The following is a 53792-nucleotide window of genomic DNA, read 5'->3' as shown; positions in this document are numbered from 1 at the left end:
CCAAGTGGTGGATCAAACAAACTAGCGCGTACAGCAAGCAAATAGCAATAACAGTTTCTCATAAAATAGGAATTTTTTTAGGCTCCAATCCCTGTAAACAAACGCAGCACTGTGATCTCCGACACTGCTGAAGTTGTCATTACAGATTGTTCATTATTAGTTGGTTATGCAGCCTTACCAGAAGTGGCAATGGTCATTAGCAGTTCGTGCTTGTAAAGCATTCAGGTTGGAAATCCTCTAATCTAACATGCTAGTGTCAAGTGTCAATGCAATCCGATATTTTCTAGTTTTGAAGTCCTCCGTCACTCAACCACACTTGAATTGGGTATTTCCTAATGCCAAGTTGCTGTCGACACAGATGCTTCGGCATTATACTACTGACAAATAACAAATTCATTGTTGTACAGTTCTGGAAAATAAAGTGAAAAGTTGACAATGAACTCTTAAGATGAGATCTGATGTATTCTAAGCTATGAAATATTCAATCTTCAGCCCAACCAACATGTACAACGAAACTTGGAAGAAAAAAGGGACACAAAGTGTCGAATAAAATCAATCTAGTACATACAGCAATCAAAAAGGAGGTTTTGCATTGAACAGTGCATTCGTGATAGTGATGACTCCTGGACTTTGGCTGCTTAGACCGGTGATCATGACTGCATTGGTCTTTCCAATGTTGAGCTGGAAGTAAATCATCCCAATCGGGAAAAAGAAAACACCTCCAGGGTTGAGGACTTTTGCAAATCGAGAATTGTTCAGTTGGTTGGACGTGACAAAGGAGGCCAGTGAAGAGGAAGTCCTTCGCTGTGGCAAGATTGGGGTTCTTGCAGAACTTTCCATTCACAAGCACAGCATAGAGAGGAGTTCCTGTTGAGAGGAAATGGTTGCTAACATAATGCCTTTGAGGCACATCCTAGGACACAATAAGGTCGCGGCGAGAAGGAAAAATGTATCAACGTCTACTTAATTGTCCTGTTTTGTGTGAAATTCAATGTCTTGTTCGGAAGATTGTAATGCCTAATGAGCTTCCATAGCGCACCCATTTAGAATGTCGTCTTAAAGGTAGACAACTCTAATATCGAGAATAAAATATATCAATTCGGGAAATTCTTTGACTGCAACACAGATCTCCTGCAGGGAACTTGGGTCATAAGCATTTGCTCCTCGACATTTTGGTTTTCTTCCCTCTCTTTCTTTCTACTCTCAAGTGCTCTGTTGGATGCGAAAACTTGCTACAAAATGTTGCCTATTTATAGATGCCAGATCTCATGCACATCTCATATTTCTCTCCCCAAAGAACAGAGACATATACATAGAGTAATAATTAGTGTTTATGCCATTGTCTTTCTATATTCAGAGTCAGTACAGCTTTGCCAACCGGAACATGCAAAACTCAATTAATCTTCCCATCCTTAATAAACATCACCGCAATCTGCAAGGGGGACAGCAACAGAATAAACGTTTCTGCTTCATATAGCCGTTGTAGTTACATGCTGATGTCAATGCAATCCGATCTTTTCTAGTTTTGAAGTCCTCACTTAGAACTGGGTCTTTTCGAAGATCTCGCAATCCTCTTTGATTTGATATGTTGTACGCGTCACAACTCCTCCCGCATCAAAAGTTACGACCCTTTGAAGCTGTCCTGTCATTTATGGCATGGTTGGAATCGCCCGCTCTTACGACGCTGAAGGTTTCCATATAAGTATTTTCCAGCCAGCTGTTCTACTTCAAATATCCATGTTACATTCGTGGAAGAATTTTCGAACTTGTCCGGACACATTTTAGATTCACTGCAAACGCATTTTTTGACCTCTTATATTTACTGAAATGCGAGTTGCCCGCTATGATCGACGTGGAATCCATCTCTTGCACACGCCGTTGTCCTATACTTTGTAATTTCAATCCTGGTGCTATCCTTGTTATATAGTTTTTGCATGAACTGAAGTTCAGTAAGACTCAGCATAACAATTACTTTTGAAGATGCCATTTGTGCAATCTTCCAGAATTTCAGAGTCTGCTCTAACCTTTTTTGACCCATATTTTGCATAAATAAGTTCTATATGAGTTGTCATCTCTTAGAAGACCCAGTAAAAATGAGTCTAAAAAATTGAAGTTAAATCTGATGGGTCAAAAATGGGTTACACTAGAACTCATTTTTTATCCATTTTCGACCAGTCAAAAGGTTAAGTCATGGACATGTTGTACGGAGCGTCACGTCTTTCTTGCCCTCGCAACTCGCAAGCAGCTGTCGCCCTCCTCCACGCCTGCCTTCATCACCCGCCTCTGGTCATGTCTCTCTTCCCTTCACTCAGATCCTCGTCCTCTCCTTCCCCATTCATGTTCGATCGCCACCGTCGTCAACCTTCAAATCACCCTCTCTTTCCCGACGCCTCCCCTTCTGAACTCGCCAGAGGTAAGCCATCGTCCTACCGCCTTGAAGTCAACCCATAAATGTGTGATCTATGACTTCCCGACAGCCCTTAGGGCCGAGTTGAGTTCGAACCTCCCCCACGACACAAGCGTGTTCCCCTTCTGGAGCTGCGACTAAGTGATCACTGTGAGCCCGAACACGTGGAACATGAGCAGGACACAGAGGAGCGCATAGTGCAAATCCCCCGCCATTTCTTGATCCGTGGTCATCATCAGAGATGCTGCGATGAAATTCCCGTGAGTCAAGATCACGCCTTTGTCCGGGGATGGGCGGCAGGGACGAGCGGCAGCAGCAGCAGGAGGCTGGGCCGTACCCGACCTCCACCACTGCGAGCGGAGGCTACAGGGCAGAGCCGGGCCAGCAGCAGGAGAAGAAGGGGATGATGGAAGAACAAGGAGAAGCTCCCCGAAAATCATTAGATGTAATATAGTATATTGCATCAGTCCCTTGATCAGTACTAGATATCTAAGAGAAATTATCATTTCATAAAGTCAATTTTGGTTTGGACAGAATGTGCTTATTTTCCACATCTAATCATCTGATTTCGTATTAGATGTTGGTTATATTTGTTATATTTATGTCTCGAGTTTAAATCGTTTATGGATATATTGATTTGTTAAATTAATTTGGAAAAAGAAAATCTTTAACGAATCAAGAATTGGGACGCGTGGAAAACTTCTGCAGATTTCCTTGGCACTACAAGACAAAAGAAAAGACTATTATCATTTAATATATAGATTAGTGAACCGTTTGGCAAGCATTTCGAAGGAGCATTTGGCCAAATATTCCTCTTGGGAAGGCTGAAAGCCCAATGCTGGAAGCCCCAGCATTAGCTTTCAGCATTTGCATTCCCCCAAAGCTCTTTCCAAATGTCGAACCAAACCCACCCTAGATCTTGTGTGGACGCAGGTCAAAAACAAGAAGAAAAGTTGTTGACCCTATAATACAGAAGGTACTAGGGCGTGGGTTTAAAAGAGAGTGCACTGTAGCTGCCAGGGGTTCCTTCGTGCTTCTCATCGCACAAAGAAGACGAAAAAGAAGTCCGCGCAGATTTAAAAAAAAAAAAAAAAAGGACGGCCCAGTAGCCCTCATACGAAGAAGAAAGAAAACCGAGAACTCTACGCGTTCTTGGGTTCGGGCTGTACGAAGGATTTCGACCGCAGGGGGATTTGTGCGTAAGTTTATTATATTCACTCGTGAGTTGTTTATCTAGAATAACTTTGGATTTGGGTATAATCTAAGTGCGGGAAACACGAGCATATTGAGTAATTGTAACTGTGATTTATCCGATTATAGTGGATTATTCTTACTAGCTCTCCCTGTGCATGTAGGTACCGATATTCGGACCGAACCATATAATCTCTTATGTCCTTTATCGTTCATCGTTATTTATCCGGGCTTTTCGCATTGACTTATTTGCAAGATCCTGGTTAGTTTTCGCGTGTTTATATTATAACAATATTATTCACTGAATTGGTTTTTTGGCTTTCATGTTCAATAGCTGCAAGAGTACTCGGTTTATTGGGATAAATACACCGTGGGTATCATAACTTATGTACGGCGTTCACTTAAGTGCCATAACTTTTAAAACATTCACTTGAGTGCCATAACTTTCAAAAATCATTCACTTGAGTCCTACGTCAACTTTTTCGTCATTCATGTCGGCTTTTACGGCGTGCTATGTCGGCTTTCTCGCGTCCACGTCGGCTTTTCAGCGTCCCCATTAGCGATAACACTCAACTGAACAATTTTTGAAAGTTATGACACTTAAGTGAACGTTTTGAAAGTTATGGCACTCAAGTGAATGCCGTATAAAAGTTATGGCACCGATAGTATACTTATCCCCAATTTATGGTTCTTATGCTTGTGCCGGTGGCTTTTGTCTTGATTGCTAGGATGCCAAGAATCAAGTCGTGGAGAATTTGGTCGTGGGTTGATGTACTCTGATGGATGATGTGCGTGCATGAATCAAGTAGATGGATTTTGCTAATCACTGGATTCTCTATCTCTCGTCTTGAAATCAAAGAGCACTTGCGAAATTTCGTTTGCTTGGTGAAATAGATTCGAGGTTCGTGTTGACCAGATTGGATTGATTTTTAACAGAAAAACGAGCTAACCATATGAAACTAGGCTCATTAAATATGGGTCACAACCAATTAAAAAAAAGGGACCACAACCCAATTCGTGAGCTTTTTTTTTTTTTTATAAGTATTTAAACTTATAGATTTTTTATATTTTTATTTTATTTATTAACTTTATTATTGTTTAATTTGCTTTTTTATTTGGTGTGAATTTTTTATTTATTAATTTGGTAATATGGGTCAAAACGGATCGAGTTGGATATATATATATATTGCAAGATAAAATCTTTTCCTGTTTCAATCGGTTTATCGGGTGCCTTAGGGGATAGTGAGTAAGTGGTACAGAACGATGACTTACTTTTCCAAGTTTTCTTTGTAATTGACATGTCAAGCAAATTGGTGGAAAATGTTGGTATGTGAGTGTCGGTATTCTTGAACCACTAGTTATTCAAGTCGATTCGTGAGTCTTCCCATCTGGCTCAGGTCTTTTAGTCAACATATGGATTTTTGTTCCAAGTAATTTCATTTGTTGAATTGGAGTCTCTTTTAATTATTTGAGGGATACAAAATTTCAGATTTTCGAAAGAATTTTCGAAATTCCTCATCCGCCCATGGACTTGTTCAAACCGTGGCTTTCAGATGGTGATGGGGCAAAAAAAAACAAAAATACATTCAGTGTAACTGTTATAAAAGCAAGCGAATAGACACGAACCCTTCCGAAACAGGTCTCGGCTTGCAGATTACTTTCATTCAGTGTAACTGTTATTTACTTCAGTTCTACTAAGGCTGCACAACTAATAAGGAACGAATCAGTAACAATTGGAACTTTAGTCGTTACAGGGATCATGATGCTGCGTTGAGTTTATTGGGAATGAAGCCTCGCAGGACTATTTGTATTTTGGATAACATCTGATAGCAGCCGTATGAATACTTGGGCAATCGGAATTCGTATAACTGTTATTTACTTCATGACTATGTCAATTCGGTCACGCATCCTAACGAATCATGTGGCAGGTCGGCTTGTCACGGCAACTTGCTGCACTTGCTTCCTGATAAGATGTCTAGTGGTGAGTTACCACAGTACAAGCTCTAGACTTCACTAGTAAAAGCCAGAATCCCCGAGTTCCTAACGGATGTTTACACCGGTCCATCTTTCAGGTCTCTATTTCGGCTTTCCACGACAATGCGGACGCCGACGTCTTGGATCATCCGATTTTGAATTGAATCTATTACACGATAACTTCATTATCAGTGATATCATTTATCTATCAATGATATTAATGTCTGAATATGTGGTTCTTATTGCGCCCACGGCAGCAAGAAACTTGATGTGTTCGACGTAATTGCTTTTTGATGCAGTTGGTGGAGATCGTGCCCTCGGCCATGGTTCTCTATGTCTGAATATGTGGTTCTTTTGACTGATGATATCCAAAATACAATAGTCCTGTGAGGCTTCATTCCCAATAAACTCAACGCAGCATCATGATCCCTGTAACTACTGGAGTTCCAATTGTTACTGATTCATTCCTTATTAGTTATGCAGCCCTAGTAGAACTGACGATGGTTATCAGCAGTTCGTGCTTGTAAAGCATTCAGGTTGGAAATCCTGTGACATGGTAGAGTGTAGTGTCGAGCTTACTGTCTAGTTCCATGAAATAAGTTCATCACAAGTGGATGGTGAAGAAAACAACAGCCTTATTATACTGATATCGATACAAGATGTTACACAAGGGAACTTTCTTCATGCTTGAACTGGGAACTTCATCAGACGACTTAAAGTTCTTTTAATCAAGTACACAGAGATGACGCCATTGTCAGATGCATCTCTCAGGCTAATTCTCGTACCAGAACTTCTTCTGAAGTGTCTCAACAAGCTTCTCATCCACCTGGAACCCCTTGGCTAGTACCTCAGGGGAAATAGGAGGTTTCGCACTGAACAGGGCATTAGCGACCCAGGTGATTCCTGGGCTTTGGCTGCTAAAACCGGCGATTGCGACTGCATTGGTCTTTCCAACATTGAGCTGGAAGTGAATCATCCCGAACGGGAAAACAAAAGCATCTCCGGGGTGGAGGACTTTCTCAAAGAAAGTATGGTTCAGTTGGTTGGACGTGACAAAGCCTGCATAGAGGGTGCCCTCCAGGACGAGCAAAATCTCGGAGCCACGAGGGTGAAAGTGCGGAGGATTTAAACCACCTATTCCAAAGTCAATACGAACCATGGAAATGCCGAGAGTGTTGAGTCCTGGTAGCTGGTCCACGAACACTGGGGTGACTGTGGAGCCCAGTGGATTGGCCGTGCTTCTAGGAACTTGGAGGCCAGAAAAGAGGAAGTCGTTCGCCGTGGTAAGAACGGGGTTCTTGCAGAACTTTCCATTCACAAACACTGCATAGAGAGGAGTTTCTGTGAAGAGGAAATTGTTGCTGACATATACCTTTGAGGCGCATCCTAGGATACAATAAGGTCGCACTAAGAATGAGATATGTTATGGTTTTGTTTACTTAATTGTCCTGTTTTGTTTGAAATTAGTGTACACGATTTCTTGTTTGAAAAATCGATCGTAATGCCCGATGAGCTTCCCCAGTGCACCCAGTAAGAGTATCAGAGGACTACTCTGAAATCAAGAAAAAATTTACTAATTCGGAGAGTTCTACCAAGGAAGGGAAAGACAAGCTTACAAGCATTGTCGGGTTCTTTGACTGCTACACAAATGTCCTGCAGGGGACTTGGGTCGTAGGCGTCGGCGAAGGACAGCGCCAGAGCCAAGAGTGCCAAACTGGCGGAAAGCCGAACCCTATTCTTCATTTCGATTTTCTTCTGCCTCTCTTTTACCTACTCTCAAGTGTTCTGATGGATGCGAACACTTTGCTTTCAAATGATGCCTATTTATAGATGCCAGAACTCATGCACATCCCATATTTTTCTCCACAAAGCACAGAAACATTGACAAAAAGAAATGTCTCAGTGGTTAAGCGATTGTCCTTCGATATTCGAGTGAGTACAGATTTTCCATTAGCCACACACACAATAAATTTCCTTAGGAAAAGTGCACTAAAAGTGCCATAACTTTTGTATGGTGTTTACTTGAGTGCCATAACTTTAAAAAATCGTTCACTTGAATGTCATGTTGACGTGGATACCGAAAAAGCTGACGTGGCAGTCGGAAAGCTGACGTGGCTCGCTGAAAAAATAATGTGGCGCTTCAAAAAGCTGATATGGCACGCCGAAAAGCTGATGTGGTACGACGGAAAAGTTGCTGTAACACTCAAGTGAACGATTTTTTAAAGTTATGGCACTTAAGTGAACATTTTGAAAGTTATGGTACTCAAATGAACGCCGTACATAAGTTATGGTACTCATGGTATAATTATCCCAATTTCCTCACTCTTAACTCACATCACCTAAATCTTCTCATGGGAAAGCAACAGACAAACCTTTCTGCTTCATATAGCTAAGGTTGTTGATATGCCGATGTCAATGAGACGGATGTTTAACGGTCATGATTAATAGCTCCATCACCACGCAAGTGTTGTGCATGACTTGTAACTAAAGGAGGAGTCAAGTCCTACTCGAGGCAATTGATGGCAATATCGATGTTGCATTCCTGAATAAATTTCGAACGTGTGTGGTCGTTTGAATTCCCTGCAAACCCATTTTTTGAGCTCTTTATCTACTTAAAACCGAATCGTACGCGACGATCGATGTGGAAAATATTTTTCAAGACTTTGTACTCTTCAATCGAATTGTCAAAAAATGCGACCGGCCATGCGTGGCGGCACGTCTGGCGATGTCCGTCGACGATCTACCCATAGTTTTGCTTGTCTTAACCAGCACAATCCGAATATGTGATCAAAATCAATTTTTACAGAATAAAAAAATTCCGAAAATTAGTCAAAACGTAATTTTGAGATCTAAATTATGGAGGCTCTAATACCACATGTAAAATCAACTGATTTGCTCTTCCTTAAGCAAACATCACTTTCATTGTCTAAATGATATATATGTCTGTTGCTTTACAATTGTTCAACAACTACACAGCCAGATCTTTCTTCTAGCAATAACATTTTCTCCCACATAAAACGCTCGACCTCATTCTCATCTCATGCATAAGTGTGGTCCCCTCTGTACTCTAGCACTCCTGAATTGGTCATCTTAGTGCTGATGCTTTACTTGCTTTATAGTTACCTGCATGAAACGGAGTTCCTAATGAAAAAGGACAGAAATGGTGGACCGTCTGAGTGAAACAATCGTTTTTGAGATGAGAATTATGCAGCGTTATCATTAATTAATCTATCGTTAAAAAGTCTCATTCATGGAACCTTATGCCTTTTAAATTTCAGAGTTCAGTGCAGGAGCTGAAAGAGTAACAGAAAAGTTGCCTATTTGGTAGTAGGAAATGCACTAATTAAACACTCAAAATGATGAAATCATGATTAGTGGAACCTTAATATAGCATCTGTTGGCAACACAGGAATATGCTGAGTAGACTGATGAAGAATAGTCAGTGTGCTTCAACTAGAAGAAGAGGAATAGTTGCACCAAAAAGATTGTATTAGTAAGAATTGGCTGATTGTATTGAAACTAGTGTCAGTTTTTTTTCTCTTTTTCTGTTTAAAAGTACTTGGCAGTACTGATAACTTTTCAGTTGTTTGGTCACATATGGTGTTGATACTTTGGAAAATTGATTAAAGTAGAGAATTTAAAGGTTTTCCCATTTTCTAACCCTTGACCAACAACCATAATAACCATCCATAACTAATAACAACTATCAAAGCATCCATTCATGGGGACACCCTTCATATACTGATCACTGTCCAGTAATTATGCGAAATGAAGTCGCATTTTTTTTTTTGGGATAACCGCGCTTTACAATCAGGGGACTTCAGGAAACCTGCTTACATATGTGTGAAGAAACCTACATCAGAGCTGTTGTTTTCTTTTTCAGTACTTTTAACACTTACTGACCCCTCTTCTGGTTCATAGATTAAGTGAATATCAAAAGGACAATAAGCTACGGGGAGCTAAATCTAAAGGAAATGCAATATGAGAACCCCAACCAACATGTACAACAGAACGTGGAAGAAAAAGAAGGGATGCCAAGTGGTGGATCAAACAAACTAGCGCGTACAGCAAGCAAATAGCAATAACAGTTTCTCATAAAACAGGAATTTTTTTAGGCTCCATTCCCTATAAACAAACGCAGCATCGTGATCTCTGTCACTGCTGAAGTTTTGTCATTATAGATTGTTCATTATTAGTTGGTTATGCAGCCTTAGCAGAAGTGGCAATGGTCATTAGCAGTTCGTGCTTGTAAAGCATTCAGGTTGGAAATCCTCTAATCTAACATGCTAGTGTCAAGTGTCAATGCAATCCGATATTTTCTAGTTTTGAAGTCCTCCGTCACTCAACCACACTTGAATTGGGTATTTCCTAATGCCAAGTTGCTGATGACACAGATGCTTCGGCATTGTACTACTGACAAATAACAAATTCATCGTTGTACAGTTTTGGAAAATTAAGTGAAAAGTTAACAGTGAACTCTTAAGATGAGATCTAATGTGTTCTAAGCTATGAAATATTCAATCTTCAGCCCAACCAACATGTACAACGAAATTTGGAAGAAAAAAGGGACACGAAGTGTTGAATAAAATCAATCTAGTACGTACAGCAATCAAAAAGGCGGTTTCGCTTTGAACAGTGCATTCGCGATAGTGATGACTCCTGGACTTTGGCTGCTTAGACTGGTGATCATGACTTCATTGGTCCTTCCAACGTTGAGCTGGAAGTGAATCCCAATCGGGAAAAAGAAAACACCTCCAGGGTTGAGGACTTTTGCAAATCGAGAATTGTTCAGTTGGTTGGACGTGACAAAGGAGGCCAGAGAAGAGGAAGTCCTTTGCTGTGGCAAGATTGGGGTTCTTGCAGAACTTTCCATTCACAAGCACAACATAGAGAGGAGTTCCTGTTGAGAGGAAATGGTTGCTAACATAATGCCTTTGAGGCACATCCTAGGACCCAATAAGGTCCCAGCGAGAAGGAAAAATGTATCAACGTGCACTTAATTGTCCTGTTCTGTGTGAAATTCAATGTCTTGTTCGGAAGATCGTAATGCCTAACGAGCTTCCATAGCGCACCCATTTAGAATGTCGTCTTAAAGGTGGACTACTCTAATATCGAGAATAAAATATATCAATTCAGGAAATTCTTTGACTGCAACGCAGATCTCCTGCAGGGGACTTGGGTCATAAGCGTTGACAAAGGACAGTGCCAGAGCCAAGAGTGCGAAACCGGTGGAAAGTTGAATGCTCCTCGACATTTTGGTTTTCTTCCCTCTCTTTCTTTCTACTCTCAAGTGCTCTGTTGGATGGGAAAACTTGCTACAAAAAGTTGCCTATTTATAGATGCCAGATCTCATGCACATCTCATATTTCTCTCCCCAAAGAACAGAAACACATACATAGAGTAACAATTAGTGTTTATGCCATTGTCCTTCTATATGCTGGGTCAGTACAGCTTTGCCAACCGGAACATGCAAAACTCAATTAATCTTCCCATCCTTAATAAACATCACCTCAATCTGCAAGGGGGACAGCAACAGAATAAACGTTTCTGCTTCATATAGCCATTGTAGTTACATGCTGATGTCAATGCAACCCGATATTTTCTGGTTTTGAAGTCCTCGCTTAGAACTGGGTCTTTTCGAATGCCGGGTTGCTGATGATACAGAAGCTTTGGCATAATACTACTCACAAATAACAAATTCATCATTGTACAGATCCGGAAAAAACAAGTGAAAAGTTAACAATAACCTCTGAAGATGAGATCCAGGGTGTTCTAAGCTATGAGGGTCCTAGTCATTCAATCTTCAGCCCAGGAAGTTGCAAACCTATGGTGCTAGATTGGACGTCACAACCAAGTATCACGGTACTATGAGACGGATTAATATCGATCATGACTAAAAACATCATCACCATGAACTGTTGTGCATGACTCGTTTGGAAAGGAAGAAACAAGTCGAGTCCTGCTCTAGGTAATTAATGGCAGTATTGACGCAAAGGAAGATATACTCCGAAAGGGTTCCAAAGCTTAATATTTATGCTGAATAATGAGTGCTTTTATAATGTCTTAGGTGCCTATTTACAGGGAGGTAGCCCTTTAGGAAACAATCGAATAATTAAAATCGAATAACACAATTACTTCAAATGTTGATAAAGGGGAAAGTCCTCAAAACGCATCCCAAAAATATGCAGGAAACGAGTGAATTTGGAGATCAAACGTGGCCCAATTCACCTCTGCCAATTTGCTGCTTTGAAGAGCTCGCAATCCTCTTTGATTTGATATGTTGTATGCGTCAAAACTCCTCCCGCATCAAAAGTTATGACCATTTGAAGTTGCCCCGTCATTTATGGCGTGGGTGGAATCGCCCGCTCTTATGACGTTGAAGGTTTCCATATAAGTATTTTCCAGTCAGCTGTTCCAGATCAAATATCCATGTTACATTCGTGGACGAATTTTCAAACTTGCCCAGACACATTTTACATTCACTGCAAACGCATTTTGTGACCTCTTATTTACTGAAATGCGAGTTGTACACTATGATCGACGTGGAATATGCTGAAGTAGACTGGGGAAGGATTGTCAATCTGCGTGAGAAAAACATTGGGCATCATGAAGAAGAAGATGGATTGAAATTATAAATTTCAATTTGTAAAGGGGACATTAGCACACGACGAGCAGCAATCATCATGCTTCGTCTTAGCTAATAAACAAACATTTGAAATTATAAATTCTACCAAGACAATAACAATCTCCATGACATCAAATTCATTTAGATACCCAGTGATTTCCTCACTCAAAGCTCCTTTATTCCTGTCTTTGAAGACACCAAATGCAGTACCCTCGCAATGTAAACAACAACTTCCTGGACATCTAGAACTCAAAAGCAATGCAGAAGATCAAAACTTTCAGGTGACACGTCCCCTGCATTCAAGTTGAAACCAAGAGTTTTGCCTCACCTTGGCACTCCAATGCAGCGGTGTGGCAGCCATCAAGCAAATGATGGTCGAGCAATTGGGGTTCGCAATGAGAGTCCCCTTTCCCGTCCCGAGCCTAACACCCTCCATGGCTTCAGGATTCACCTCGGGTATGACCAAAGGCATGCCTTCGACCATCCTGAAGGCTGAGCTATTGTCCACCACAATCGTCCCCTTCTCGACGGCGATGGACCCGAACTCCTTGCTTATTGACCCGCCCGCACTGAACAGAGCGATGTCTACGCGCTCAAAGCTATCAGCTTTGAGCTCCTCGACGACATAGTCCCAGTCCTGGAAGGTCATGTGCTTGCCAGCGGAGCGCTTGGAGGAGAGCATCTTGATGGAGCGGTAGGGGAAGTCGCGGTTGGAGAGGACGGAGAGGAACTCCATGCCTTTTTGGCCAATTGACTTTAGGCTCAATTATATCTGTATGTTGAAACCGAAATATCAAAAGAGAATGCACAAACCTCGACTTACCTAAATACCAACGTCTAGTGTGATACGAAAGAGGGCCGACGATTGGTGAGTGCCGGTGAGGGTGATGGAGTTGGTGCAGCTGAATTAATCCGGGGAAAGAAATGGACCAACGCTACAAAGGACCTCAAGGTGACTGACTGATATCCCAATATCAGTCTATTGTTGGTTTAGATGGTAATAGTGTTTGGTCCTCTTCTTGTGATCTTGAATTCAAACTTCATTGGGAGCACACGAGGAGTAAAATCATGAATGCACCCGGCCGAAATGAGAGAATATGCCCTTAAAATCGTTTGGGGAGGTAGATAACAATCTAGCACAGCTCCACCATGGACCGGTAAGCGCATATGATCATGTCGCAATCTTTTTAGAGAATCTGCGCTCGCGCTACGAAGCTCGCTTGCTTACTGTTCGACCCTTTCTTTACCTCATTCTGCAGGATGCCAGCAAGAAATGTGTGGAATTCTACTAGAAGTTAGCCACATATCTGTTTCTTCAGGAATACGTATGACCTTAAAGGATTGTGAGAAGTCCTTATTTCTCTTGTTCTGGGCCTTACTTATTGTTGAAATTGTGCACATCTGGTCGGGAGACTAAAGAACTAGTAAATGACTGGGATAGATGCCAAGGCACCCTGGACGGGGACTCGCTAGGCCGAGTTTTCTATTGAGTTTTTGCTGTCAGGAATTGATGTTGGCCGCTCAAAGTCTAGTTATGTAAGCATTTCGTATGTCTTGTAGTTAAATGAGTAAGTAATTTGTTACTGCATATGGAGATGGGACAATCTACATCGAACCATGCTCATGTACTATGATCTGCAACACCCCGAAGTTACCGCCACGCCACCATAAATAGCAACCTCCACTTCATGTCCTCTCAAGCAGCATCCCCCATTATCTCAACCTCGCCGATATCTGAGGATGATCAATAGCAGTGCTCCTTTGTCGAGGAAGTTCCCCCGAGACGATTGGGTGCTCGACAAGTTCGATTCCGAGCTGTTTTCTCGTGGGCCCGGCATGCTCATTCCTAATGGTTGGTGCTTTCGGGAGTGGAGAGAACAGGAGAAATCCATGCTCCGTTGCCGGTAAACCCACGGTTCTCCGGCCAAGCCCTGGAGAGAAGAGGATTGATAAGCTGATCAGCACTCCGCTATCGAGTGAGAATTTTCGACCTAGACAGTGCAAAATAGCAAGAAGTTACAACTCATGCAGCGTTCATTAGTATCTACAAAGGATTATGCTGAAGTAGACTGGGGAAGGATTGTCAATCTGCATGAGAAAAACATTGGGCATCACGTAGAAGAAGATGGATTGTTGCACTGGAAAGATTGGAGTAGCTAGAATCGGTTGATTGTGTTGAAATTAGTATTGGGTTTTGAAAGATTAATTGAAATTAGTATTGGGTTCTGAAAGATTAATTGAATCACTAATAGTAATGAAGCCGTAGAAGACTGACTAAAGGAGCAACAATGTATTATTTTCCACTTCCTAACATTTGACCAGTCCCCAACTAAATGTCACTATTCCACTTTGGAGACAATTCATTTTATGGATATACGCTTGTGGTTCACATTGTCCGACAATTATGCCGGGTGAAGTTACATTTACTAAATCAAGCTTCTATCATCGCAGTGACCAAGGTTTTGGAACAAAGCCACACTGACCGGCTTTTGGAATGAAAATCAATTCATTTGCTCTTCCTTAAGCAAACTTCACTCTCGAGATAGGAATTATGCAGCCAATCATTAGTTAAGCTATCATTGAAAAGTCTAACTCGTGGAATATTTTGCTTTGCCTACTAAAATCTTAAGAGTACAGTCTAGGATTTGGAGTTGTAATAGAAGACTGCCTATTTTGGTAGTAGGTGCTGCACCAATTAAACAATCAAAATGAAATCAGGGGTGGTGGAACCCTCATATAGCATCTGTTGACAACAATGGAATATGCTGAGCAGGCTGAGAAAGAATAGTCAATGTGCTTCACCTAGAAGAAGAGGAATAATTGCACCAGAATGATTGGATTAGTGGAATAAACAGCAAACAATTTATTTCATCAATACGCCCTTATGATTTTGATCATTCTTCAGCAATCATGCAAAGGATAAATAATAATGCCTAATTGGTAGTTTAGAACTCTAGCTCGCTTGTGCTTTTGGGCCTTCCGCGGCTCCGTGAAGTGAAAGTAACAGAAGATTTTCGTCCATTAACAATATTGGTCTGCAACTCATTTGATGGATGACAAATTGATAGTTATAATTCTTACAACTCTATAACCATGCTTTACAGTAGTTTATGCAGCCACTAATGCAGGAGAATAACACATCAATTGAAACTTTACCAGCATCTGCAATTCAAATAATCTTAGTACCTAACATAAAGAGATCAACAAATCAATTAGGAGATTCGTTCGCTAGTAATCTCATTACCATCATGGGGACTTCAGGAAACTTGCTAATATACGTACGAGGAAAACTGCATCATAGCTGTCGTTTTATTTTCTTCATTTCTTTTATTAACTATTTTAGCACTTCTCATAGATTCAGTATACAGGAAAAGGACAATAATCAGTGGTGAGCAAAATCTGAAGGAAATGCAATTTAAGAACCCCAACTAACATGTACAAAAAAGGAATCCTGTGAGGCTTCATTCCCAATAAACTCAACGCAGCATCATGATCACTGAAACTACTGAAGTTCCGTCGTTACTGATTCGTTCCATATTAGTTATGCAGCCTTGGTAGAACTGACGATGTTTATTAGCAGTTCGTGCTTGTAAAGGATTCAGGTTGGAAATCCTGTGACATGGTAGAGTGTAGTGTCAAGCTTACTGTCTTAGTTCCATGAAATAAGTTCCTCACAAGGGGATGGTGCAGAAAACAACAGTCTTATTGAAATCGATATAAGATGTTACACAAGGGAACTTTCTTCATGCTTGAACTGGGAACTTCATCAGACGACTTAAAGTTCTTTTAATCAAGTACACAGAGATGACGCCGTTGTCAAATACATCTCTCAGGCTAATTGTAGTACCAGAACTTCTTCTGAAGTGTCTCAACAAGCTTCTCATCCACCTGGAACCCCTTGGCTAGTACCCCAGGGGAAATAGGAGGCTTCGCATTGAACAGAGCATTAGCGACCGTGGTGACTCCTGGGTTTTGGCTGCTAAGACCGGCGATCGCGACTGCGTTGATCTTTCCAACATTGATCTGGAAGTGAATCGTCCCGATGGGGAAAACAAAAACATCTCCGGGGTGGAGGACTTTCTCAAAGAAAGTATTGTTCAGTTGGTTGGACGTGACAAAGCCTGCATAGAGGGTGCCCTCCAGGACGAGCAAAATCTCGGTGCCACGAGGGTGAATGTGCGGAGGATTTAAACCACCTATTCCATAGTCAATACGAGCCATGGAAATGCCGAGAGTGTTGAGTCCTGGTAGCTGGTCCACGAACACTGGGGTGACTGTGGAGCCCACTGGATTGGCTGTGCTTCTAGGAACTTGGAGGCCAGAAAAGAGGAAGTCGTTCGCTGTGGTGAGAACAGGGTTCTTGCAGAACTTTCCATTCACGAACACTGCATAGAGAGGAGTTTCTGTCAAGTGGAAATTGTTGCTGACTTTCTAATGCTTTGAGGCACATCCTAGGATACAATAAGGTCGCACCTAGAACGAGATGTCTTTTTTTGTTTGAAATTAGTGTACACTATGTCCTGTTTAAAAAATCAATCGAAATGCCCGATGAGCTTCCCCAGTGCACCCAGTGAGAGTATCAGAGGACCACTCCGAAATCAAGAGAAAATGTAGTAATTCGGAGAGTTCTACCAAGGAGGGGAAAGACAAGCTTACAAGCATTCTTGGGTTCTTGGACTGCTACACAGATGTCCTGCAGGGGACTTGGGTCATAGGCATCGGCGAAGGACAGTGCCAGAGCCAAGAGTGCCAAACTGGCGGAAAGCCGAACCCTATTCGTCATTTCGATTTTCTTCTGCCTCTCTTTTACCTACTCTCAAGTGTTCTGATGGATGCGAACACTTGCTCCCAAATGATTCCTATTTATAGATGCCAGAACTCATGCACATCTCATATTTTTCTCCACAAAGCACAGAAACATTGACAAAAAGAAATGTCGCAGTTGTTAAGCAATTGTCCTACGATAGTCGAGTCAGTACAGATTTTCCATTAGCTACCCACACGATGAATTATCTCACTCTTAACTCACATCACCTAAATCTTCTAATGGGAAAGCAACAGACTAACCTTTCTGCTTCATAAAGCTATGGTTGTTGACATGCTGACGTGGTTGTTGACATGCCGATGTCAATGCCATCTGGCACACTTCAATTGGTTCGTTCCAATACCGACTTGCTGATGATACGGATGCTTTGGCATACTAGTACTGACAGGTAACAAATTCATCCTTGTGCAGATCTGACAATAAAGTAAAAGTTACGGTAAACTCTAGAGATGAGATCTAGGGTACTGTAAGCTATGAGAGTCCTAGTTACTCAATCTTCGGCCGTGAAAGTTCCAAACAAATGGTGAAGGATTTGATGTCACAACTAAGTACCGTGGCACAACGAGACGGATGTTTAACGGTCGTGATTAATAACTCCATCACCATGCAAGTGCTGTGCATGACTCGTTAATAAACGCAGAAACGAGTCAAGTCCTACTCGAGGGAATTGGTGGCAACATCAATGATGCATTCCTGGAAAATTTTCGAACTTGGCTGGGCGTTTTGAATTCCCTGCCAACCCATTTTTTTCCGGCTCTTATCTGGCTTAAAACCGAATAGCACGAAATGATCAAGTAGAAAAAACTTTCTAGGACTCTGTGCTCTTCAGTCGAACTGTTAAAATCCCCCGGAGGACCAGCATTTAGATAATCCTCTTTTGAAGCAAGTTCGTTTTTCCTATGCCTGAGGAAAGAAGTTGAATCTGCTTGAAAAGTCCAAAAGCCTAGTGACCTATTATTAGAGCAGGAGAAGATGAATCGTCGTACCTAAAAGTCTTGAGCAGTTGAAGTTGGCTGGCTGTCAGGAAATCAAGGATAGTTTATGAAGCTTATTTGGAGTAATTACTTAATGTCCACGGTAGCGGATATCGATTTACACAATGCTTGAGAATGGAAAAGTTTATCTTCTTCTCCATTCCCATGGAAATGTATCAAAAGAATTCCTAAACCTATTATAATTGCAGTACTTCAGTTTTGAACGTTTTTTTCCTCGCCTAGTGCCAAGAGCGTCCCAACCCTAAGCAGTAGAAAGTCAAGAAAAGAAAAAAATTATAAGAAAATTCAAAAAACTATTAAATGATTTTAAAATTTGTCCACGTCAATGCGAACTGTCCCAAGTGGCACTACTAGCACCCATCTCGGGGATTTTCGGTTAAAATTGGACGAATGGATTGAATTGATAAAATGCAAAAATTTAGGACTGAATTGACCAAAAAAAAATAATTAATACCACTAAAAATCTTAAATTGGTACACATGTGACAAATTTACTCAAAACTATATTTTTTATGGCCAAAAATCATAAATTAGTATACATGTGACAAATTTACCCTAAACTAGTGTCTTTGTGACAAATTTACCCTCCTTTGGTTTCCGTTAAATTGAGTTAATACTACAAAAAATCTCAAATTGATACACTTGTGACAAATATTGAGTAAAAATCTCAAATGAGTATACCCGTTAACTGTCACATGTCATCTAACTCATCAATTTGAGGGTAAAATTTCTTAAAAATTAACGATGGGTTAATTTATCACAAGTATATAAGTTTGGGGTAAATTTGTCGCAGATGTACCATTTTACTATTTTTAATGGTAAAAAAAATAATTTCGAGATAAATTTGTCACAAACGTATCGGTTTAGGGCTTTTCGTGGTCATAAAAGTAGTTTGGGTTAAATTTGTCACGGGTATACCAATTTAAGATTTTTCTTGAAATTAATCCAAAAAAATTAACACTAAATTGGCGGTAAAAAAAAATTGGCAATAATAGATTTGGAACTTTTTTTTGGTAATTTTCCCTGCCTTTAACATACCATCAACAACCTGTTAACATCAGCACCTCATTCCGACCAAAAAAATAATAACAAACATCAGCATCTCATGTTGACTTCAATGGACAAGTTGCATTTCATTGCATACTCTTGACGATTCCCCACCATGTAATGACAGATCTGAACGTCCGACCCCAAAAAAAAAAAAATTTACGGATCTGAATGAGATCACGCCTACGTAATTTTGTTAAACGAAAACCCTAAATTTTGACCCATTTTTTGACCGGGTCGGATCTTTGTAAACGTGATTCCTGATCCGCCACCTTCCCCTGCGTCGGCCCAATCCACATTTCCAGAAGCCTGTGCTCCCAAATTGCCTCCCGCCATTTCGACAGCCTCTCTCTCTCGGTAATTTCATCAAGCACTTCGCTTCTGCAGCGGACGGGGACGCCATGAATCCACCTCCAAGCCTCCCTTTCTTCCCCTTCTCTCCCCCTAACCCGAATGCTAACTTCTTCCCTCCTCATCCCCAACAAATCCCGCCTCCCCAAAACCCCACACCTCCTGCGCCGCCTTCTCTCTCCGCCGCGCTCTCGTCCCTCGACCACCTCATCGCTGCGTCGGCGCAAACCCTAGACTCCCTCTCCGCCCTGCTCCCTCTTGAGCCCCAAGGTGGCTTCGACCTCGTCTCTTGCCCTTGCTACCCTCACCACCGCATGCCTCCTGAATCCCTCTTCGGTCACTATCTCGGCTGCCCCACCCCTCTCGATTTAGATTCCTCCCTGCGATCTCTCAACTACCCGAAAACATTGGAGTCCTCGGACGACAACCCCCGGTTCGCTGGAGCGGTTAGCGGTCCCGGCAGCGAGCTCTGCCTCGCGTTGGACGGTTACGGGGATTTCGGGTCTAACTTTTTCTACGAGGATTGTCCTGGTGCTGTTTCTTTCCCTGTCGAGGATGGTGATGCTAGGAGGACGTTCACGTTACCTGGAGTTCTGTCGATTGAATGCGGTAATTTTGGTACTGATGGTGACGTGGGTATTGAAGAAGTTGAGAATTTGTGCGTTAGTGTCCTGCCCTCGGAATTGTGGAGCGCTCAGAGAGAAATCGAGGAATGGAGGGATTATCCGAATTGGTATTCGTACAATGTGCTTAGGGTGATTTCGGCGGTGGGGTTGCTTAAAGAGAGTGCTTTGAGGAGATGGGTTATTGTTAATTCTGTGCGATTTGGCGTGGTTATTGATGTGGCCATGGGGGATCATATTTTTACGCTGTTTACCCTGTGTTTGAAAGCAATTGTAAGGGAAGGTGTTAGTTTACTGAAGACAAAGGATTTGGAAGGGAATAAAGGGTGTTCAAGTGAGTTTAAATGTCCCAATTTGATCCAGGTTATGATGTGGTTGGCATCTTGGCTTTCTGTTTTGTATGCTGAGGTGAATGCAAAATTCTTTGCTATTGACATGCTTAAGAAGTGCTTATTGGATGCGGTGTCGCATTTGTTACTGAACTATTCAGAGCAGGAGGAGGAATCCACTAGTAAAAGTGAGAGTATGCATGAAAGAGATGCTGGCGGTGTCAAGAAGCAGCTTGATATTGAAGTGGATGGAGTAGATGGAACAGTGGTTGGAAACATCAATAAGAGGGTGATTTTTGTGTCCCAGGTAGCTGCTGCTGTTGCAGCATTGCATGAGAGATTCTTACTTGAAGTAAAAATTAAGGCCTTACGGCATTCTCAACAGGCTTCCAGATATCAGCGGTATGCTGATACCCTCATTTTCTTTTTCTATGGAGGCTCTCAATATTCTTTTACTTTCAGCAGGCAATTCCTATGGAGATTATGGACGTAGTAGATAAAACCAGGCTAGACATGCCATAAAATTATCTCTCTGGACTGAAATATTCAGTGATGATTACTTTCCTGCTCATAAAAGAACTTCTGTTACTTTGATCATTAGTATATCAACGTGATAGTATGACCTGGCGTTTCTTTTCACAAGCCCTGCAAGTCAGAAATTGGAATTTATTTGCATATGTTTGCTAACCTTTAGCCATACTTCCTGCCATGCACAGGTGTTATTACTGTTGGTCAATGGTTTAGTCTGTATTATAACCATAATTTTCTGCTTAATAGAGACTTTTTAATACATTGTGTAGTATTCTCCTTGGATTATCCTTTGAGGATTTTTCTTTCATGTATAGAATGATTGAGCATGCTGATATAACCAAGAAAGCCAATGAGGAGCGAGAAAAACGTCCTGATTACAAACCTATCATAGACCACGATGGGCTTCCTCGGCAGTGGTCATCTAATCAGGTATATAGAAGCAGTTCAAAGTAAATCTCCATTGGTTTTAGAAAGAACAGGCAAAGCTGGGCAATGGTTCCTAGCTTTAAAATTTGGTTCATTCACCGTTCCTGTCTTCCTTATCATAATGATGTTCTTGTATGATTAAGGAAACGGGCAAGGCAAAGACCAGAGAGGAACTATTGGCTGAAGAAAGAGATTACAAGCGCAGAAGAATGTCATATCGTGGCAAGAAGTCAAAGCGCAATATTTCTGAGGTAGGCATGCTATCTGTTGGAAGAGCAGAATCTCTGCTAAGTTTGAATTATTTGCATTGGGATGGTGCAGGAGCTACATTTGGGAACCTGAGAGTTATCCATGATATTAGTACTTGTGCTATTTATTTTGATTTTCCCCTTTGCTTTCTCCCAAAAAGTTTTTCCTTTGTATGGGTACATCCATACTAATGGCTGAATTTGTTGTACTTCGACTCTGAAGGTGATGAGAGATATAATAGAGGATTATATGGAGGAAATTAAGCAAGCTGGAGGTATTGGATGCTTCGAGAAAGGTGCTCATATTGGGGTTCAATCAAATGAAGTACCTTCATCAGATGCAATTCCAGCAAATGGCACCTTTGAGTTGTGTTATGAACCTGAAGGGTACCCTGTTTATTCTCAGAGAGGATTAAGGACTAATCATGATGTCACATCTACTTCTAATGTCATTGGGGATACTTATTCCGAATATGGAAAGTCTAGAAGAAGGTATTCTCATGAAGATCAATGTAAGAGTACTGGGGTGTACAAGCGTGATAGACACTATTATTCCCGAAGTCCAGAAAGGAATGCTCAAAGTCTTTCACATAAGAATACTATTCGTAGGATAGAAAGAGAAGATGCAGAACTGACTAGAGAAAAACATCAAGAGATCAAAAGGTCATACACCTGTGGATCCCACCGAGGTGAGGACAGATCATCTTCTAGAAGTGATGTAGGTGTCAATGACTGGAATCGAGACTCCAGACATAGAAGGCGGCGAGAGGCTCATGGAAGGCATGATTCAGATGTCGCGCTTCATGGTTTTGATGATAGATATGATCCTTCCAAGTCAGATGACCTATCTGAAGTGTAGACGTTCATGCTGGTAAATGAAGTAGCCGCTAGAATGAGGTTAATATTGAAATACCAAAGGAAAATAACCTTTTTAAGGGATTCTTACGAGGTTCTCTCCTTGTCAGGTATGTTATTTGAATCCTCTTGTAGTATCTGGGATCGAATTTCAATCTTTCTTTTTAACTTAGTTTATGTGCATTTAATTTGCAGTATAAAGTCATCAGGCTTCCGAGAATTAGATCTACCTCTGTATCCTCCTTTGTATCCTCAATTGTCCTTGCTGTTTCTTCGATATTCTTTCGTTGGTTTCTATTTATCTTTTCTTTTCTCTTCAGATAATATCTTTGGGTGAAAGATCATGTTAATGATTTTCATGCTTTGACTATTCATGCATTGATTTCTGACCAACTTGAATAGATTAGAAAATTTCCTCACGTTTCCAACACCTTGATCATTGTTTCAATCAGATTCTTACCAACTTGTCGTGATATTTAATGTCTGTGTGTGTGCAAGTAATACTGTGTATCATGCAATGTGAGTTGGAGTCTTTCTTTTCCGGGGGATTAGAGGGGTTGAATAAAGTTGTGGTCAGCCACTTTTGAACCCTCTTGTCGAGCAGAAATTTACGCAGAAAAGTCTCCCTGCAGTTTCCTATCAATTGAGGTTCAAATTTGATGGATGGACAAGCTGATGGTTTTTGCAGGTTATCATCGTCTACCTCAAAAATGAATTTACAACTCACAAATGCCATGTGGTGCAGCTGCTAAGTTTCTTTGACAGTTGATGTGGAGAAGCTGCAGTGACTCATTTCTTTCTGATTGCAAGTTGATCTTAGAATTGAGGATAAGGGGAGAAACTTGTTAAAGATTTGGACAAATTGAACAGCAGCCATCAGATACTCTAGAAAAGATATCATGAGGATACAAGTTAAAAGTATGGAAAACCCTAGAAAGTAGGTAGATCTCTAAGAGAAGATCTTGACTATTTACATCTTGCAGAAATAGATCAATTGCGTGAGAGCACTCCATGTGGTTGATTTTACTCATAATGTGTGTGATAAGACTTGATTCTCATTGTAATCACTTACTATTATAGGAACTCAATGTTGTCTGCTCGAAGGGAGCCATTTTGGATCGAGTTGGATGTTATTGTCTATATATGAAAACTCGGTAGACACCCCGGCAGATCATGCAGCCTTGGATGGACTCGAGTATCAGGTTTTGGCGAATTTCTGTATTCTAGAGCTGTAATTTGCCGAGCAGCACCATGAATTTCTGCCTGATTACTTGCCCCATAGTGTCAGTCGGGTCGGCCCTAAAACATTGGAATGTTCTGCCAATTGGTTCTTGCTGGTTGGACTTGTGGCAAAAGTTGTGCTCTTCGCAAATTGATCAAAAGGGTGATCTATTATGTGTGTAAATGGTAGATGAAGAAACTTTGAATTGGGTAAGCAGTCTTGTACTTGGTTGCACGTGAGGGCTTTGGTTGCGTTTGATCGTCAAGATAAAAATCATGATAGGATATGTTTTATCATATCATGTATTTGGTAGATGTAGAGGATATAGCCTATATAAAAATATCATAGGGGAAGGGGTAAGATAGATCTGAATAGAATTCCTCAAGAAAGTAGACACGAAGACAACTAGGTTTTTCTCACAATCACCGTCTCTCCTTCGTGTTAGGGCACCTCTTCGCCACGCTAGGTTGCCTATCCGGCAGTCGTGATCGTCAAGTGTGGCCACCCCTCCGGTGCCAAGCAGGGTCTCCGGTAGCAAAGTTGAGTATCTCCATCACCTCGTTTTTTAATCAATAGTTTGGCATAATATAATATCATATTCCTCGTTTTTTAATCACTTGAATATTTTAAACATTCAAAAGGGGTCTAGACATATTATGAAGAATTCAATATTGATCATCGACTTTCAACTTAACTTTCTTGGGCGACCTGCACAAGTGCATATTGAATATGTGAAAAGAGACTAAAAAATTTCATTTATTCAGCACTTGTTTACTCTCTCGACAACACAACGAGCAAGGCCAAGAGGTCATTCTAAAAGGATTTGAATCCAAATTAGGACATAAGGTTTTACTGGGTCCGTACGATTGATGTCACGCCTGAATTTAGATAAAACAAATCTCTACTCAATAATAATAATTCACACATCATAGTTCATCATTAAATAATTTTTAAAGCATTTTGATATTTCAGCAAAACGAAGTCGATCTCAATTGTACATTGTCTCTATTTATCTGACTTTATATTTGCAATTCACCAAACAGTATCCAGGGTATGACAAAATTTTTAAACTTCTTATCCTATTCAGTCTTATGTTGACTAGAAATATGGACGGCGAAAACGCAGCCTTAGTGACAGTACAGTGATTCCTCTGTATTTTCTTATCATTGGGTAAGCCGTTCAAAAAACTCATTGGTGGAGAGAGTCAGTGGTAGTCACTGCAAATTGCTTCTGATAACCAAAAAGCGTCCCTTTGTAGTCGAATCTTCCATCCATGGCTTATGACCGCACGCTCTGAACAGAACAAACATATCGATGAGAGGGTAGGCTCAAGATTCCGAATGAAATGGACAGAATCCATTATTTTCGATTGTTGCGCATAATCAAAATTTGCGAGGTATGAATTAGGTTTGCATGATATTATCATTGATAGTAACACTAATCGATCAGTAAGGTGGGGTTTCTTATTCTCTTTTAAGTATGTTTTCCTTGAGTTTATCGCATAAACTAACTTGTATACATGGCTTTGCTCAGTATTAAAGCAAAAAAAATAAAAAAAATTACTTACCACATGGAAAAGTGTGCTTAAACATTTGAACATTGTTAAAAATTCGAAGTGGCTTAAAATATTAACGGTTGTTTTATCTTTTATAATCTGAAGTATTTGATACAAAATAAATTTTCAGAATCATGCATATGATGAAGGACTTGAGAAGTTAAATCATGTTTGAGGAAAAAAAAAACATTAACTTGCCGGCCCTCGACTAGACCTAAGCGAGGGTCGACAGCTCCTAGCTAGAGCCCGGCAACCCACATTGACCATTCCCCCACCAATGCCACCCCTTTCCGACGATGGCGGGGCGGCGGTGGTGGTGTGGGCTGCAAGCCCTTGCCTGCTTTTTCCTTCTTATGCTTTTTTTAATTCTCTTATTTTTAATACGATTTATTAATTTATATTAGAAAAATCAGATTTTAAACTAAAACGACGTTAATCTAGTTTTATGTTTCATGTTTTAGCCACGTAGGAGAGGGGAAAAAAACATGTCGGCATTTTCCGTTAGCTAAGTTGAACAGAGTTAACAAAGGACTTGAGTTTTGCTATTTAGTTGTCATTTTTGAAAGCTTTACGGCTCAATTATATTTTCGTGATAAGTTTTAGAATTTCCACTACGCTTGTCCATAATGTTTTCAAAACTGTATCATATCATTCATCTTAGAATGATTAGACAAGGATATAACATTTTCAAACCACCGTCCTAGAATTCGATTTCTAGATACGAAAATCGTACATGAAATTACCTTAATCATACTTTCAAGGAATTGAATAGTGAACCTATATGTTCTAGAAACCTTCGTCCGTCTATTCTCAAATTGTCACCTTGCAACTTGAGGATCAAAATCAAATTCATGAAATTCTTTTATCTTCACCAATTATTTAATTGCTATAATTTTATTTTATTTTTTGTCCACAGCATCGGGGAGCTCTGTTTTCTTGAGTTTTGATTAATCTTTAGAGTATTATAGTTTTTATTAACGCTTCTAATTTTTCAGTTTTGAGCACAGTTTTGGCAAAATCTCAGCAATCCACGTGGAAACAACCGCCGACAGAACATCCTCAGGTCTCATCCAACAAGAGAATTTCAGTTAACAAGCAGCCCCAGTGACGTCAGCATTTCTGTTACTCCAATTTCATATCGTGATCAATATGATGAACTCATCTGGAAAAAAAAAAAACAAAAGAAGCTACCAGATTATCAGAATCCGATTCTCAACTGAAACTGCCAGATTACCAGAAAGAAACCGATTCAAGAACGATCACATGAGCACAAAGTTCAATCCTTTCTTTGCTCTTCCCTTCTATTCTCACGTACCCATATTGAGTTCTCGCTGAGTTTCTCGAGTCCAATCCATTTCTGGCTCGGTTCTTCGTGAGTGAGTGATGCAAGATGGCAGAAACAGGGGACCCAGATGGGAGTTTGGCGAAGAGCCCTCGAGAGTTGAAGAGCGAAGTGTCCAGGCTGCTGGAGACGATCGCTAAAGAAGACGAGTGCAAGTTAGAGACCCTCGACGAAGCTATCCGAACTCTGCAACTTTTGACAGAGTCGAGATCGAAGACAACGATGGAGAAGAAGCCCCGCGGCGGCAAGCAGGGAATTCCCGTAGAGTTCCTCTGTCCCATTTCGAAGGAAGTGATGGTGGACCCGGTTGTTTTGGAGAATGGACAGGTTTGAGTCATTTTCTTGTGCTCGTTCTTCTTGTTTCCTTCTTTCTGGCTCTTCTTTCGCTAGTGACTCTGAGTACTGTTTAGCTTTAAGTGAATTTCAATGGAGGAGGGTTTGAGTGCTCTGTCTTCGGGTAGCCATTTGAATTATGGATTGTCATGGTCATCCATTTTCAGTTCCGTCTTGTGGGATTAGGCGTAACTTGAGAAACTTTGCTTGGACGATCCGGAACTGCGGTTCCTAGTTGCTCTGTGGCGGTTGATAAGTTAGACTAGAGTGGCAATTTTTTCATCTCAATGAGGAGGATCGCAGTAGAGTGCCGGTTTCCCTTTGAAGTTGCATATCTCCGTCTCTATGACCCGTGTGTAATCAGCAATCTATTTCTTGAGATACCTTCTCAGCGAAGGTATTTGTACTTAATACTATAAAGGGTTTTGCTGATTCTACGAATAAATAAGCAAAGCATTGATGAATCGGGATATGGAATAGTGATATCGCCGGATCTTTTTGGCCTTTATTCAACATTTTTTCTCCAAATCTGGTGTATTTGAGTGATTACCAGGCTCACGTTTTCCTCTCTGTCTCTTTTTTTTCCGTTTGATTTCCTGTTTCCAGACATTCGATCGCCTTCCTATTCAGGACTGGCTGAATGAGGGTCGTAGGAGATGCCCTCAAACCCAGGAATACCTTCGTGACACTAGACTCACTCCAAATCTTTTGGTCCGGAGATTAATCGAAAACTGTTGTAAGGAGCGAGGAGTTGAGTTACCGAACTTGATGGAAGATAAAGGGAAGATAGCCGGCGACTGCGACAAAGATTATTTTGATTCACTCCTTGACAGATTGTCCCCCTCCCTGGATGATCCACAAGCGGCTGCTAAAGAGCTACGAGATCTGACAAACAGACAAGCCTCAGTTCGTGCATTCTTCGGGGAATCTGCAGGGTCCCTCCAGAAATTGCTAAACCCACTTTCCCCAAACAAGGCGGTAGATAATCCTGGTCTGGAAGAGGATTTGACAGCCATAGTTTTGAATCTCTCAATCATCGATAGCAACAAGGAGCTAATGGAGGGCAATCCATTTGTCATATCGTTCCTCGTTGGGTCACTCAACTCCAAGACACATCGAACAAAAAGTATTGCTGCCGCAGCTCTGTCTGAACTATCAATTCTCGATTCCAACAGGCGTCTAATTGGAGAAGCGGGAGCGATCGGCCCTCTGATCAATGTCATCGGTGAAGGGAACATTGTAGCTGCCGTCAACGCTGCTTCTGCACTGTACAAACTGTTTCATCTTACCGAGAATGTAAAGAATGCCATTCGGGCACGAGCCACCAGTGTGATACTCCAGCGGATAATCAAACGCTTCTGTGTGGACGAAATGATGGGTCTACTCGCGAAATTGTCGGGCGATCAAGATGCGGTTGAGGAGTTGAGGGACTTTGGTGCTGTTCCTCTCTTGCTCAAGGTATTAGGGGAAAGCAGGCCCGAACGATGCCAGGAGAATTGTGTGGCTATTCTGGACGAGATCTGTTCTTACGACCCGAACACCGTGAAGCAAATTAGGAGTGACGGGGATGCCTGCAGCCTGCTCCTGAGGCTAAGTGTGAGCAGCACGGCGACTGCGAGGGCTCAGAGGAAGGCTACTTCCATTGTCCAGAAAATCATGAAAGCAGCATCATGAGATGATTAGCTCTCTTTACTCATTTGTGAATACCATTCTCTTCGCGGCAGCTTCTAAACCGATTTTTGCTGGATTCGTTGCACAGATTGCATACAGGTTAGAGGAAATTTTTTGGGCATGCAGGGGAGTTTGGCTGAGCAAATACATTGAGAAACAGCTTCATTTCATGGATTTGACAGAGAGATTTAATTGATGGCAGAATTTCTTTCTGTTGTATTCTAGTGTTGTCACATAGGGAAACAGTGGACCATATTCTCGATTCAATCAGAAAATGATAGTGTAGATCAGCTAGACATATTCTTGCATGCCCATGTTTGACTCCTTGGACAATTTGATAGGTGTTTTCGTACTTTTCAAGGTTACCCTCTGATGGTAGGAGAAAGAATGGATCTTCTTGGTAGAAAAAGAGAAGATTTTGAGAGCATACTCCAGTATTCTTCTTTTTTATGTTCACCTATTTTTCTAGACAAACATTTCTTAAAAATAATACATTGGTATTCTCATGTTTGGCCAAGGCCATATGCCAAGTGTAATTGCACAGAATGGGACAATTATGACTGAGGATCGCTTGAACTTTTGCTTAGGTTTATGTATTTTTTTCTAATTAATTTATTCTAAAAATGAAAAGCCATACATCAAAGCAACACCACATGTCTAAGTTGGCTAACAAAAAAGGTTAACATGATTTCTTTTAATTATTTTCTCTATCCTAAGTGGAGCTGATGTGGTTGAAGCGATGCCCTTTTTAGTCAAAATTTATTTTTTAATACAAATATATTTAAGTTACATTAAGATTTAAGAATTTTTTTTAAAAAATACAACAAAGAAAAGAAGAATAAAAAAGGAAAAAGCAGGCGCAGCCCTCGTTGCAACCGTCGTTGCCACCATCGCCAGGAATGGCATACGATGGTGGGGGAATAGTTGGTGGGGTTGGCAGCCCTCTCCCAGGTCGAGTAAGGGCCCCCACCCCACCATTGGCGACCCTCGGCTAGACATGGACGAGGGTCGACAACTCCTTGTTGGGCTCGACAACCCCCGCCGACCATTTCTCCACCATCGCCGGCCCTTTTTAGCGATGGTGGGGCAGAGGTAGCTTAGGTTGCAAGCCCTCGCCTAATTTTTCCTTCTTCCTTTTTTTTTAAATTCTCTTATTGTTAATATTATTTAAATATTTTTTTAATTTAAAAATCAGAATTTTCACGAAAATGACTTCGTTACGGCCGTATGCTTCATGTTTTAACCACTTAGTAGAGAAAAAATAATAAAGAAAAATTCACATCAGCAGTTTTCATCAGCCAAATTGGACAGAGTTAATAAAAGGACTTGATTGTACAAATTTGATAATTTCTAGCACTTAATTGCATTTTTTTAAAAGTTTTACGATCCAAATACACTTTTGTGACAAGTTTTAGCGGTTCCGATACATTTATCCTTAATTTTTTCAACACCCCATCATATCATCATTTCATCCATTCTAGATTAACTAGACAAGGGTATAACATTTTTCAAACCATTGTCTTAAAAATTCGATTTTTAGATACGAATATACGAAATTACGTTCTAGAAACCTTCGTCAGTCTATTCTCAAATTGTCACCTTGCAACTTAAGGATCAAAGTTAAAGGCCTTGTTTGGTTCAGCATTTGGCCAAATAACTTTGAAAAAATGCAAATACCTTTGGGCAAAACTTCTTTTTCAAAATGCAAGTAGTGTTTGGTAAAGTGTATTTTAAGAATACATTTGGAAAGTAACTTTGATGTAAATGTTGTTTGGTGAAAAATGAACTTTGTAAAGTATTTTTTCTTTTTGAAAAAAAAGGCAGCGGTCGGCGGCCAACGATGGCCGGCGGCGACGAGGGCGGCGGCCGGCGGTGGTGGTCCGGCGGGCGGACGTCCAATGGTGGTCCGGCGGGAGGAGGGCGGCGATGGTCCGGCGGCGGTCGGGCGAGCGACAAGAATCCGGTAGGCGACGGCAATAAAGAAGGCGACGAGGGGGTGGCGGCAAGCGAAGATGACAAAGTTAAAAAAAAAAAAATTAGTTGCATTTTGCAAAAATCCTTTAGCCCAAAGTACCTTTAGAGGTACTTTGGGCTAAAGGACTTTGGAGAGTCCCCAAAGTAAGTTAAAAAAGTAGCTAAACAACATTTGCATTTGGCCAAGGGACTTTAGAGCCTCAACGCTCATTTTTAATGCTGAACCAAACATGGCCAAATTTAAGAAAATTTTACTTTTTCAGTTTCGATTAATCTTTATAATTTTCTAGTTTTTATTAATCCTTATTATATTTCAGTTTTGACATTTGAGCTCTGTTTCGGCAAAATCAGCAATCCACGGACGAACAACCGCCGACAGAACATCCTCAAGTCTCATCCAATCAGAGAATTTCAGTTAACAAGCAGCCCCAGTGACGTCAGCATTTCTGTTGCTCCAAATAAACTGCCAGAGCCCCATTCTCAACTGAAGCTGCCAGATTACCAGAAACTGAAAGGAACCGATTCAAGAACGATCACATCAACACAGAGTACGATCCTCTCTTTGCTTTTCCCTTCTATTCTCCAAGCGCCCACATTGAGTTCTTGTGATTTTCTCGAGTTCAATCCCATTTTTTTTTGCCTCTGTTCTTTGAGTGGTGTCGGTTAGAGTGAGTGATGCAGGATGGCAGAAACAGAGGACCCAGATGGAGGTCCGGCGAAGAGCCCTCAAGAGTTGAAGAGCAAAGTGTCCAGGCTACTGGAGATGATCGCTAAAGAAGACGAATGTAAGTTAGAGACCGTCGATGAGGTCATCAGAACTCTGCAACTCTTCACGGGGTCGAGGTTGAAGACGACGGAGGAGAAGCCTCGCCACTAGCAGGGAATTCCGAAAGAGTTCCTCTGTCCCATTTCTAAGAAAGTGATGGTGGACCCGGTTGTTTTGGAGAATGGGCAGGTTTGAGTCATTTTGCTGTGTTCGTTCTTCTTGTTTCCTCGGGTTCTTAGTCACAGTTATTTCCAAATCAGGCCTATTTGAGTGATTACCAGGCTCACATTTTCTTCCCTTTTTTTTTTGGTTTGATTTCCTGTTTCCAGAAATTCGATCGCCTTCCTATTCAGGACTGGCTGACTGAGCATAAGAGATGCCCTCAAACCCTGGAATACCTTCGCGGCACTAGATTTACCAAATCATTTGGTGCCTGAGATTAATTGTAAAATGTTGTAAGGAGCAAGGAGTTAAGTTACCGAATTTGATGGGAGATAAAGGGAAGGTTGACGGCAACTGCAACAAAGATCATTCTGAGTCACTCCTTGACAGATTGTCCCCCTCCCTGGATGATCAGCAAGCGGCTGCTAAAGAACTATGACATTTGATGAACAGACGAGACTCAGTTAGTGCGTTTTTCAGGGAATCTCAGGGGGCCCTTTAAAAATTGCCAAACCCACTTTCCGGAACAAGGCGGTAGATAATCCTGGTCTGGAAGAGGATTTGACTGCCATAGTTTTGAATCTCTCAATCGTCGATGGCAACAAGGAGCTAATGGAGGGCAATCCATTTGTCATATCGTTTCTAGTTGGGTCACTCAACTCCAGGACACATCGAACAAGAAGTATTGCTGCCGCGGCTCTGTCTAAACTATTGGTGCTCGATTCGAACAGGCGTCTGATTGGAGAAGCGGGAGCAATCGGTCCTCTGATCAATGTTGTCAGAGTAGGGAGCATTTTAGCTATCTTCAACGCTGCTTCTGCACTGTTCCAACTGTTTCATCTTACTGAGAATGTAACGAATGCCATTCGTGCACGAGCCACCAGTGTGATACTCCAGCGGTTAGAGAAACGCACCTGTATGGATGAATTGGTGGGTCTTCTTGTGAAATTGTCTGGTGATCAAGACACGGTTGAGGAGTTGAGGGACATTGGAGATGTTCCTATCTTGCTCAAGGTATTAGGGGAAAGCATACCCGAACGATGCAAAGAGAATTGTGTGGTTATTCTGGAGGAGATCTGTTCTTATTACCCGAACACTGCGAAGCAAATTAGGAACAACTGGGATGCCTGTGGTCTGCTCTTCACACTAAGCACGAGCAGCACAGCAACTGCAAGGGCTCAGAGGAAGGCTACTTCCATTGTTAAGAGAATCATGAATGCCGCATCATAGAATGATTAGCTTTTACTCATTCGTGAATACCATTCTCTTCGCGGCAGCTTCAAAACCAATTTTTGCTGGATTTGTTTCATGGATTCTGTACAGGTTAGAGGAATTTTTTGCTCATGCAGGGGAGTATGGCTTAGCAAATAGTTTGAGAAACAGCATCATCTTTTACGTTGAATGTACATGGATTTGACAGAGAGATTCAATTGATGGCAGAAGTTCTTCTGTTGTATTCTGGTCTTGTCACATAGGAAAACAGTTGACCATATTCTCGATTTCTTCTCAATTCAATCAGAAAATGATAGTTTAGATCAGCTAGGCAGATTCTTGCATGCCTATGTTTGACTCCTTGGACAATTTGCTAGGTGTTCTCATCAAGGTTGCCCTCTAAGGTATGAGAAAGAGTTGATCTTCTTGGTAAAAAGAGAAGATTTTGAGAGCATACTTCAGTATGTCACATACTTTCTGATCCCAGTCAGCACCAACCTTGAGGGAGTGTTCTCACTCTAGTACTACTTTGTTTATACTCGACATTGACAGACTTCGTATTGACATAAGATTCAGGTTACACGATGTATATGTCCTTAGTTTAACCAGTCGATAGAACCATAGGACATGCCTGTCTAGCGTAACAAGCAGACATTTCTTGAAAATCAAAGCAACATTCAGCAGTTGTCCCTTTATCTTCATCTGTTTCATCCATTGATTTATCTTTATAATTATCTTTGTCCACTGCATTGGGGAGAACTAGTTATACTAATTTCTCTGTTTTTAGCTCTATTTTGGCAAAGTCAACAATGCAGGTGCAAACAACCGCCGACAAAACATCCTCAAGTCTCATTTAGTCGGAAAAATTCAGTTAACTAGCGGCTCCAGTGACGTCAGCATTGTTCCGTGTAGTTTCTTTTTTTGATAAAACAGAAAGAAAGAAAGAAAAAAGAAGTTCCAGATCATCAGAAACCGGTTATCTACTGAAAAACTGCCGGATTACCAGAAAGGAACCGATTCAAAACCGATCACATCACACAAAGTTGAATCCTTTCTTAGCTCTTCCCTTCTTTTCTGACATACCAGTATCGAGTTCTAGCATGGTTTGTGGAGTTCAGTCCATTTTTGTTCTGTTGCTTGTGTGTTGTCACTTAGAGTGAGTGATAGAAGATGGCAGAAGCAGAGGACTCGGATGGAGGTTCAATGTAGAGCCCTCAGGAGTGGAAGAGCGAAGTTCCAAGGCTGGTGGAGATGATCGCCAAAGAAGACGAGTGTACGCTATAGACCATCCATGAAGCTATCAAAACTCTGCAACTTTTGACAGAGTGGACGTTGAAGAGGGCGGAGAAGAAGCCTCATGGCAAGCAGGGAATTCCCGAAGAGTTGCAATGGTCCCATTCACCTTATGGCGGTTGATAAGTTAAACTAGAGAAGCATTCTTTCGTATAATCGATACAGATCATGAATGTAGGGCTCTTGTTTGGTTTCATTCTCTCATGTGAACCATCTCAATGAGGAGAATTGCAGGGGAGAGCTGGTTTCTCTTTTTAGTCGCATAGATCCTTTTCTAGATCCGTGTAATGGGCAAATATTTTCTTCAGATAGCTTCTCCGATAAGGTACTGTATTTATACGTGAAGGGTACAAAACCCTATTTCGATCTAAGATCTAATTGCGGAAACATGCACAATATAATACTTGAATCACTGATCGAGAAGGATATATCATGAAAACATACCTTGATTGTCACAGGTTAAGAGCCCCTTTGCGATCTTGGAAGTTCCTTGATGTTGATTGTCAATCAACAGTGAATTTTGGGAGAGAGAGCATACGTAGTCTCTGTTGTGTTTTCTTGAACAATGGCAGGCTTCAATTGAAACGAGATGAGTCGTTTCTTTTTACGTCTGTGAAGGAACATGACCCTTCACGTTTGAAATAGTAGATAACTGCTAGTGGGCGGGTGATTGGCCGCATGGGCGCACGTAAGTCCCACACACCAACAATACGATTAAGGGATTCATTGATCTACGAATAATTAAGTGCAGCATTGATTAATCCGTTATCCAACCTTGCAGCATTGATTAATCCGTTGTCCAACCTTTCTTTTTAGTCACAATTATTTCCAAATTAGGCCTGTTTGAGAGATTACCAGGCTCACGTTTTTTTTTTTTTTTTTTTGGCTGTTTCCAGACATTCGGTCGCCTTCCTATTCAGTACTGGTTGATGAGTGCCATAGGAGATGCCCTCAAACCCTGCAATACCTTCACGACACTAGACTTACCCCGAATCATTTGGTCCAGAGATTAACCGTAAAATGTTGCAAGGTTTTAAGCTACCAAACTTGATCGAGGACGAAGGGAAGACAGCCGGCGACCGCGGAGAAGATTATTGTGAATCACTCCTCGACAAAATGTCCTCCTCCCTAGGGGATCAGAAAGCAGCTGCTAAAGAACTCATAGCTGACTAACAGACACGCCTCAGTTCGTGCCTTTTTTCGGGGAATCTGCGGGGACCCCCCAAAAATTGCTAAAGCCACTTTCCCTGAACAAGGCGACGGATAATCCTGGTCTCGAAGAGGAATTGACCGCCATGGTTTTGAATCTCTCATTCCATGAGAGTAACAAGGAGCTAATGGAGGACAACCCATTTGTCATATCGTTCCTCATTGGGTCACTGAACTCCGGGACAGCTCAAACAAGGAGTATTGCTGCTGCGGCTCTGTCTGAACTATCGACCCTCTTCGAACAGGCGTCTGATTGGAGAAGCAGGAGCAATTGGCCCTCTGATCAATGTCAAACGAGGGAACATTGTAGCTATCATCGATGCTGCTTCTGCACTGTACAAACTGTCTCATCTCACCCAGAACAGAAAGAATGCCATTCAGGCACGAGGCACCAGTGTGATACTCCAGAGGATGGTGAACTGCATTTGTGTGGATGATGGGTCTTCTTGGGTCATTGCCTTAAGGTCAAGACGCGATCGAGTAACTGAGGGACTTAGGCGCTGTTCCTGTCTTGCTCAAGGTATTAGAGGAAATCAGACCTGAACAATGCGAGGAAATTGCGTGGCTAATCTAGACGAGGTCTGGCCTTATGACCCCGAGCACTGCAAAGCAAATTAGGAGTAACGGGGATGCCTGCGGTCTGCTCTTGACACTAACTGCGAGCAGCACAGTGACTGCAAGAGCTGAAAGAAAGTCTACTTCCATTGTCAAGAAAATCACCTAAGTGGGCATCAGAGAATGAGGATTTTGAGAGCATGTACACTAACTGCGAAAAGAAAGGCTACTTCTTCACTCAGCTCATGTACAGTCACCTTCCGTGAATATCATTCTTTTCGCAGCATCTTCAAAACCAAATTCTGTCGGATTTAGTACAAAGGAGGATTTTGAGAGCATACTTCAGCCTGTTGCACACCTGGTCCCAGTCAGCACCAACCTTGAAGGAGCGTTATTGTCTTACTCTAGTACTATTTGCACCATTGATTTCATATTGGCATAAGTCTCATGCTACGCAAGTGCATTTATCTATTCCTTTTACGATATTACTCAATGACATGTCTTATTTAGTGCACAGGAAACATTCAGCAGTTGTCCTTAATAGCACACTCTAGGTTTAACATTTCATCAAACCAACCACAAATGGGCATCGACGCCAAGACTTAAAGAAAAATCTCAATTTTCAAGTTCTGAGTCATAATGCTCCTTTCTTTATACTACAGATTTTGACACAGGACTAGTCACATAGCTTGCATTAAACGGCAACATAGACGATAGTAGCTGCTGTTTGAGAAAATAAGTGCAAATTTGCCTGAACATTAAGGAAGAATCCTCTTGTGGGTTAATTGCCATTAGCAGAGGACTATTGAGCTTCTAAGTTTGAGGCTGATTTGTTGAAAGGGTCTAAGCTTTTCATTTTTCATGAGACAACTTAAGAGGGAGTGGCAATAGTGTCATACTCAACGCCTGGAGTTGGCGCGGATGCAGAGTTTTGTGTCAAGTGCCACTGTCGTTTAGTGACTTATGGGAAGTGGGGATCATATTAATCCTTGACCGTTTGATTTTTTTTTTGGGTAAGGTTGACCGTTTTGATTTTTGACCAGCAATATAATCAACTATTCTAATTAAAAGGAGACAGCTTATACCTATGCATTGCATTCCAGTTACGTCCTCAGGAATGAAAAGGAAAAAACGGAAAGTCATAAACACCCTGGGCAAAATTCTCCTTTTACCCCATGAAAAAAACAGCAAAAGATGGTCAAGACAGAGCACTGTTTAAGATCCAAACTGAGAATTCTACATTGATATCATTTGGTCTTGACTAGCTTACTTCAAATCATACAAGACTCAAGTTTTCATTTTCGGTTGAATGAAGTGGTCCCAAGTTTTAGCCTCAATGCAGCTAGAGCTTGCCAATCCAACATTTGCATGGCGTCTCTTTTGGACAGAGAATATTGCAAGTCATCTGTTGTCAAACTCTAGGCAGTACAAGCTGGGACCAGACACCTTGAGAAAAATCCCAGCACCTTTTTCTGCAGAAGAAAACAATGAGAAACCAAACATTTCAACATTAATGTTGCCATTTACAAATGATTTCTGCCTGGACCCAACGTGCAGATGCATCAAGATCTGCAACATGGGCTGGAATTTATCGCAAAAAAAGATGGTCAAGATGTCAACTTTTACCAGAATTTCCACAGATTATATGTAAGCATTTGGTCCTGGAATAGTTCGGGCAAAAATAAAAAGGTGCCCATTTGTGAAGCATTCTTAACAAAAGTACGAGGAAACAAGAAGTGGAACTGACCCTCTTGGTAGTGTGAAGAAGATGAGGAGGGATCTTGTAGAGATCTTCATCAACAGCTTTGGGTTTTGATGGCTTCAACTTCATGGGCAACTCAAGATGATGATGATGATGGCTATGGGCATTAAGTTGCGACTGTGACAGGAGGTGTTGCTTCCTCGGAGGTTCCTTCATCTCACAAACGACTCTCCCTGTTTTTCTCTGCTCCTTCAGTTGCACGTTCCGCTTCTCTCTGGTTCTCGCCTGCAACAGATATTCGCACGCAGTTCAGACTTTTTTGAGAAAAAAAGAAGAAAGATCTCATGTTGGATCAATGGCATGAGCAGAAAAAGGAGCCGAAGTCTGAACCTTTCTATGAGGAGCCATGGAGCGAGAGAACTTGTGCTCATCAGCAGCAGCGACCGCATACAAGTCCCCGCTCTTACGAGCGCGATCAGATTCTCCGGAAGAAGAGCTGAATCGGAGCAAGCCAGGTTGCCTTGCACACTCAAAGTACTGAGTTATTGGTAGCTCGTTTGCATGGTCCCAGTCACCAAATGCTGGTATCTGCCCGCTCTTCCTACAGTAATACTCCTGTAAAAGAAATTTACCCAACAACATAAGAAGAGCTAAAGCAAAAAGGAATGACAGTGCAAGAAAGTTTCAAGATCAACAACAGAAAGTTCAAGGGTTGTGAAGAATGTGCCCTCACATCCATTGGTGGTAGTGGTTTAAACAGCAGCAGCAGAAGAAGAAGAAGAAGAAGAAGAAGAAGAAGAAGCAGCAGCAGCAGCAGCCAGCAAAAGGTTGGAACTGTCTGAGCTTCGGTTGGGAAAAAAGGTTGAACCTTTGGGTGCAAGAGAAGGTCTGAGGAAAGTTGTGGGCGTTGGGTGTGTTTTGTTTCTGAATTAACTCTGAATAAAGAAAGGCATGCTTGAGATTGAGGTTCTAGTCCCAAGGTCTAAAGGGTGGAGTGCAGATAGAGGGTTGAAAGTCTAGGCTGTACTACTCACAACAGGAAAGAGAAATCTCCCAAAAGAGTTACAGTAGCCTCTTAACTTGAAGACCAGACCAGACATCCATGTCCTGAGCCTGATCGACAGAGAGAGAGAGAGAGAGTGCATGTGGAGTTCTTTTTCCAACATTGTTTCCTTTCCTGAGTTCGCGGCGCAGGCAACAGAAGGAGGTGACCAGAGTTCTACGGTTTCATAATCCTCAAAACAGTAGAAACATGGGCTTGCACAGATACGCTGCAGCTTTTGAAAACCAACCCCCCTAAAAAAGCTGCCCTACCCTTTTTGCCATTCAATGGATGTGTTAAAATGACAAAAAGAAAAAAAACAATTAGGATGTACTGTTGCTTAATTTTTCCTGAAAACTAAGTTTTGCTCTATTGACTGTCAAGATTATCACGTATCTAAAAATCTGTCTAAGCTAATAGAGTTTTTTTTTGGTCCGATAAGCTAATAGAGTTAGAACAGCCAAAATGAACAACTTAGGAGACGACTAACATCCAAGTTCGGTGTAGTCTCGTTTGGCTCGAGACAAGTCCTTCTCAACCCAATCAATCCAAAACTCAATTCTCTTATGGAGATTACATGTAGAAGATCATAGGCGACAAAGTTGGATTAGACAAGTCTAGCCGTTCAAGAAAGTTCACTCCTCGGCCTTTCCACTCATGTTGCTTCTTATGATGAAATATGAATAGATCCAATTGAAAATGTCAGGGATGAACGCGTTTCTTGAGAAGAAAATCGTCTTTGAGAAATTGCATAAAATGGATATTGCAAAATGTTTCTCGAACCTATGGCATGCCAAATTGAGCAACTAGTACATTATCCAACATAGACGATTCTCTACAAGATGACAAAGGCTGGTTCTCACTTTTTCAAACATCAACATAGTCATTCTAGAGAATAAAACACCCATAAAAAAATGTTACCATGTCGGCTAGTATGAACTTCCAATTTGACTGAAACTTGTGTTACTACTGCAATTGCAGGACACATTAGCATGTTAGGACTAAGACCAGAAATTCGTAGCCAAGCACAATGCAAGACAAGGTTTAGCTAAGTACACGAACCCCATTGACCATAGCAGAGGATGTTTTCAAGATGGCTTTATAATTCGACAATTTAGCTACTAGAGACTTTGTTAACGAGTGTCCAAGAAGAATTTGTTAACCGACCCAATTAAGAAAATTTTAGAGTTGACGAACATGATCAATATTTCAAAAATGAAAGTAATTTCCCTATATTCAAATGACAAAAAGCATAAATTAATAATGGGTGCAAAACTCAAAGATTTCTGGGAATGAGCAGGGAAGAGAGGGTCAAGCCAATCAGATTGGGGATTCCTCACATGGAGAGATGTGCAATTGACTTTGTGCGAAAACTCATGGGGCCTTGTGCAATGGCCCAATGCCACCTGCCAGCAGATACGACCCGCAGTTTCTTGCTGTTTCCTTGGGAATTGTTTCGTTTTTCCGATAAAAACAGAGTGCAACTTTCTTCAGTCCGGTAAGAAGTCAAACCAGCCACACTGGCAAATCTCACTAAAATTTACATTTTGGACCGACCTAGCTAGGAAAGTATGATGGAAAAAACTTAATTACTCACATGTGAAAGAGCCAGGCTCTTGGAATAAATATATATCTGCCGTAGATTCCACAATCAATCAAGAATATTCTAGTTTTTATTTGCTGAACTAATTTTCACGAAAATAAGAAATCGAAAACGGTTTTCAAGTTTTAATTTCTGATCAAGATGAAATTTAAGTACAATTTTGAAAACTAAACTAACCCATATTATTTCGATTTACAATCCGTCTAATTTGAAGACTCACCGATGAGGTAAATCAATCATGTAAGCTTAGGGCCGGTACACAAAGTCGATGCTTATTCTCACCATAGTCAAATTTTTGTTGCACATCAATTAACCAGCTAAAACGACCGAACGTTTTGACCTTACAAAAGATTCAACCCCACAGATCCAGGTCAGAAATCAAGTCATCCCAATCCCACTTGTTGCTGCTTTGCATCGACCCAGCCGACCCATCGAACTGCAAGTCCAAGCCCAGATCCCCAAGAACATGCCCATCTTCCCCAAAGAATGGTGGATTACTACTGTTGAATTCATCCTGATCAACGTACAACATTGGTGGTGATGCAGGTGAAGTGCCAATTTCTTCTGGCATTGGAGAATACACCAAGCTTGGAGCTTCAAGAGCAGCTGTTGGTGGCTGTGTCCAGCCTCCTGATGATGCAGCGAAGTCCCCCGGTTGGCTGGGACCGAGGATTTCCAAGACTTCCTTCGTGTTCGAGTCGTTATCTTCATGGTTGTCGACCTGTTGGGGATCCAGCTTCTTGCTAAGGTGACAGTTCCAGTAGTTCTTCACATCGTTGGCGGTCCTTCCGGGAAGCCTACCCGCGATCAGCGACCACCTGAAGACTTTCAACAATTTCTCTAACTTATATGGCAAACTAAATTCTTGTTATTCGCGATGGTTAAAAGAAGAAATTTATTCAAAGTCCTAGGGCCAGTCTTAAAATCAAATCAAAGTCCTTTTATATCCACCTTGTTACTGAATTTTCCAGCTTATACTTATGTGCCATGTTTCAGTCTACGCGGCTCGTTCATATCCTAAACGCTACTTGTACGTGAGAGCATCACCGCCAGAAAATAGTACAGAGTTCATGCATGATAAAGATTAATTACAAGCTCTAATGCAACATGCTATATCGAAAAAGAGATGAAAGAAAATGCATCTGGAAACATGCGCATCCGGGACCTAAGAAACATATTGGCATATAACAGTCCTGAATTTCGATATTCCCATTCAGAGAACGGACTCTTAATTGATTTGAGATATATCTCTGTTGCTTGCCTGTTTCCCAGGACATTGTGGAGCTTGATGATGAGATCCACTTCGTCCTCAGTGAAAACCCCTCTCTTGATGTTTGGCCGTAGATAGTTTAGCCATCGCAGTCGACAGCTCTTGCGGCACCGGTTCAGTCCTTAATCACAATAGCCATAAAAGTGGAAACTGGTCAATTTGGTGTTAGCTTCTGTTAATTGCAACTAGAACATCAGTCGCAATTTTGGGATGTACTTGTGGAAGCTCAAAATGAAGTCTCCATGTGAAAGCATACTGTTCTTGGCAACCAATGAAAGATAGTTGCGTTTTTTATTCCTACCAAAATCTGCAACATTCTAAGGCATAATAGATTGCGATACAAACATGTTGCAGATCAATATGGGTTTTTGATCTTAACTTGATTATAGCTTGATGAGTTCGAGGTTGATGTACAGCGTCGGACCCGAAGAATATAGCCATATAGGTTCAACCTAAACGCCTCCATCATAATTCAACGTTTGACTGTTCTTGGACCTTCCCCAACCTAATTTTTTACACCAAATCAGAACTTTTTCTAGGAATATCTCTCCTTGAATGTGAATTGAGATGGGTATTACTTCTCAGAAACTATCATCTGATATAATTACATGGGAAATGAGTGCATGGTGCTGTGAATGGTTGCAAGCAAATGCAAGTTTTTCTGCAGTTCTATTCAAGAATGTACTCTCTCTAAGGAAAAATGAATTCTTGTAGCGCAAATGAAAGGTAGCAACATTATTCACAAGAAAGGCATTCCAAACAGTAGGGACAGTTGAATTCAACCTACTATTACAGTGATTGTGCATTCGAGCATAGCATAGCGTAGATCGTAGATCTGCTATTATTACCGGCTAATTGAGGGACTCTATGCCACTTCCCTTCACCGTATTGCTCGATACACTTCTTGAGCAAATGATCTTCCTCCTCAGTCCATGCCACACCACCCATCTCTCTCGCACCCTTAAACCAGAGACTTCAATGGATATTATATACCGACATGTGAATCGGTGTGTCGTTTCGTACTTGGTTCACAATGCCAAACTGCATCAGTTAGTTTTGAGTGATGCTGCTATAGCCATTTGGTCACTGGCCCATCTGCTTTCTATGGGTCCTATGGCTTTACATGAGTTTAAGATCAGGCAGCTTTACTCAGCTGAACTGATCAACACAAGCACAAGTTCACATCAGACCTGTGGTCCTTCCCTTTCAAAGTTCTTCGATGCCAACACTGCATTGATTCGATTACCTGATATTTTTACATGAGGATGTTAGGAATAGCACCCTGGGAAGAGAAAAGAGAACACATAAGGATTGCGTTGCTCGTCGATGCGGCTAATGCCCATGGAGAGCACAAATATCGAGAACTCACTAGTACAATCCGAAGAGATTACAACAACGTTATGCACCTAATCTGCTGCAACGTGTGTCCCGCCGTTTAGGGGATAATCATGTTATGAGAAATCTTTATTATGGCAGTGCTTTCTCCGATAATATGTAAAACGAAGTTACACTAACTCATATCTTAGAATTGAGCAAGCATATCTTGCAGTACATTTTCTGAGCAAAATTTTATGATAGTAGGAGACATTATCCTTGTGTGAACCTTGATCACATTAAGCAATTGTAACGTGGCACCAACAACACCGACGCATATAGCTAGTTCAAGATTTCCACTTTTGCTCATGGCCATCATTTTGGACTTTGAGATACAGCCGAGACGCAATTTCCCAAAGAGCAGGTCCCAGCATTCTGTACACACATAACGCTGATAAACATCCAAAGAAAGCAGTACAGTTATGAGCATTCGGGATTTCGGATGCATTCCTATTTTAACAAACCTAGCCAATCTTGTGACTCGTCGTTAATTAAGCCGAGACATTTGTTGTCAATTAGTATCACGTTTTACGCGCTCTTTTATCGCAACCTGGTTTAGCTCGTCGCCTTTTGAGTGTTAAATGAGTGGATTCAAAAGCTTTCTCCATTCCTTTTGTTGGAGCAGTAAAATATCATTCGATCGGGAGCGGCTTGGATGATTGATTTTGGTCCATAGGGACCTCATCATTTATTTCTCTTCTTTTCCTGGATGCCGTATATTGTCTTGCCTAGATGTGGCAAATGTACTGAATCTCCATGTGATACTGTACTTATGATGGCCCTTCCTTCACAACCCATTGGGGAGAAATGATGATGAATCTAAGAAGGGGGAGATGGTGACTTCCACTGCTTGTCCTGCTTCCCAAATTGCCTTTGCAATCCATATTATTTGGGGGACCATTTGATGGGAGTGTGGGGTTTTTTTTTTTTTTTAAATTTTCTATCATATCTTATTCTATTATATAAGCCACGCTATGTGCCTTTATGCAGGTTGCGAAACTCTGCTCCCTCCTCACGCGTCCTCACCCTACTTTGAGCTTGTTTTAAATGTTAGCATCATTAATAACAAGTTTGGGCTTGTTTTTGCTTCTTGATAGCTACTTTTCATATATGGTTTGGAAATGTGAACCTACTCTCTCTCTCTCTCTCTCTCTCTCAACATGCTTGCAAGATCAAATGAAAAAGTGCAATGTTAGGATAACAAGACTCATTTAGAAAATTTAGGGATAAGTGCTGAAAGTACTAAAACCTGTCACTAACGTGCAATTGAGTCATAAAACTTATCAAATTAGTTTAATCGAGTCATTCTATTAACGCCGTCCAATTTGGTTATTGGAAAATGATGACGTTACCTTTTTTTTTTTATTCTTTTCTTTATCCGACATGGTAATGACATGGTTAAAATGATGACATTTTAGTCCAAATATGATTTTAAATGCAAATATTATTTAGAAAATAAGCTAAATTATAAATAAATAAATAAGAGAGAAAGAGAAACTAGGCGGTGCTCGCTATCGCTATCCCCCAACCATCGTTGGGAAGGGCTTGCGAGGGTAGGGGATGGCCGACGGGGGTTACCGGGCCCTAGCCAAGCTCCGACTATCATTGATCGTAGGCCCTTGTCAAGTGACAACCCTCGCCCAGACTTGGCTGAGGGCACATTGATGGGGGTTGCTGAGCCGCAGCTAGGCGCCGACGACCCTCATAGATCGCAGGCCCTTGCCGGGTCACAGCTCTCACCCTTGCTAGACCTTGGCCAAGCGCCGCCGACCCCCGTCGATCGCAACCCTTGCTAGGTCATGGCCCTCACTTGAGGTTGATGAGGGCCGTCGACCCTCATCAGCCATCCCTACCCTTGTCATCGCCACATATGAAAGAGAGAGTATTGAAAGAAGCCACTTCAGCATTTTTCGTTAGTCAAGTTTGATGGAATTAACGAAAGGACTCGATTGAACTAATTTGATAAGTTTTAGGATTCGTTTGTATTTTTTGCAAGTTTTAGAAATCAATTGCACTTTTGCAACGAGTTTTAAGATTTTCAGTATACTTATCCTAAAAATTTATCAAGAAAAAAAAGTGGCATATTCAAGCTTTCCATAAATATCTGCCACCTTTTGCTTGTAAATCTGGCTTCACACTCGTAGCTTAACACTGGATAACTAAACAGATGCGATTTCTCAGAAAGAAGAATGCTTTCTCCCGATGAATGCCAAACCAGACAGCTAGAGCTTCAGTTTCTTCGGTATCTACAGTTCTGACCAGCTCCTCTGTGCCTCCTAACAAATTGCTTTGAAAAATAGCTAGCGAGAACCCCAATAGCAGCCACCTTGTTTTCAGCTTGAAAAGATTAATCACAGTTGAGTTTAATCTCATTTCTTATAGATTTACACCATTTCCTTGCAGAATGACTCTCACCAGATGCAGCTGATTGCCTTCTGCCGTTCAAATTTGCGCGCACGCACTCCTCGTTAGCTTGCAGGATTCGTCTTATCAATGGCCAATTGACACAAATAGTCCGGACTCTTCCACTAGAAGACAACCTCGTTCCTTCCCTTGTGCAAAAACCAATAGCAGAAAGCCACTTTTCTCAGGACTCCTTTCTACCAGCTTTTGATAAGGCCTAATTCTTAATGATGTCAGCTAGCCATTGATGAAAAAGCAGAAACTGATTGTGTTTCTACACTTAGCCCCAAGCTCCCAAACTAAATGGATCACCATTCGCAGGACAGAATCATGTGCTCTACGGTTTCCACTTCATGACAGAAAACACAAACCGGGGACAGCTCAATCCTTCTCTTGGGTAAATTCTATCCAGAAGCTACAGACCTAGAGTACAACCTCCACAAGAACTGGAGGGCTTATTGAGGGGCTTTAGTTTTTTCTTTCCTCTGCATGGCAACATGATACGCTGACTTGACAGATCTCACCATTTCTTTTCCAGGGTCAGATAATTCAGTCTTCAACTCTGCTCCCGTGAATCTGAGTTTGTAAAACCAGGTCTTGTTCTTCACTACTCAGGTGATCTCTAATAGGATTCAGGTTCCAAATTTTCAAGACCACTGTCAAGCAATGAATCAACTGTGAGGCTTCTATCAACTTACTGAAGCTCTGTATGATGCAGTTCATGAAAAAGGCTGTTCCTCAGGCATCTATCTTCCGAAACTTTGATAGACTTGCCATCAGATATCTGCCATAAAGCCCCTTCTTCTATGAGATCTCTCCCTTCAACAATGCTGCTGCAGCACCAGGACATCCTCCTTTACCTTCTAACCTCCATAAAGCTGCAATTTGGGAAATACAAACTCTTCAAAACCAGGACCCAAAATTTAGATAGCCTCTGCTTTATACTTTAAGCTAATTTGGCAAGGAGGGCCTAATAGAACTGAGACAAGCTTAACCCCAAACCACCCTCAGATATTGCTGCATCAAGTCTCTACCAGCTCTTCCAGTGCACCCCTAGATTCATAATCCAGCTGTCCCCGCCAAAATTTAGCGATAGTTCTGTCTGCCTCATCAATCCATTTTTTACGGAAATTAAAACAAGACATTGAATTTGTAGGTTCGACATAATAAGCAGTTTTTGACAAGAATTTGTAATTGCATCCTTAGACCTCCCCAACAAAGTAGGAAGCCCAAGATACATCCCAAGGTTTTGGATAATGTTGATCCCCAACCCTCTGCTCACTGCTTGTCTCCTGGCTTCATCTACATTAGGAGAGAAAAAAAAAATTGCCAGGTTTTTGCAAGCTAACCAGCTGCCCTGATGCATGACAATAACCATCTAGGATCTCCTTCAAAGCTCTCCAATTTCCTTCATCTGTCCTAAAGAAGGAATAGAGAATCATCCCCAAATAACAAATGAGTAAGAACAGGACACTCTCTTCAGTTTAATACCCAGCAATTCCCCTTCCCGTTACTTAGCAAATGAGACAACAACATCAGCAAAATAATTATGAAAAATGAGGAGATATAGGGCTGTCCCTTGCTTCTAACCCCAAGAGGGGATCTTCCCAGTTATCAGTACTATAATTTTTTTTTTTGAATTCAAAATTGCAATAGCGATTTCCTTCATCTTGTGTCAAATTCGCATTGAATTGGCAATAATGACAATCCCCCAACATCCCAAAACTAGCCATTACCCCACCGGTAATAGGAGATGTAAGCATGTGGCGTTGACTCCACACAAGCCATTATCCAGCCCACCCCACAGTCTATGAAGCCCCACGTTTAACTTTACTGGTTCAAGAAATCTCACTCAACACAATCAGATGCATTGTTCATGCCAAGCTTGATACCACACCATCCTTCCTTCCATTTCTTCCTCAGCTTCATATGATAAAAATTGCCTCACGAGCTGCAATTATATGTCCCCGACTCTTCCTTCCAAGAATGCACTTTGAAAGGGAGTGACTATGTTGCGCAAGAAACGTTTTAAGTCGATTTACAAGAATCTTAGCAGTAAATTTTTTGCATGAAATTGCAAAGAATAATTGGTCTAAATTGGGAAATTTCCACAGGAGAAGCAACTTTAGGGATACGGACAACACGAGTATTGATAAGGGAATTAGGGACATCACCTCAACAAAAAACTGGTTTTGACGGCTCAAGCGGTAGAAGATCCAATTACATCCCAACATTTCTGATAGAAGATTCCGCCAAAACCATCCGGACCAGGAACTTTAAGAGGACTCATTTGAAACATTGCAGTCCTCGCCTCTTCCTCAGCAACTTCAGAAATTAGAGAATGATTAATTTCTTGACTGTACATAACCAACTAACACTGTCCCATCGCCTTCTGCCTCCTAAGGTAAACGGACTTTCATTGAAACTATGGAAAGCGAGCATTGTATCTCTCTCTTCCTCCGTCCATCTAGTTGCATCCCCATATAGTAGCACCATATCTGCTTCCTCCTCCTCCACACTCTCCAGCACTAGATGGTTCTCCACGGACCCAGATGTCAGATCTATGTGAGATGTATCAGAATCTTCCGCAGCGATACCTGAATTCTAGGACAAGTGACTGACAGAGATTAAACCAAAACATGACTTTGACGAGGAATGGGACGGTAACAGAGTTTCCGAAATGAAGTGGAAGCAGCAGAACGAGCCACCGTGTATCGAACTGGAAGACGAGAAACGAAAGGTCCGAAAGCAAAGCTTGGGAAGAAGATCGAAATCGATGGCGGCGAAGTGCAGGGGAAGAGCAAATGAGGTGTAGAAAAATGGAGGACAGTCACGGCAATGAAGTAACCACATATGATGAAAAGCTGAGTAGATGCGAGACATGATTGTGGACACAAAACGAGAATGATGGAACAGCTTACAAGTCCATGTTGAATCCGCATGTCTCGTGTTCTTTTCCTGGTGACTGATTTTACGACGCCAACAAGAGTCAAAATAACTTGCAAGATAAATTTTTTTTTGGGGGGCATCCCCTAAAATAAATCATATGTGAAAGTTCTATTTTTTTTCAAGGTTGTTCTTTTATTACTTCCTCTGGAAACCAGAAGAGTGGGTGTCAGCATCACTCGCTCTAACATTCCTCCATTCCTCTTTTGCAGTCCAAATTCCGAGAATTCCCCAAATGCAGTCCCAAATCCTCACGACTCAATCTCCAACTTGCTTCCCCAATTACCCTTTGTCCAATTCATTCGCGAAGCCCCGGTTCCTCTACTCAGCCTCTCGGTTCAAGATCAAACCCTATCTCACCTTCGCTCTCCGCTCTCGGAACCGATTCGGTGCGGCCCAATCAGCCACCGCCAAGACTACCGACTTCGTCTCTGATTCAAGCAAACCCAGTATCGAAGACTCGCAAAGCGAATGGAACGTGCAAGTTGGGAGCCCCAAAATTGTTCCTTCTTCGCCCGTTGCCAAGTTGAGCTTGGGTGATCAGGCTTTCTTTCTCTTGGCCTTCATTGCCTGCACTGTAATTGTTCTTTTTCCTTCTCTGGGTCCTTTTATTTGCTGTTTTTTCCAGCTGAAAGTTTTGAAATTTGTTGCACCACTGGTGTTTTTTATCTGAAGTTTGTATTGGTGTGAGGAGTGGGGTTGATTTATGCATGATCTGAGTTTGGGATATGATTCGTGCAGACTTCTGTTGCGTTCACGAGCCTTGTGGTCGCCGCTGTCCCTACATTATTTGTAAGATACACTGATTGCCGTTCAAGATTATGTGCTGTCTATATGTGGTTATGTTTGGCTCAGTTTGTGTATGAATTTTTCTGCTTTGTTGTAAATTCGACCACTGAATTCTTAAAACTTGTGTAGATTGGATTCTTGGGAATGCTCTGGATTAGTGATTTTCTTGAAGTTGTTTAATGGATGTAACACAAAACGTTGTACCGTAATTGCTTTTATGCAATCAAGAATCTAGATAGAAGGTATCTGGTCTATGTGGTGCATAATTTTTGCATTTCTTTGTTATCATACCTTCACAGGCCATGGGAAGAGCTGCAACATCACTTTCCAAACTGGCAGATACGGCACGGGAGGAGCTACCAAGCACAATGGCTGCTATTAGGCTCTCAGGCATGGAGATCAGTGATCTTACACTGGAGTTGAGCGACTTAAGGTAATTATGTGGTCTTATTTTAGCTGAAATCATGTTGGTATAATCGTTAATCCATATACCATGTGGTGCATGCACACCAGTTGCATCAACATGTAAAGGAATTCCATGCATTTAGCTTCTCATTATCCAGTCACATGCACATATAGCAATGTTGTTGAGTTCTTGAATTTTGTCTGGACTTTTGTGGTGAGGTTCATGCCCAGGCATCCTTATAAAGACAGAGAGAGAATGACATTTGAAGCGCTTCAAACAGAAGAATGAATACAGAGCCGAACTCGTGCGAGATAAAATGTTCTATACAGTCAAAAGTGTATGTGTTTCCTGCATGACGAATTATCAGTGCAAAGTGTTCGTGTAAGGCCGGCATTCTTGAGTATAGGTTTATGTAGACAAACATTTGTAACCTATAATTTGTCTTCTCTCATAAGCTGTTTTTTATAATTAACATGACATAGGTCAATTGAAGGTAATATTTCTTTTTTTCTCTGTCCTCTTTTAGCCAGGAGATAGCTGACGGAGTAAATAAATCAGCTCAAGCTGTGCAGGCTGCAGAAGCTGGAATTAGACAAATCGGTTCTCTCGCTCGAGAACAGACCATCTGTATGTCTTAACCCTTCTTCTTAGCTTGATCCCCTTCCACGACCTCCTGAAATAACTCTGTAATCGCTTGTTTTCGCAATGTCTGATTCATGTTCACCAAATGCTTAATGCAGCAATGATTCAAGAGAGAGCTAGCCTGCCAATTATCTCGTTACAACCTGTTGTTGCAGGGGCTGCGAAGAAAACATCTCGTGCTGTTGGTCAGGCAACAAAAACGTTCATCAATATGATTTCTCGAGGTGAGTTCAGCCCCGAGAGTGAGGATGAGACTGGAATTGATAGGGTAGAACTATAAGCTTACTTGCAATACACGAAGTGTATAGAACATCAACATCGGCAAAGATGGACTATTTTGTTGGTTGAAGATGGATCAGTCTCCATAGAATGTCTCTTCTGTTATGCTCAGTGGGAATAATGCCAAGTACAGATTGTTTTCTTTGAGCTCATTTTGCATCTCCATTGCCCTGAAAACGAAGGTGATAGCTCCATTCACTACATACATTTTCATGGGACTAGTAGCCGGAGTTATTTCTGCTTTCCATTCTTTTAATATTCGTGTATGCAAAGAAAACTCTCCTTTGGCTTTATGCATACCATTACCTTTGTCTTACTTAAAAGGTTAGGTATTCAGTCATCATAGTTTAGATAAGCTGCTCCGGAAGTATAAGAGATCAGTCCAATCTCTCTCTTCGACATTGGTTCTTTAGATCATCCTTAAGCTGCTTTGGATCTTTCCTTGGCTACCTCTTTGGCCCTGCATTATAGACATATAAGAAGTCTATTTAAAGGGAAAATGTATCACAATTGTGTTTGAATTTCCTTACAGCTTGTATGATCTCCATAGGTGTCAGAGGGTGAGGGCATTTGGTCCTGTTGTGTTAAATACCATGACAATTGGAGCATTTCATGGTAATACCAGATTTTGATTTTTTTTAGCAGGATTGATGTTGGTGACACCTTGGCTTCCTTATTCTTTTACTTTTTCCATCCTTTTTCTTCTCACCTTCGGATCTCTTCCTGTCTTTCTTGGGTCTCCTTAGAAGCTTTCTGAATAGCGGAGGCGATAAAGGCTCTTCACTAGTCTCTGACCACATTTTTCTTCCATTCAAGGTGGGTTGGTAACAACATTCATACGCAGCTTTCTTGAAACGATCGGCCACAAAATCATTTAAGTTACCCTTGATGAAGTTGATGCACGAGATAGCATGGTTACATGATAGTCCCGACATATCCCACCATCTGCAAGTACATGTCTTCTCATTCAAATCAACCATGAACGTGTCATCATTTACTTCAACTTCAAATCTGGAAGCAGTAGATGGCCTTGGAATGCAAAACCTAGTGTTCATCTTTTCCTCCTCAATCTTCAATATGATTCTTGGACAAATCTCATCACTTGAATGGACCATTAATTGGCTTTTCTCATACATTCTTACCATAGGTAATTTCCTTATGCCCTCTAACATATCAACAATGGGACATTCCCTTTCTTTGCATGTGTATGCATTGAATGTCTCACTCAAGTTGTTTTTGATAGCATTGCAATTTTGTCCACATTTGATGAATTGCCTGCAAAAGTATTCTGGACCCTGTCTTATGAAGTCTTCATATGCATGAATAGACTCTTTCTTCATTTCTTTTATTGCTTTGTTGAAATACCTCATATGTCGAATATACAGCTCTTCGAAAGCAATTTCTAAATCCTTCTCCCTTTTATAGTTTTTTTTTCCTGGTAGCCTATATGTACTGAGCACAATTCCTATGCTCTACTCGTAGAGAGAGTTTAGAAACTGCATTAAGAAGGTCTTGCAACACATTGTTTGACATGCAAATAAGACTACTAACAACAAAATACTTCTATTAGTAAAGCTTGTGCACAATCTTACCTTCTATTGGTCACTCATGAAGGTCCAGCCAAGACATTGTCTCACATTCAAGTCTTTCACTAGTAGCTCGAGGAACCAAGGCCAAGATTCTTCAGTCTCGACTTCAACAACAGCCCATGCAATCGAAAACATGTTGTTATTTCCATCTCTGCCAGTAGCACAAATCAACATGCCTTTAATCAAAGTCTTCATAAAGCATCCGTCCAATCCAATTACTCACTTATGGCCTACTAGAAAACCCTCTTTCAATTCTTTGAAGCCTACATAGAATCTTTTGAACGTATTACTTTGTCCAACTCAAATGTGTTATTCTAACTACATCGAATCAACTCGGCCTTATAAGAGTGCAACAACTTGTATTGCTAAACAAATGGACCTCTGATGATCTCAATAGCTCTGGCAATTGCTCTACAGCAAATCCTCTTATTCATTGTCAATGTCCCTATCTCCATTGCAGCTGCATGCATTTGTGATATTGTATACTTCAAGTTAGCTCTAATTTTAGGCAAGAACTGCTTCGCAAGCCATACATACGTTGCATTCTTATTTCTCATGCTCCTAGGGCAACTATGTTCATTTCCAACAGTTTTTATGATGATAGCCTTCTCACTCTACATCCAACTAACAAATTCTCTACCGTCCATTTTTTTCACTTCACTTTTCTTCCATCCTATATTGAATCCATTCATGATTGTGTAAAGTTGCACAGTTTTCTTGAATTGAGCACGTGAGGCAAATCTCATTCCTACTTGAAATTTTATTTCCCTATGATCCCGTTTGGGGTCATATTTAATGATTTTCGTTTTTCTTTGGTAACAGACTTATTCATCTCCATCAGAGTTAGGAGGGCTTAAATTTTCATCTCCTTCTTCCATATCATCATCTCCATCATTTTCACCCTCAATTCTCATTTTTAGGAATGTTAACTTCACTATATTAGTAATAACGGCAGTAGCAGCCGCGACATCAGCCTCTCTTCTTATTCACCTTGCAAGAAAGAAATCCTCGTTACCGCTACTGAGAATGTAGTCATCATCACTTAAAGATAATGTACTAGGATCTTGCTTTGGTTCACTATCCCTATCACCATCATCACTCTCACTATTATCACCACTAGTAGAAGAACCACTACCATCACTAAGAGCAGCTTCTTCAATATACTTGAATAATACTAAAACTCGATCCTAGACCCACCAATTCTAGCACTTGGTCATCACCAAAAATTTTCAGAAGACCACCTCTCAAGGAATTCCCATAAATTTGGTACCACAACTTTTCAATTGTGTATCCTAGACCAATAACAGCCTTAACAATTGCATTATAATTTACCGACGTTGACTTACAACCACGAAGATATTCCGCACATATTCCGCACATAAGCCTATGTACTTCGTGATGGCGCTAAACTCCATAATTCCACCCAGGTTAAGTGCAATTGTAAATTCATTAGACATTTGCAATTGGACAACAAAAAAATTAATTATTTTGTGGAAACCTCTCACACATAACTAGCAAAGATGGGACGATGAAGTTTGACAAAGGAGATGAGAAGATCGAGTTTAGCAAACAAGCTACTTGGTATTTTTCAACTTCTATATACAAGCAAAAAAAGAGAACTCTCATATAAGTCACGTAGAATCGCTCTCAAAGTAAACCTGAAATCAATGACAAACAAGAGTGAATCCGGTTCTGGCATTTCATCGAGCATGTGGTGCACAAGTCAATCGTACCATTCACATGCAAGTTTAGTGTTATAATTTCGACACACAACGAGGACAATAACTAACATGAACGCCCAACATAGCAAGAGCAATACCTAAACACACAGAGATTTCAAGACAAGCAGTAAATCATGTAGGGCCAAGTTTGGCACAAATCAATAACAAGCGAAGCAACCAGATATGCGATTAAAAGGGTTCTCGAAAGCATAGTATCTCGAACGCAGCATCAAATGGAGGACTCTCATTTTCCTACCTAAGTGAAACCTACGACATACACCCAAGGTCGTGACCAAGCAAGGGGGA

General features: G+C 41.2%; 8 protein-coding genes and 1 pseudogene across 11 annotated transcripts; 4 read left to right on the top strand and 5 right to left on the bottom strand.

The window, feature by feature from the left end:
- Nucleotides 1-4435: 4435 nt before the first annotated feature.
- LOC115747781 lies at nucleotides 4436-23548 on the top strand (annotated as a pseudogene).
- LOC125314988 (germin-like protein subfamily 1 member 20) lies at nucleotides 6194-7382 on the bottom strand. 2 transcript variants are annotated; one of them, XM_048278656.1, is made up of 2 exons: nucleotides 7189-7382; nucleotides 6194-6895 (listed from the first exon to the last, which is right to left on the bottom strand). In XM_048278656.1, the coding sequence occupies exons 1-2, from the start codon at nucleotides 7313-7315 to the stop codon at nucleotides 6345-6347; spliced, it is 678 nt and encodes a 225-aa protein (XP_048134613.1). In that variant the 5' UTR covers nucleotides 7316-7382; the 3' UTR covers nucleotides 6194-6344. The 2 variants fall into 2 exon arrangements, with proteins under 2 accessions (XP_048134613.1, XP_048134619.1); XM_048278662.1 differs by having other exon boundaries at nucleotides 6194-6775.
- LOC115747833 (aspartate-semialdehyde dehydrogenase-like) lies at nucleotides 12363-12933 on the bottom strand. The gene is made up of 2 exons (XM_030684143.1): nucleotides 12526-12933; nucleotides 12363-12431 (listed from the first exon to the last, which is right to left on the bottom strand). The coding sequence occupies exons 1-2, from the start codon at nucleotides 12931-12933 to the stop codon at nucleotides 12363-12365; spliced, it is 477 nt and encodes a 158-aa protein (XP_030540003.1).
- LOC115747782 (germin-like protein subfamily 1 member 20) lies at nucleotides 15880-17053 on the bottom strand. The gene is made up of 2 exons (XM_030684069.2): nucleotides 16854-17053; nucleotides 15880-16582 (listed from the first exon to the last, which is right to left on the bottom strand). Exons 1-2 carry the CDS (start codon nucleotides 16978-16980, stop codon nucleotides 16032-16034), a joined length of 678 nt encoding a protein of 225 aa, XP_030539929.1. The 5' UTR covers nucleotides 16981-17053; the 3' UTR covers nucleotides 15880-16031.
- Nucleotides 23549-27406: 3858 nt separating the features above from the next.
- LOC115747724 (U-box domain-containing protein 9-like) lies at nucleotides 27407-28628 on the top strand. Its single transcript, XM_030683990.2, has one exon. The coding sequence runs from the start codon at nucleotides 27647-27649 to the stop codon at nucleotides 28550-28552; it is 906 nt and encodes a 301-aa protein (XP_030539850.2). The 5' UTR covers nucleotides 27407-27646; the 3' UTR covers nucleotides 28553-28628.
- Nucleotides 28629-31205: 2577 nt separating this feature from the next.
- LOC115747725 (U-box domain-containing protein 2-like) lies at nucleotides 31206-32681 on the top strand. Its single transcript, XM_030683991.2, has 2 exons — nucleotides 31206-31331; nucleotides 31932-32681. The coding sequence occupies exons 1-2, from the start codon at nucleotides 31206-31208 to the stop codon at nucleotides 32679-32681; spliced, it is 876 nt and encodes a 291-aa protein (XP_030539851.2).
- Nucleotides 32682-36816: 4135 nt separating this feature from the next.
- LOC115747817 (methyl-CpG-binding protein 2-like) lies at nucleotides 36817-38292 on the bottom strand. 2 transcript variants are annotated; one of them, XM_030684116.2, is made up of 4 exons: nucleotides 38156-38292; nucleotides 37813-38037; nucleotides 37468-37707; nucleotides 36817-37192 (listed from the first exon to the last, which is right to left on the bottom strand). In XM_030684116.2, exons 1-4 carry the CDS (start codon nucleotides 38159-38161, stop codon nucleotides 37139-37141), a joined length of 525 nt encoding a protein of 174 aa, XP_030539976.1. In that variant the 5' UTR covers nucleotides 38162-38292; the 3' UTR covers nucleotides 36817-37138. The 2 variants fall into 2 exon arrangements, with proteins under 2 accessions (XP_030539976.1, XP_048138800.1); XM_048282843.1 differs by having other exon boundaries at nucleotides 37813-38284.
- Nucleotides 38293-40289: 1997 nt separating this feature from the next.
- LOC115747728 (transcription repressor MYB6-like) lies at nucleotides 40290-42359 on the bottom strand. The gene is made up of 3 exons (XM_030683992.2): nucleotides 42186-42359; nucleotides 41329-41458; nucleotides 40290-40885 (listed from the first exon to the last, which is right to left on the bottom strand). Exons 1-3 carry the CDS (start codon nucleotides 42283-42285, stop codon nucleotides 40420-40422), a joined length of 696 nt encoding a protein of 231 aa, XP_030539852.1. The 5' UTR covers nucleotides 42286-42359; the 3' UTR covers nucleotides 40290-40419.
- Nucleotides 42360-48189: 5830 nt separating this feature from the next.
- Nucleotides 48190-50492, top strand: LOC115747826. 2 transcript variants are annotated; one of them, XM_030684129.2, is made up of 5 exons: nucleotides 48190-48637; nucleotides 48802-48852; nucleotides 49149-49282; nucleotides 49782-49882; nucleotides 50053-50492. In XM_030684129.2, exons 1-5 carry the CDS (start codon nucleotides 48296-48298, stop codon nucleotides 50175-50177), a joined length of 753 nt encoding a protein of 250 aa, XP_030539989.1. In that variant the 5' UTR covers nucleotides 48190-48295; the 3' UTR covers nucleotides 50178-50492. The 2 variants fall into 2 exon arrangements, with proteins under 2 accessions (XP_030539989.1, XP_030539988.1); XM_030684128.2 differs by having other exon boundaries at nucleotides 48197-48637; nucleotides 49996-50492.
- The last annotated feature ends 3300 nt before the right edge of the window (nucleotides 50493-53792 follow it).

This window comes from Rhodamnia argentea, chromosome 1 (genome assembly GCF_020921035.1).
Source record: "Rhodamnia argentea isolate NSW1041297 chromosome 1, ASM2092103v1, whole genome shotgun sequence".
NCBI classification, from domain to species: Eukaryota; Viridiplantae; Streptophyta; class Magnoliopsida; order Myrtales; family Myrtaceae; genus Rhodamnia; species Rhodamnia argentea.
Note: the sequence above shows the minus strand (reverse complement) of the source record. Positions and strands in the feature narration are given on the sequence as shown.

Coding starts and splice junctions, on each gene's coding strand:
- LOC125314988 (XM_048278656.1), bottom strand. CDS start 7,315: ATGAAGAATAGGGTTCGGCTTTCCGCCAGTTTGGCACTCTTGGCTCTG. Junction 6,896..7,188: donor CAAAGAACCCGACAATGCTT/GTAAGCTTGTCT, acceptor CTCTCTATGCAG/TGTTTGTGAATGGAAAGTTC.
- LOC115747833 (XM_030684143.1), bottom strand. CDS start 12,933: ATGGAGTTCCTCTCCGTCCTCTCCAACCGCGACTTCCCCTACCGCTCC. Junction 12,432..12,525: donor CGCTGCATTGGAGTGCCAAG/GTGAGGCAAAAC, acceptor CTAGATGTCCAG/GAAGTTGTTGTTTACATTGC.
- LOC115747782 (XM_030684069.2), bottom strand. CDS start 16,980: ATGACGAATAGGGTTCGGCTTTCCGCCAGTTTGGCACTCTTGGCTCTG. Junction 16,583..16,853: donor CCAAGAACCCAAGAATGCTT/GTAAGCTTGTCT, acceptor CTCTCTATGCAG/TGTTCGTGAATGGAAAGTTC.
- LOC115747724 (XM_030683990.2), top strand. CDS start 27,647: ATGGAAGATAAAGGGAAGATAGCCGGCGACTGCGACAAAGATTATTTT.
- LOC115747725 (XM_030683991.2), top strand. CDS start 31,206: ATGGCAGAAACAGAGGACCCAGATGGAGGTCCGGCGAAGAGCCCTCAA. Junction 31,332..31,931: donor AGTTAGAGACCGTCGATGAG/GTCATCAGAACT, acceptor TGCGTTTTTCAG/GGAATCTCAGGGGGCCCTTT.
- LOC115747817 (XM_048282843.1), bottom strand. CDS start 38,064: ATGTTGTTGGGTAAATTTCTTTTACAGGAGTATTACTGTAGGAAGAGC. Junction 37,708..37,812: donor CCATGGCTCCTCATAGAAAG/GTTCAGACTTCG, acceptor TATCTGTTGCAG/GCGAGAACCAGAGAGAAGCG. Junction 37,193..37,467: donor TTCTTCACACTACCAAGAGG/GTCAGTTCCACT, acceptor TTTCTTCTGCAG/AAAAAGGTGCTGGGATTTTT.
- LOC115747728 (XM_030683992.2), bottom strand. CDS start 42,285: ATGGGTGGTGTGGCATGGACTGAGGAGGAAGATCATTTGCTCAAGAAG. Junction 41,459..42,185: donor TAGAGTCCCTCAATTAGCCG/GTAATAATAGCA, acceptor ATTGTGATTAAG/GACTGAACCGGTGCCGCAAG. Junction 40,886..41,328: donor CACAATGTCCTGGGAAACAG/GCAAGCAACAGA, acceptor GAAAGTCTTCAG/GTGGTCGCTGATCGCGGGTA.
- LOC115747826 (XM_030684128.2), top strand. CDS start 48,296: ATGCAGTCCCAAATCCTCACGACTCAATCTCCAACTTGCTTCCCCAAT. Junction 49,283..49,781: donor CTGGAGTTGAGCGACTTAAG/GTAATTATGTGG, acceptor GTCCTCTTTTAG/CCAGGAGATAGCTGACGGAG. Junction 49,883..49,995: donor CGCTCGAGAACAGACCATCT/GTATGTCTTAAC, acceptor TGCTTAATGCAG/CAATGATTCAAGAGAGAGCT.